Consider the following 72,089-nt stretch of genomic DNA (forward strand, 5'->3'; position numbering starts at 1 on the left):
CACTGTGGGTGAGCGGCCCCGTGTGTGTCGGCCACGGCACGTGGGGCTCAGCCCGTGACGCCGTCTCGCTCAACACAACACAAACTGGAAGCCAGCTCCGACTTCCCCAGAGACGGGAAAACTTCATCCTTTGTGGGTGACCCAAGGGATTTTTCAAGAGTGATTATAACCACAGAGGACTTTAGAATCTGATTCGTGAAGAAGAAATAAATCCACTGTACTTGAAACAGATATCCTCTGTGAAGTCTAGCTTTTCTTCTTTGGCATTCCTATACCTATACGTGGATCACTTGTAAGCGATAGATACACAGGACACCTAAAAATTAGTACCTTATGAGATCCTGGTGGCAATCTTTTGAGATCAGTGTACTTTTTATTATCTCCAGTTTGCAGGTATGGATATGGAGCTCAGGAAAGCCAAGTGCCTTGCTGACGCTCACCTGGCTACCTGGCTGGTGGGTCCAGGGCGGTGTGGAGGGGGTGCAGGGATGGGACGTGGAGCCAGAACCAGGTGTGCCTGCTCCGGAGTCTGTATGAGAAGCGGCCTGGCTTGGAGAGGGTGTGATCACCAGCATGTGAGCTAGCAAACGCCAGCAGAGACCATGCGCCTGTCCCCATGCGGGTCCCACGGGATTGTGTGTTGGTGCCGATGTCCCAGATGTGGCAAGTCAACAGAAAGACGAATCACGTAGCCCTTCCCAAGCAACGGCAGACCCACAGTGGGATTCCCCATGGCTGGTAGCTGCTGATGACTCGAATGAGGTTAAAGCCGCTCTCGGGTACCCGAGCATGAAAAGAACACAAGAGCAGAATGCAACAAGGAGGTTGTGGGGAAAACCAAGGCGGCAGCTCAAGGCCAACCCGGCCAGCCTCGCTAGGACCTCGCCGCATGCCTCCCGGCCTCTCACTGCACGCCCAGGTTGCCCGGGGCAGCCCTCACAGGCATGCGGTGCTTCCAGAAGGACCTGATTTTTGTTTTGCATGCGAAGAGCTATCCTTCTCCATGAAATGCAAACAAGTCTTGTTTGTATTTTAGCTAATCCTCCCTCCTCCTTTAAAGACGCAAGAAGATACTGCCATGCACATTAAATAAAATATCCGCGGCTATCTAAACAAGACCGTAATGAGTTCCGGGTTGAGGCGGGGAGCACAGCATGGGCAAGACAGATGTAGGTGTCTCCTGGGTTCTCCCTTCCCTCGGTTGATTTACATGGGCTGCGGGTCACATTTTATCCTGACGGCCCTTGCTCTTCTGAGGTGCAGGTGCCGGAGATGCAGTAATGGATGGTGCCTTCCCCTGTGAGCCTGGCCCCTCGCTGTACCGAGTACCATTACCCTCAGAAGTGGCATCGTTCATCTGTCTCTCAGGAAGCTTGTTGAAAAGCAACCGGTAATATTTTCTAATACGTTGAGCCCTGCTCAGCGCAAGCTCTTCTTGAGGGGATCTTCCTTGACACCTTTGAGTGAATTTATGAGCAGGCAAAGTATTTTAATATCCTGATGAAAAATAAAACTGTAAACAATGTTTCATTACCACCAAAAGGATAGAAAACAATAAATGGGTGGAAATAATTATCATTAGGTTTGTGAGAGACATTTGATGTTTTTTTTTTAAAATAACCCTTTTTCAGAAACCATAATTATAATATGTTCCTTATAGACAATTCAGAAAATGCAGGAAAGTGTTTTTTCTTGCCTTTTTTTTTTTTTTTTAAAGAATGAGAGAGAGAGAGTGGGAAGTGTGGGGGTGGGGCAGAGAGAGAGGGAGAGAAAGAATCTTAAGCAGGCTACACGTCCAGGGCTGAGCCCGACATGGGGCCCCGATCAGATGACCTAAGCCAAAATCAGGAGTTGGATGCTGAACCAACTGAGCCACCCAGGCACCCCGGAAAATATAGTAAAGTTTACAAAAGAAAACATTTCGCCACAGAGCTGGCCACATAGAAACATTTTGCTGATGTTTTCATGGATTTTTATTCCTAGGTGGACATTGTCATTTTTTAAAAAATTCAATTAGCCAACAATTAGCCAACATATCATTAGGCTCAGAGGTAGTGTTCAACAATTCATCAGTTGCATGTGACTCCCAGTGCTCGCCACATCACGTGCCCCCCCAAGGCCCATCCCCTCGTTACCCCATCCCCCACCCACCTCCTCTCCAGCCATCCTCAGTTTGTTTCCTGGAACAAGAGCCTCTCATGGGTTCCCTCCCTCTCTCATGATTTCCCATCCACTTTTCCTTCCCTTCCCCTATGATCCTCTGCACTGGTTCCTACATGCCACGTACGAGTGAAACCATGTAATTGTCTTTTTCGAACTGTCTTACTTCACTCAGCGTTATCCCCTCTGGTTCCATCCATGTTGATGCAAATGGTAAATATTCACCCTTTCTGCTGGCTGAGTAATATTCCATTTTTTCCCCAAAGATTTAACTGCTTGCAATCAGAACACTTTTCATGTTGTTCTTTAAAACAAGCCAGATTCCGGCTCCTCCACGCAGGCACTCGGGGGGGGGGGGGCGAGCCATGATCCCGTATGACGCCGTGAGGTCAGCCTCATCGGTGGGAGCCTTTCCTTCTCTTTGCATCGAGGCTGCACACGGAAGGAGCGGGGACACTAGGGAACTCTCGGTGGTGGCATGTGGCAATGGCACCAGCGTCCCCACCAGCTGGAGCAGCATGGCATTTCCAGGAACATGAGGGACACTCTGGAGGGGATGGTCGTGCTGGAGCTCAGGGCCATCTGCCGCTGCCTTGGGGTCTGCGGCCACACCGGAGACTGAAGGCAATAGGACAGGAGAAGAGCAGGCATATTTACTTACCAGAACTTTTCCATGTCACAGGAGCCCTCATAAGGAAATGAAGACCCAAAGGAGCAGTTAATGGAACACTTACACATTGAATCGGACAAAGCAGTAAATTACGAAAACCTGACGAGACAAAGGGATGTGGGGCTAGGACAGTTAATGGTGGAGAAAGAACCAGGAAGAGAAGGGTTATTTTTTTCTTGGTTAGATTTTTCTTGGCCTTGCCTCCTCACCCCTGGTGGTAAGAACGTTGTTTTCTGGGCACCTGGTTGGCTCAGTCAGTTAAGCACCTGCCTTCGGCTTGGGTGGTGATCTCAGGGGCTTGGGATCAAGTCCCCGTGTGGGCTCCCCACTTGGGGGGGGGTCTGCTTCTCTCTCTGCTCTTCCCCTGCCCATACTTTCTCTCTCTGTTTCTCACTCTCTCTCGCAAATGAATAAGTAAAAAATCTTTTAAAAAATGTTACTTTCCCCCTGGTAGAGCGAGGATATTGGGGTTTTGCATGCTGTGTTCAGTGGTGGGGTCAAGAGTGCCCTTCTTGTACCTCCTGGTTGTGTTCAGTGCCTTTAGCTCAAAATAATCTTTATGCCAAAGTGGCATAATTTGGGGAGCCATATTCTTCCCCCCTTTGCCACTTTTGGCATTCGGTGCAGGGACTGACTCACTGCGTGGCAGGATTTTGCTGTGCTTCTCACTAATGTCCTCCCCTTTTGCCTTAACATGTGCTGCTGTAACAGAATACCAGGGCCTGGGGGTGAGGGGCTTCCCCAGCGAACACTGATGTCTCCCAGTTTTGGAGGCTGCGAATTCCCAGAGGCAGGTGCTGGCAGATTTGATGTCCGCTGAGAGCTTGCTCCCTAGTTCATAGATGGCGGTCTTCTTGCCGTGTCCTTACGTGGTGGAAGGGGTGAGGGAGATCTCTGCGGACTCTCCTTAAGGGCGCTCATTCCATCCCTGAGGACTCTGCCCTCATGACCTAATCACCTTCCCAAGACCCACCTCCTAACGCCATCACTTTGGGAATTAGGTTCCAACATACGAATCTGGGGGGACCCACACCCTCAGTCCATAGTACCCTGGTTCTGGCTATTTTCTAAACTAATTCCAGGAGCCCTTCTAAAAATTTCCTGAGCTTCTCAGTAGCCTGTAATAGATATTTTTTCTTACCTAAATCAGCCTGGCAATTTCTGTTGCTTGCAACCAAAAACCCCGATTGATGCATTCCAGTTTTTTATATTGGCATCTAACTGAGTTATTTGTGTGTTTTTTAACTGGAATATAGCAAGCGTTTATTTGATCTGTTTGGGAACCCAACACCAGATCAGATGCTTTGATCTTCTCTGTACTGGGTGTTTCCTATTCAATGAATGGAGTACCCCCCACCCCCACCCATGAGATCTTTTGAACAGTGAATTAATTGTCCTCTAAAGAAAAAGTCCTCTGAATTCCTCCCCTCCTTCTTTTAGGGCATCTGAGATCGATCCCCCTTTTGATGATTTGAAGTATCTTTTCACAGATCTGAATATTTTTATCTGGTGATACTTGCCTCGTGGCTGCTTGTGGCTTTTTACTCTCCACTTAATGTATTCTGCTGGTTTCATGTTGTCAGATTTAGCAAATAAAAATTTAGGATACTGATATTGATATTCAGATAAACAATAAATCATGCTTTGTATACATCAGTCTTGAATACTGCAGGGGACATGGTCAGGCTGTTTTATTTGGCAGCCCTACGCTGACTCATGGCTTGTGGTCCCTCCTTAGGGTGGACTGTGTCACCGAGGAGCTGCACGGGGACTGCCCCCGCCAATGAGCAACACGCAGAACTATAGTTTTGAAACTCAGTCACACTTTCTCCCAAGTTGATGTGATCTGAGCAGTCCATGGTAGAAATTCCTTAAAGTTTCCGGCACATGGATGCTATCCTTTCTGTTTGCTAAGGTTGCTGATAGGGGACCGTGTTCCCATTTTTAAAAATTCTTTTGGCCATTTTTATTGCATCATGGAGAGACCCTATAGATTTGTGGTTATGGTGCCCTTGTACTGGGAAGTCCAAATTATTTAATACTTATATATTTTATAAAAACATGGTACACTTATACAACACACATGACACACACATACAAGGGCCAACTTTTCATTGAATCTGCAGGAATTTACATGGTGGGTGTTCCCCCCCCTTTTATTAGAAATCTGGAGGCTCCCGCCTTGGATTTTAAGCAGCCTGACTCTATCCACCACTCCTCAGGTTTCAAATCCAGCTCCCAAGTCATCCAGTCTACCTCATTCCTTCTCCTACACATCCTCCCCCACACAATTTAAGCATAAACACAAACAAAACCCCGGTGACATTGTTTTTGCCAATCTTCCAACAGGTGCCAAAAATAAATGAGAGAAAAAAAAACCAACCTCAATTTGGAAGTGTTCAGTAATTTCCCTTGATTTACAAAATTAAGAAAAAGCCATGTTCTTTGGAAAGTTTGACACTAATTTCTGTTGTTTTTTGACATATTCTGCCCTTCTAAGAGGAAAAAAAATATGGCTCAAAGTAACTCTTACAGACAGATGGAACATATTTTTTGTTTATTATAGAAAAAAATCAATAAACTTTCTCTTCTTCAGAATTCATTCGTGTCATTTGAAAAACTTACAGATACTAAGCAGAAATTCCAAAAGCCTTCATGTTACTGGGTGACTCTCTGACCCAGGGGAGAACATTTCTTTCTTTCTTTCTTAGAAGTGCTGCCTGAGGGCTTTCAAGGGAGATACTAGAAGGTTTGAAGAGCTATTTGTGTTTGATTATTTCTGAGTACTTTGTTTGGGTGGAGAGGGAAAGAAATCAGTCTAGGGAGGATAAACCATTATTTTTGTCATTAAAAAGAAAAAATATATATCTATATATATTCCCAGTAAAGCAAGTAGAGGTGAAAAATGATGATGCTGTTTAAATATTCAAATCCAGGAAGATTTAGTCACAGTTGTTCTAGAACAAATCTGTAGGGTCAGCCATTTTTAAGATGTACATTGATAACAGGTTAAAGACAAGAGTTAAGAGGTGAACATGGTTTGGTCCCTGCTCCCCTGGCCCACAGGGCTCAGTAGGGGTTGAAGACAGCCATTGCCAGTCTCCTAGTCAATATCCATGCTGGTTTTCCTACTAATAGAATAAGTTTGTTTGGGGTAGCAATGTATCCAGGAAAAAAAAAAAAAGTGCTTTTCTAGACTCCCTTGCAGCTAGGGGAAACAGGCAAGACAACCGTCAACAATAAGAGGGCAGTAGAATTTCCGGGGTGTGTGTGTGTGCATCTTTCTTCCCAACGGAAAATGCAAACTCATGAGAACGTTTCCCTTGTCCTTAGCTTTTCCCTTAATCCAAAGATACTTTGTGACAGGGGCAGCAAGGTGGATGCTAGAGCAAAAAGAAGGAACTGGGGTCCTCCTAGATTGACACCAGCCTTGGCTGTCTTCCTGTACCCCCCTATTTCTTGAAGCCATCTTTACTCGGGGGTTCTGGTCTCTTTAAATCTCTGATCTGCTCTGAGTCACTTTGACTTTCCCTGCTGCCCCCCACCAGCCAGAACAAATGCCCTGCTTGTGAGGAGCTCTGGCCCATTGGACCCCTGTGTCCCTGTAGCCCAACTCAGTCGCTGGAGCGACATATGTGTTCCCTGCTTCTGTCCACACTCAGGGAGCAGGGATGACACAGGGGTGAGGGGAATAGGGTGGGGACTGTCATTTTTTGAATTCTGCTTATTGCTTCTGCTCTGGGGGGAAAAAAAACCCACTGCCAGTTAGACTATGGAACAATGTACTTTTTAAAATGATCGATTGTATGACATACCCCCATTTCAGTGATATTAAAATGTGAAAAAATATGCATTTTAATATCAGTGAAATATATTCTTTCCAGTTTATGACCCATATTATTGATATGTGAATAATTCACAGTAAGGAAACCAAGGCTCAGAAAGTAACCTGTCTAAAGACAAAAAGCTGATCAGAATTTGGCCCCAGCTCCAAATGCTGAAGGCTTGTGGTATGGGTTTCATACCAGACTGCCTGTCTGCAAAAGCCGATGCGGGCTGGGATCTCTATACCAGGGTATGTGGTGTGGCAGCCTGTCCCTTCTCCTGGGTCTTGCCTTTGCCTCCTTTCTTGTCACCTAATGTCTCTCTCTCTGCAAGAGGGCTATGGGCACAGAAGCCCCTCCCCCACTCAAATTCCCAGGGACAAGTCAGCAGAGTAGCGCCTGTACGACGTTCAGGGGCAGGATCAGCCTGGCTCTGAGAGCCGTCAGGGATGCTGCGGCCCCGCCCAGTCTGTGGTCAGATGGGAGAATGGGTAGAAAGGCTGATGAGAGCATTGCACATATCATGAGAGTGCAACTCTCCTGGAGAATAATCTAGAAACACGTGGTAAAATCCTGACAATGTGCATGCGTCTTATACAGCAAACCCTCTTTAAGAATGAAATCTTGAAAAGAAAGAAAGCATCATCATTGCAGGTGAGATAAAGGAGAAAGAGACGCTCATCACAGTGTTATTTGTGATATTAAAAAGCCCAGAACCGGTCGCTGGGCGCTATCGTAGAGTGAAGTAAATCATGCTGCAAATATTAAAATGATGCTGTAGAATATTGTCTGTAGCAGTGGGGGGATGTTTTAATATGTCATTAAACTTAAAAATCCTATTACAGAATAGCTTGTGCAGTACGAGGCTGCGCATGCATTACAAGGTCAATGACACAGTTAAGAGTGTAGCTCTGGAGCCTGGCTGCCTGTGTTTGAACTGATTTCTGTCACTTACTAGCAGAGTAACTTAATTGGGCAAATGACCTCATTGGGCAGTGGTATTTCTTGCACCTGATGTCACGGAGTCATTCTTATCTGTTAACCCACATGGGTAATCACAGTCATAGTGACATATCACAACAATAGCTGACAATCTGACTCTTTAAGGTGTGAGGCACTGCTTTTCTTTTTTTAGGATTTATTTATGAGAGAGAGCTCGTGCACAGGCATGAGGGGGCTTGGGGTGGGGCAGAGGAATAGAATCCCTAAGCCAACTTCCTGTGGAGTGTGGAGTCTGATGCAGGGTTTGATCCTGTGATCTGTGAGATCACGACCTGAGCTGAAACCAAGAGCCCAACGCTCAACCAGCTGGGCCCCAGGTGCCCCGTGAGGCACTGTTTTAAACGCATTATAGGGCGCTCTTCTTTTGCTTTCTAGCTCCTGTCTCAAATTGTAATTCTATACCCATCTGTGTGTTTGTTTGTTGCCACCCTGGACGGGGAGCTTCACATGGTAATGTTTCTCTTGTTCAGCCTTTTAATTAACTTAGCGCGTAATATACTTTGTATCTAACCTGCCTGTTGGATGGATGGATGGATGGATGGATGGATGGATGGGTGGGTGGGTGGTGCATGTTATAGCTCAACTCTGGTTTCTTGAAAGGGATTTATACCCCTATGTTAATTTGCTCAGGCTGCTATAATAAAAATACCATAGATTTGGGAGGCTTGAACAACAAACATTGATTGCTCACAGTTCTGGAGGCTAGGACGTCCAAGAGCGAGGTGCTGGCAGATTTAGTGTATGATGAGAGCCCGCTTCGTGGTTCATAGCCACATACTCATCCCACTGTGTCCTCACTGCAAGCCTCCATCCTCATAACCTTACCACCTTCCCAAACCCCACTTGGCAGTACTATCACTTTGGGGGGTAGGATTCCAACACATGGATCTGGGGGGAGGCAAGCATTCAGTTTGTAAAAACTCCCTTCCTATAGAAGCATGTGTGTATGACAAATCCACACCCAAAGCATTCCTTGTATTTTTATGTGCACCTCCGTGTACACCTGCCATGGCCAGTAATTTGTGATCTGCTCGCTGCCTGGGCTCCTCTGTTGTTTAGTTCTGCTCCCTCTTTCCACTCTTACTTAGCACAGTCTCTTATGGTAGTAATTGTGCAGCATATGTTTGCTGCACTGGGACAGGAATCTGCTAGTTGACTGGGAGAGCTAATTTGATAAACGGATTGTTGTTAATGAATAGAAACAATGTAATGTGTCATTTTCCCCAGTTAACATGTTTGCATTTATACTGGATTCTTCTGTCATTAGAAAAATCTCCAGGGAGGGGCACCTGGGTGGTTCAGTCCAGGAAGCATCTGACTCTTTGATCTCAGCTCAGGTCTTGATCTCAGGGTCGTGAGTTCAAGCCCCATGTTGGACGCCATGCCGGCCGTGGAGCCTACTTGGGAAAAAAAAAAAAAAAAAGGAAAAAAGAAAAGAAAAATCTCAGGGGATTTGAATGATGGGAACGTGGGGTATTGAGCTAGATTACAGAATTTTTGAGATAGGTGTCTTTGGTAGCCTTTACGTCCTATGATGTAGGAAATGTCTGTCTAGGCATGAACCTTGGCCTAAATATGCAAATGAGAAATAATGAAGGCTGCTGTTGGCTGAGCATTTACTGTGTACTGGGCACCTTGCTAAGCATTTCATAAATGCACTAGCTCCCTTTGATTAATCCTTACAATACTCCTATAAAAACAGGATCATCATCCCCCCCCCCCCTTTTTTTTTAACGAGGAGGGAATCAAGGCAGAGAAAATAGGTAATTCCACCAAGGTCACACTCAGCTAATAAGGGACACAGTTGGGGTTTGAATCCAGTCTGTCTAATTCGACATCCTCATAAGTGGTCCCTGTGCTTACTGCCTCCCAACAGATTGTAGGGTTGTGCTGCCGTGTTCTATGGTGATGCAGTTGGATGGTGGCACGGCGCCGTTCGAGCAGGGAAGAGAATACAAGACTGACACGGAGCCCGCTGTAGCCAAGCAGAGCATTAATGCCTACCCAGTGGGGGGCTTACTGGCAAAGCGCCAATGGAGGGAGGCACTGGAGTCAGCTGGGGGCCCAAGCAGTACATCACCAACACAGAGCAAAGGCAGGGTGGGGCAGAGTTAGAATGTTTGTGCTGATGGAAGAAATGGAAGGAGTTTATAATTTTAATTTAATTTTTTTCTGGATGGGTTGGAGTAAAGACAAGGACCCTCTTGCTCTCTCCCTCCACAGCCTGGCCTTAGGTCTAGATGGCAGGGTACTTTGAAGGTTAATTTTTCCATCCTTGACCTGATTTTCAGGTTTAGACAATGCTTTTAAAAATAGAAGAGTGGGGCATTTCTTCTCCAGTTCTTGAAAGTAAATAATTAAAAGCATTAGGCAGTGTTTGTCCTTGGCATTCAAGGAAAGCTGTGAAGAGGGTGAGTCTGGAAATAAAGAATTTGTCTTAAACACTGAATATTTAAATGTTTAATTCTCTAAAGTGATGGATTTGTTTTAGTGACAGGATATTATACTACAGTTCTTGGCTGAACTTGCTGTCATTGTTGCATTCATAAATTAATTTATTATTTGGAGTGGTTTTGAAAATAAGCTAGAATGCCAACTAGCCACACAGGGAAGGAGTGATGGTTTGGGACACGTGTTGACAAATGTTTGCCCAAGGCAATGCCATTCTTGAAAGGAAGTTACACTTTAATTAAAAGCTATGCCTTCTATATCCCAACATTTGATTGTTTGTCTTTAATGGAAATTTAGATAAAGGAGTTTGTTAATTATATTTCTGTCTCCCAAAGTGGTCCTTTTCCATTTGCTTTTGTTATCATGGCTTTTTCTAATTTCACTTAAGTAATGAGGATATATCAACTATTCCAAGTTACAGTAGCAAACACTTAATAATTACTAAAAACAGTTTACTAATTAATACAACTATCCGACCTCAGAACTGTGTTTTGAAATTATATGCATTGTTCAACCCCATTAGTGCTATTCATTTTGATTTCAGATAAGTAGAAAAGATAATTTTTTCATTCAAAAGAGGTTCACTTTCAGTAGAGTACTAAATGTTTGACAAGTAAAATGTAAAATAGCATAGTATCATATGCAAAACACATGGGCATTTCAGATGTTTCTTTTAAAAACACATAGGACTGGCACGTAGGTGGCTCAGTTGGTTGAGTGACTGCCTTCGGCTCAAGTCATGGTCCTGGGATCGCCTTCCACATCAGGTTCCCTGCTCCGTGGGAAGCCTGCTTCTCCCTTCCCTCAGCTGTTCCCCTGCTTGTGCTTGCTCTGTCTCTGTCAAATAAACAAATAAAATCTTAAAAAAAAAGAAATGAATATATGTGTTATATAAAACACAAGAGAATATTTAAATTAGTATACAGAAAAATACCAAAAGAGAAAAATTCAAAAATTTCATCTGTAAAGACATGTCTACAACTGTTTTTTACATATTTAAATATACTGTTTTTATATGTATACTTGGTGTCTAGATACACATATATTTATATGATCAGATGTATTAGTGGAGATCATACTATATATGCATTCATTATATATATATATATATATATATATATGTATATATATATATATATATATATATTCAATTTTGGCTTTTGCTAGTTCTTTCTTGTTTGCTTCCCCCCCCCACAACCTTTTAATCTACCATGACTAATTCTATCAGAGATGGTTCTCTGGTGGCAAACAACAGAAACCTATTTCAACTAATGTAACCCAACAGGGAATTTATTTGAAGGGTTGTTGAATGCTCAAAGGGTTGAGGAACTAGATTTAGAAAGGAGAGGGGTTTAGAAAGTTCAGAAGTTGTCCAGAAGGGCAGAAACAGCTGCCCCTTCTGCAGTGAATGAACTCCAGGGAACCTGAGTCTTTTTTTGTCACTAATGAGAAAAATTTCAGGGAAAGTGTGCCCCGTTGGCTAGATTTAGGTGATGAGTCTTCCCTTTAGCTGGAAGTGGGAAGGTTCTGGAGACACTGATCAACAGTGTCCAAAAGAAAAATGAGAATCTCCTTTAGAGGAATTCAAGATCAATCACCAATGGCCAATGATCTAATCAATTGTGCTCAAATAATAAAATTGCCATTAAAAAACTGTAAAAGACTGGGTTTAGGGAATTTCTGGGTTGGTGAACACATCGGTGTGCCCAGAGAGAGCATGTAAGCTTTGCACACCTTCCCCCATACCTTGCCCTACATATTGTTTCTGTTTGTCTGTTCGTGAGTTGTATCCTGCATAATAAACCCACACTTGTAAGGTGAAAAAAACAAAACAAAACAAAACAAAAAACAAACCAGGAGTTGTTTCCAAAGGAAGATGGAGTGAATAGGATGTCCAAACACACCAAATATTTACCACCATGATTTTATAACTTTTTTGGGGGGGGTCATTTTGATATTTTCAATGAGATTTTGAACTTCTTTATGATAGTGATTCTCAACCTGAGGTGGTTTGATGCCCTAGGGAACATTTGGCAATGTATGAAGACATTTTGGATTGTCCGGCTGGGGGCATTACTACTGGCGTCTTGTGAGTGGAGACCAAGGATGCTGCTGAGCATCTCACCATGCTGTTGCCCACAGTAAAGGATTATCTGGTCTTAACTGTCAACAGTCCTGACGTTGAGAAACCTTAGTCCAAGTCAGGGTTTGTATTTTACTCTTCTTCAATCCCTGTATGTCCTAGGAGACAATTAAGCATAGTGGACCTTGGCCCATAGGGGAGTTTAGAGACCCCTTTCTGGCACTTTTCCATTCCCATCTTTACCTCCAAGGAAGAGAAATACATCAATAGATATATCATCACATATGGAACCTGGAATTCTTTTTTTATTCCTTATTTAAACTCCATGTAGTTAACATATAGTGTACTATTAGTTCCAGGGGTAGAATTTGGTGATTCATCAGTTGCATATAACACTCAGTGCTTATTCCATCAAGTGCCCTTGTCCATTACCTGGTTACTCCTCCCCCTCCCCTCCCCTCCAGTAACCCTCACTCTGTTTCCTAGATTTCAGAGTCTCTTTTGGTTTGCTTCTCTCTCTATTTTCATCTTATCTTATTTTTCCTTCCCTTCCCCCTATGTTCATTTGTTTAGTTTCTTAAATTCCACACGTGAGTGAAATCATATGGTATTTTTCTTTCTCTGACTGACTTATTTTGATTAGTATAATACTCTCTAGTTCTAGCAACATCATTGCATATGGCAAGATTTCATTCTTTTTGAGATATCTATATATATCTATATCTATATCTATATATATATATATATATATATATATATCACACCTTCTTTATCCATTCATCTATCAATGGATGTCTGTGTTCTTTCCGTATTTTGGCAATTGTGGACATTGCTGCCATAAACATTGGGGTGCATGTGCCCCTTTGGATCACTATGTTTGTATCATTTAGATAAATACCTAGTAGTGCAATTGCTGGGTCATAGGGTAGCTCTATTTTTAACTTTTTGAGGAACCTCCTTACTGTTTTCCAGAGTGGTTGCACCAGCTTGCATTCCCACCAACAGTGTAGGAGGGTTCCCCTTTCTCCACATCCTTGTTAATTTTAGCCATTCTGACCAGTGTGAGGTGGGATCTCATTGTGGTTTTGATTTGGATTTCCCTGATGCCAAGTGATGTTGACCATTTTTTCATGTGTCTGTTGAGCATTTGTATGTTTTCTTTGGAAAAATATCTGTTCATGTCTTCTGCCCATCTCTTGGCTGGATTGAATTTTTTTGTGTGTGTGTTGAATTTGATAAGTTTCTTAGAGATTTTGGATACTGGACCTTTATCTGACAAGACATTTGCAAATACATTCTCCCATTCTGTAGGTTGCTTTTTAGTTTTGTTGACTGTTTCCTTTACTGTGCAAAAGCTTCTTACCTTGATGAAGTCCCAATAGTTCATTTTTGCTTTTGTTTCTCTTGCTGGAATGGTTAATGAAATGAAAGTTATACTCATCAGAAAAGGGAGAGATCAACATTGACCAAAGTAATCCAGGGTTTTTCTGAATATGATGGGTACAGGTTAGCTCCTGAATGATCAGAGAAATTCAGAGTGGAGAGCAAAGGGGTAGTAGGGAAGGAATGGAATTCCACTTGTGTAGATAGACTGTCACTAGAGATGTGGCAGAGGACATGATTATAGAATGAATCAGGGTGGCATGGGCAAGGTAATATATTGGCAGAACATTGAGAGGAAGTTCTAAGTAAGGCAGAAGATGAAATTCTAGTGACTTTAGGAGTCAGAAGGTGGCCTAAGTGTGGGGGGTTTGACAATGAACAGTGACAACGTGGGGATTGCCTGCCCTGTCTACACCTCTTAGAAGCTGTTTTGTCCTAAGAATATGAACTCAGTGTTTCTAGATTTTCTGAGTTTTCAAGGGAAGCTGGAAATTTGGATTTCATTTCAGATGAACCTGAAACTCAAAAAGGTTGGCCTCAAATATGAGCACACATCAGGATCACCTATAGGGCTTGTGAAAGAACAGAATTCCAGATCACATTCCCAGAATTCCTATTTCTGGGATGGGTCTGAGAACTTTTATTTCTGGTGAGTTTCCCAGATGATGCCTATGTGGCCAGTTTAGGGACAGCATTTGAGAGTCACTGAATTAGATCAAAACAACACAAACCAAACAAGAAGTAAGCAAAGATTGTTACTGAAATCATTTGGAAACTCCTTAGTAGTCAAAAGTAGCTGGTTATTTATTCATTTATGAGAAAAAATGCGTGGCGGGGTGGGGGTAGGGTTTGGGAGGCAGGGCAGAGGGAGAGAATCCTATGCAGTCTCCAAGCTCAGCGAGGAGCCAACCCAGGGCTCGAACTCACGACCCTGAGATCATGACCTGAGTCGAAACTGAAAGTCGGAGGTTTAACTGATGGAGCCACCCATGTGCCCCCAGATAGAGCTATTTTTAATTACAATTTTAAGATGTGCCTTTAATTTTCTTTTCCCCTAGACACATAAGGTCATTTGGTTTATATGAAGAAAAACAGATCCATTGAGTTGTCCAAGATCCCATAGCCACTTTGTGGCCAAGCTCATAGTACTTCCCTCTGCTTACAACATCATGCTGCCTCTGCTGAATGGGCGACAGGGAGCCATTCTGGGGCCATGTTACAGAAAGCATCCTGGGAGGAGAGTCATGTTGTAGGAACCCAGCAGATGGCTAGAGGGTAAGGGCAGCCGTCCTGGTGCTTTCTACTACAGCTAAGCTTTCAATGAAAATGGGATTAGTACCCTGGTTCTGAGATGCCGTTTTCCCCTTATGGGCAAAAATGGCATCCTTGGGCTTCTGGGGACACACTCAGATCCCTTCTCATAAACACCAAGAAGACAGCAGAGGTTGAATGTCCTGCTTTTGAACAGAGGTTGAAGCTGAGAACCGGGGACCTTAGAGAGATTGATTCCAAAGTAGAAGTTCACCTTTCACCAAGGTGAGTATTAAAGGAAAAAACAGAACGAGGATTTGTCTTTGAGAGGCACCCTTTAATAAGGCAGACCATCTGGTTCCCTGATTTAAAAGATCTTTCCTCGGGGCCCTTGGGAAAGCATGTCTCTCACTTGCTTTGCTTTGGCTTCCCATGGTTTAGGAGCTGCCCAGTGGAGAATTATCCAATACCACCTTCCACACTCCCTCAGACACTTGACAGCACTTCTCTGCTCTGAATTAATACTGAGAGAGCAGAATCCTTATTGCTACAAGCCCCAGCAGTACATTCATGGTTGCCTGCCTCCGTGTGTTGCTGCCCGAAAAGTCATTGTCCATCTGAGAACAAATTCTCCTCCCCTTCCCTCTTCCCCATTTCTTCCCTCCCTCCCTCTTTCCCTCCCTTTCTTGCCCCCTCCCTCCCTGCCTTCCTTCTTTCTTTCCTATATACATTCGGTAGACTTTCCTGAGCAATGGCTCCTGCAGGGGTGAAGAGGGACGTGTAAGGCAGACTCACTAGCCTCAAAGAGCTCTTGGTCTGTTAAAGAACTTTACACTTGATCCTGAATACTTAACATGCAAGAAAGACATGCAAGTATTAAGCAGAATCCAGTCTTTTCTACCATATGACCTTCGCATTTTATAGAGTAGTATTTTTTGTTGTTATTTCAACCTATAGTTATTGAGTTCTCGTCTACTGCATGCTTGAGATATTGAAGGGAACATGACCAAAACAGGCTCCTGATGGGAATGGGTGAGAAAATAAGTTAAAACAAATGAACAAGACTTGCAGACCCAGAGTAGCGGTGTAAGAGAATAGACACCTGTAGGAAGGATGGCTGGGAAGAGAGGCTCTTTGGATATGGTCAACTTGGGTGACTTTCCTGAGGGATTGATAGTGGACTGGGACCAGCAGACCAGGCACGCCAGGACCTTGCTGTCCAGACAGTGGAAATAGCAAATGCATGATTCCCCAAGGCAGACGTGCGGGCAAGCTGAAGGAGCTGAGAGCAAGCCCATATGTCTGGAGCAGTCACCAACTTCAGGGGAATAATATGTGGGGTTGGGGGGGAGACTGACAAAAGCAGAGACCAGATCGTTGAGTCTGACAGACCTTGGAAAAGGGCTTAGATTTTATTCTTACTGTAAAGAGAAAGAGCCATCGGAGAATTTTGAGCCACAGAGGTGACTCTGGCCAAATATATTAAGAAGGTTCAGGTGTCCTGGGAATGTCCAGATATGATTTCACCAACATAACCTATGTATGTGTTTAATTATACCCGTTGAATCGACTGCCTTTTTATATAAACAGAGGATGACCGCTGAGCCCTCCTTGAGATCAAACCTACTCTGATTTCATTCTTCCCAAGAAATATTATGGAATATTTATCCCAGAAAAATTTTTAAGGGAATCGATTTGGGCCATTGACAGTTTTATCTGAAGGTTGGCTTTCAGAATGTGTGATTTCTCTAGGCATCCCCTGGCCATGATAATTTTCCAGGGAAAAAAGAAAAGCTAAAATTACCTTGAATCAGTCATCTTGTTGATCGAAAGGCCTTCTTCATGCCTTCCTTAACCCCCAGTTCTCTTAGCTACTGTAGGTATGGCCTGTGGTTTTCTTGCAGTATTATTAGAGCAAAGCCCTTAAAACTCCCCTTTCCTGTCTCCCTCAGCTAACTGTTTGATATTGGGTATCAGTGGGCGTAGTATCCCTTATCCTAATACTCCTTCACTACTTGATTTGAATTACTTGGTTTTGCAGACAACGAAAAGATTGGAAGATGAAGACAAGGTCCGGGGAAAAAACAAGTTACATCTTGTCATGTCATAGTCCCATAGCACGCTGGGAAATAAGCTAGTCAAACCCTTCCCAATAAATGTTAAAGGTATTTCCCCTCTGTGGCCCACTGCTCTTTACTGGTCTCTTATTTTTGCACCACTGGCAAAAAAAAAAAAAAAAAAAAAAAAAGGCAAAAAGAGAGTGTGAGCTTGCTGTTTTCATTTTATGGGCCAGTATTTGCAAGGCGTGTCTTCATGACCTTGACAGATAGTCTACCCAGTGGAGACAGGAGTCTGGTTCGTTTCCCAAGAGCCTCCAAGGGGTTTTTGTGTCTAAATTCCAAATCTTGCCCAACTGTGAGCTCAGACTTAACTCCTTATGCAAAATAACTGCTGAACGAAAATGGTATTTGCACCAAGTCCTCTCTAAATTCAAGCAAAATACACCATAGAATTTTGAAGGAAGTGTTGATTAAGAAGTGACAGGAGAGATTTGTGATAATGAAGGAAGGAACCACAGTTGTTTGGAGACCCGCCAGCTTCTTGCAATTAATTTTGCTCAGAAGTCAGCAGGATGCCCTCCTCAGGCTTGCAGACTGAGTGGGCATTTTGCCTCCCAGATTGGCTGGGAGTTGGTTGGGTGTTTGAATTTAGGAATGTCCCCCACCTCCTTTACCCCAGATTTCTAAAGCAACCATGGTTTCATATGGAAAGCGAGGGTCCTTTTTCTCCCTGTCCATGGAGTGAAATAAGAAGGAGAAAATGTATCAATAGAACAGTGGTCTCATCTGGAGGCCCCCTCCTCTGTCATCGTGCCTCAGGTGTAGAGCGGGAGCATGGGTTGCGAATGCGAAGGGAGTCATTTCCGAATGCACGGATAGGCCCACCGTGCTCAGTAGACACAGCATCATACATCTGCCCGATCAGCTCCAGGCTGGCTGGGACCGCACCCGCGAGGACCTCCGTGAGCTATTTAGATGAACTATTTGGCCGTGATTATGAATAAGAAGAGGGGTTTGTGCTAAAATCAGTGGGTGAGTTTGTTACAGAACAGAGTAGTTACACAGCATCAATAGATCTCCCCATAGCTTACTTTTATAAAGGGACAAAAGACACCTTTAAAGCAAGGGAGTCTCCCAGAAACTACCGCCATGAGATCCAAGGTAACATCACCGATAGGATGTCTTGAGAAAGACACATGATTTCTCTCTCTCTCTCTCTCTTTCTTTGAAAAGATCTTATTTATTTATTTGAGAGAGAGAGTGAGTAAGAGAGAGCACGAGAGGGTAGAAGGTCAGAGGGAGAAGCAGACTCCCTGTGGAGCTGGGAGCTCGATGCGGGACTCGATCCCAGAACTCCAAGATCTTGATGAGAGCTGAAGGCAGTGGCTTAACCGACTGAGCCCCCAGGTGCCCACGTGATCTCTTAAACAGCAGGTGCCTGTAACTGGAATCTAATCGCGAGCAGGTAATCTGACAGACGGAAATAGAGGGGATCAGACGGACGGAAATAGAGGGGTATTCGACAAAACAGCTGTCCCATGCCCTTGGAAAACTCTCAGAGCCGTGTCTGTTCCAGATTGAGCACGCTAAAGAGACAAGACGATTAAACGCAGGGTATGACCCTGGCTTAGATCCTGGGTCAGAAAAGAAAAAAAAAAAAGGCCAAAGTATGTTATTGGGACAACTGGTGACGTTTGAATATGGAATATCTATTAGCTCTTAGATATTTGGTAATATATCAATCTTAATTTCCTGAATTCAGTTATTGTATTGGAGTTATGTCAGGTAATGTCCTTATCCTCAGGAGCCTCGATACATCAGCTGAGGATGTATTGAGGATGAGCTGTTCAGCAAAATAATAATAATAATAGTGTCTGTGGCAGTCATGCACGCACCTGTACATGTTGGCACACTCGTACACAGAGACAGCAAATGGGACAGCAGTAGGGATTTAGACGAGCAGCGTATAGCGTGCTATTTTAGAAGATGGGGCAGTAGTTTGGCAATTTTTCTGTAGGTTTGCATTATTTCAAAATGAGAAGTCAAAAAAGCGGCAAAGAAAGAGGGGATTGGAGAAGAGGACAAGAGAGCTTTGGAGACATTTGAGGCCCATTGTAGACCCTTGTAGATGCTGAACCCCTCCGCCCCCCTAATCTGTGCTCAGAGACCCCATCCTGGTCTACATGAGAGACCCCATTCACCATTTGTTAAGTTCAGATCACCTGTAGTTGCCTTCAAATCCACTGAGACAAAACAGTGGGTAGAAGGCAGGGTGTGCTTATGAGTTTGGAAGGTCAGTGCATAGAGCAACAGAGAAAGTTCCTTTAGCTCAGCAGCTCCCTCAGTGTGAACCCCATCATGATGGACTTGCTAGGATTTCTAAAGCGTCTGGTTTCCTTTGGAGATATCCCATCGACCACCCTTTTCCTTAGATAGTTCTCTGTTCAGTGTTGCCAGGGCCCGACTAACTAACCAATTAACCAACCAACCCAGGGCTGTTTTTTCTTTTCATGATAGCCGAAGCTCATCTTTCTATCATCCTAAACTGGCCTTTGATTTGTGAGAGGAATAGTCTTCCTGCTCCAAACTTCCAAAAAAAAAAAAAAAAATCAGGAAATAATGAAGAAGCACAAAATTCCTATCTTCAAAAATCTTCAACTTACCATATTGATTTGATGACAGTTTTGCTGGGAAGTTGGAGGCGGGACAGAAAGCCATTGTGGAAGAGATTATATGCAAGCATTTTCCTGAGTTGGGGATTTTCCAAAGTCTGAGAAGGAGGGAAAAGACATTAATTAGTTAAATTTTATTAAATGCAGTTCCCATTTAGCCATTCTATTTTTCATTTACGTTTATGTTGCTTTGAAGATCTCCATTCCATAAAGCCATTTAAAAAATGTTTCCTCTGCATCATTATCCTCAGAGGGGCTGCCCCGTATCTCTCTCTAATAGCCTCTGGTTTATAAATGAGTGTCTGGTAACAACCACTAGACTGTACCCTACCAACGAACTTCTAATAGCTGGAATTTGGTTCTTTAGAAGTAGGGGGTAGAGTGTAGCTCTGGAGGGAGGCAAGTTTTGGGGGAGTGACTAACATAAACTCCCATGAGGCAGCTTTTGGGTTTTCTCAAAGAGCGATGCTGGGACCTGTGTTAGTGCCGTAACCAATGTATATCGAATGTTTGCAACTTCACGTAGTTCCTTCCCAGAATTGTAGCCTAAAGTTCTTTGAAAATCCCTTTCCTTTCCATTTGTCTCCCCTGTACCTCTACCGCTCACTGTGTTTTTGTTGTTGTTGTTGTTGTTACCTAGTAGTTTATTTTTATTATATTTTATAAATAAGGATTTATTTGTGATGAATCAGGGATGGGACGGAATCTATCTCTGTACTATAGACCATTTGTGAAGCACTTTGGGAATTCAAGGCTTGGTTTGTGTTAAATGTTTTGGAAATTCTATCTTCATCTCTTGATTCTGTTTGTTTCGGGAAATACCAATTGTATTCTCTCTTCTCTGTACACTTGTCATCTTAACTTCTCAGGTCCCAAAGCAGAGCACAGCTTCTGACCAACCCGCACACTGAGCCACACTGTTGCTTCCCACAGCTGAGTGACTTTGAGGAGGGTACTTGCCACCTTGAACTTTACTTTTCTCTGCAATATGCAAATAATACTAAGTCAGAGAATTGTCTCAAGGACCGGGTGAGATATTATGTGTCTAATACTTAGCATACAATGTGTGCTCAATAATTATTAGCTGTCATTTCCATTCAGAATGTAGTTGACTTCTTTTTCAATGGGTCCACACATAAAAATAAATCAGTTAATGTGACTATTGTCAAATACTTATTTCTGGTAGGTCTACTCTCCTCCGCTTCACTGCCATGTACCGCCTCACAGGTTGTACACTGCCCAAATTTAACAGTTATTGTTCACTTAGATGATGATATATACAGTCAAGGTGGAATTGTACATAGCACCAGGTCCTCATTCTCTGTTAATCAATTAATAATACCAGTCTTTAAATAAAAGGAAAAATATGTGGTGGGATCAGAAATAAATACCTCAATGGTTTTGTAGATGGGTTTTCTTTATTATTATTAAAAGATAAAATGAAATTATGAATAGGGAGCTAAGCGGCTTAAATATTATCATACTATTTCAAATATTAGGTGTCATCATTATGATTACTCAATTAAGAACATTTATCCAATTGAGGAAGCTTAATAGATTCTGGAATCTAATTTTAAGTCACGTCACAAATAGAAAGCACTTACTGAATGATTTGGATGGTTAAATGTTAGGAGAATGAGTAAGTGGTTCCTTGATCCACACTTCTCTCTCATTATTCTCCCTTGGATTTCTAGGTAATCTATTAGAGCTATCAGAGACAAAAATTCATCGGGACAAAACTGGATGGGAAAGGGGTAAAATGATAACATGCTGAGGAAAGTCAGTATCTGCTTATTTATCAGATAACAGGGAAAACCATTAATCTCCTGTGCATGACCATGAAATGGGATAAATAACAAAATGACAGTTTTATGAAGTTAAGCCTGAATCACATTCATCCTGTATCTTCTAGACATGCCCTAGATGTTTTGCAGTCAAATTACTGTTTTAGTCCACTTCAGGGGCAATGATTAGCATATTTATTGGCTAATGATGAGCTATCAAATTATCAGCCACTGGTCAGAAACATGTTACTTGCCAGGTCCGTGGTGAATAGCCGGGAGCCAAACAGATGGCTCTCGGCTCTGGAATGCCAACAGGCTTGTTGGAAGGCTCTGACTTTGCCCCTGACCCAGAGCAGCTGGAAAGAAGGATTTAAGGAGAAAAAACAACCTTACGACAGAAAAATCAATTTGCATAAACAAGATGGACTTCTTATTGGGGAGGATAGGGAAAAAGCAGAATCACTGGAGAGAGAGAAAGTAAGAGAGAGAAAGTGAGATCGAGAGAGAGAAAGAGAGAGAGAGAGAGAAGAAGTGGGCAAAGAGAGGTAGCGAAGGAGAGAAAGAGAGAACGCGCATGAGAGAAAGGAAGAGAGAGAGCACTTTGAGTTTTCAGTTTCATATTGGAGCTTTTCTTTAAGCTTTATCTTTGAAATAATGATAAAAGGACTTTGGCTGTGCAAAACCATGTGAATTGAGAAAGAAGCAGGAAAGGCTGAAAGAAGTGGGGGTATTGAACCTGGTTCAGCAAAGCCCTTGAGGAGGCGCGCCAGCAGAGCGGTGATGTCTGCAGTCTGGCCCCGTAGAGAAGGCGGTCAGCCAGATTCCGCCTGGTGTCAGAAAGAAGCTCAAGAACCCTGGGTAAAAAATTGCAGAAGGGCAGATTTGAACACCAGCTGAGGAATTCCCCCTTCTTTCTCTGTCTTTCAGAATTATCTGAAATGAAATGAGATTGCTCTGCGGGAGTAAAGGGATGCTTGCAGACAGAGAGACATTTAAGCAAAGCCTGGATCGTCCATAATTAATACATGACTACTGACCTCCCGAAATGGGATTCTGAGATACACCAGACTCTGCTCACGGATGCCCCTGTCCTTGTGAAAAGTTTATTGTTGGGAAATCTCTGATATTTCCCCCCAGCTTTATTTCAAATCATTAGGCTGCACCAATCATTCGTTTCAATAATTTCTCCACCAAGTTTTATAATTTATGTAAGCAATGGCAATTAAAAGCTGTATTGCTTGTCCTCTTGCTTAGTTTGCTTATACTCAAAACAAATTTGTGCTAATTTTTCAGTTATCGTACAATACAGACTGCTAGCTTCTAGTGTCAGACAAGAACAACACTTAGGTCTTCTGTTAATCTGTCACGTATTTACTTACTCCTGTGACATATAAATATATTTGGGGGGTGGGGTCCAAATAGACCTCGGGGCAGAGACCTTTCTTTATATGAACCTATTTGCTGAGAAATGAGTTTGATAAGTGTCTTCACACCAGTGGCCTAGAAGGTAGAATATAACATAAAGTTAACCAGATAATATGCTAATATATCAAATTAATGCCTGTGCATCCTCTTCCAAATATATTTCATAATACAGCAGCAGGGCACAGTTACATAAATATCTACAGATCAATGTGTGAGAAGAATCACATTTTAATGCAAAAAGTTTATCTCTTTTAAAAGCTTTTTGCATCTCTAACGATAATAGCTGTATTTTGTATTTGTTTGTTTTCTCAGTGCTCTGGAGTTTTTGAGGAACCCTTGGCTCTTCTGTTATTTTTGATGAAAAGTATTGCTCAGCCACAGGTTATAACTTCCAAACTGAAAACAGGTCACCCTGTAATTTAAAGGAAACAAACAAAAAAGTTAATACAATACAGTGCTGGAGGAAAATGTCTCAGACCTTAATGGGCATCAGCTGATGGGCCCGATGGCTGTCTCCTGCAGGTACTCAGGGGTCCGGGCTGGACCTGCTGGAATCAGTTTACAACTCGAATCAAATAAAAAGATCAGGAAGATGAGGAGTGGGGGTGGAGGGGGGTGGGAGGTGGCAGTCTTGGGATTTAAAATGTTGGTACTTTTTCCCTTTTGAGTAGAAACTATTAAAGCCCTGTGAAATCTTCCGACAGTCCAGATCAAGAGAGAAAATTCGTATATATATATTTTTTAAGTCATTTTACGATACATTTTCAGCCTGGGGCACCTGGGTGGCTCAGTCGGTTAAGCAGACTCTTGATTTCAGCTTAGGTTGTAATCTCTTTGCTCAGGGTGGAGTCTGCTTTTCTTTCTCCCTTTGCTCCTCCCCACTGCTCACGTGGGCCGGCTCCCTCTCAATCAAATAAATATATAAATAAAATCTTCTAAAAAATGCATTTTCACCCTATGACATTTCTTAAAATGTCCAAATTCTCAATATTTTTAATATCTACACTCTGAATACTAAACCATGAGCCTTATGACTGAGTTGGTCTGATTTGTGGATTTACTCAGGAAGGAGGAGGCTATATTACAAGCTCAAAATGACTTTCACACATGAGAAGCCATGGGTGCCTGCCCACATGGGGGGCAGAGGTTAGCCTGGTGGGTGGTGGTGTTTGTTTCCTTTCGACTTTTTCCTTTCTTTTGGGGGGATATTATGAACTTGTTTTTGAGTAATTTTGAAAGTTCAGAGAATAATATAACAACTGTATTTTGTGTGTAGCTATTGCGTATTGTGACATAATGCTATGTAGTTACTCTCTGATTTTGGTAATGTTGAGATGTATTGATTTATGTTACTCATTTTAGTAGCTTCATAATGCCCCATTATGTGAGTATACCATGATTTATATATCTCGATCACTACAGATGGATGTGTAGGTTATTTCCAATTTTTGACTATCACAAAAAATAACTCTTCAATCAGACTTCCCATCTAGACTATATATATCAGAAGGGAATTGTGGTGTCCAAGCCTACATGCTTGTAAATTGTCCTCCAAATGTCTCAGCATTAGTTGATTGGAATACCCCTCTCTCCACACACTTACAAGTACCTGGGGTTCACTTTCTTTTATCTTTAACAGGAGGTAGATGAATTTGAAGTCACTGATTTTCTCTCCAGGTATAATGCTCTGTGACAGAATGCTTCATTTGGGATCAATGCCCTCTCCTCCTCTCCCCTTCTCCCCCCTCTCTCTTCCTCTTCTCTACGCCTGTCCTCCTTCCTCCTTTTCCTTCCTCTCTCCTTCCCCCTCCTTCCTTTCCTTCATCTCCTTCTTCTCTCTCCTTCTGTTTTCTTCTTGTCTACTTTCACATCCATACCCATGGCTTCAGTTGCCAACTACATGCCGAAGACAACCAGAAATCAAGAAAAGATAGGGTTTCAGTGAGAAGGTGGTCAACTCTGGATTGTGAGTAATGCCACACAGAGGCACCAGTGTCTCCCCTAGTTGACTAGTACTGTGTCTGTCCCATAGAGGATGGTCAATAACATAGTTTGAAAGAAATGAATCTTAGTTAAACATAGAATTCAAAGATATATTGCAAGCTTCTATAACTTTCCCATCTTGTAAAAGAGATCCATCAAAAGTGGCTATTAGGTCAAAATATACAAGGTACAGAGGTCAAGCTGCTGCTGCTTCTTTTTTTGGGGGGGGCTTTGCTAGATATTTCTTTATAGTGTTTTAAACCAAATTGCTTAGTAGAAAATGCCCCCATGTTTTTGTTCTTTGCTTAAAATGGATTGTTCAGTTATTTTGTAATTTTTTTATGAATAGAGATTCCTCCTCAACTTTGAAGAATTCTGTAATTTAGTCAAGTCTAGTGACACCCCAAACACAACAGTCACTATACCGTAGCTCTGGAATAAACAGGTTCTGTCCTTCTTCACTCTACAGCACACTTGAAAGTTTGAATGTGTAGTTCACCAGAGGTCGGTGGGTTGGTTCGTTCCTTTTTCTGGGAGAATAAGACTCTCAAAATGTCTATAGTGGAACTGACTTACTAGAAACTTATTTTTAAGTCCTCCAGACAAGAATAATTTTTATTTCACCATTATTTTCTCATTTTTGCCTTTTTTGACAACATTTTTTAAAATCATACTGGAAAAGACAATGTGGACCAAACATTCACAACTTAGCTCAATACCTGATATATTTTCCAACTGCCCCTTATGAGTTTCTTTGAGGGTAACAAAGGATATTACTAATTTTTAATGGAAAATCGTCAAAAGAAGGTTGCTGGTTTTTCCCTCTAAGGTTTAGAGGTAAAATGATTATTGTGGATACATGTGGTTTTTTTTTTCTTTATTTTGGTTTGCTTTATTTTCTGTAAGTAATTGATTTATGTGTGTCTTTCTTATTTTATTTGGGGCCTAACCTCCAGCCACCCTTTTTCTGTAGACCAGATTTCAGCAGGGAAAGCCAATCTTTTTAGTCAATGAAATTTAATTGGGATTGGTCCCACTCCTAGCTCTAGGTATGGTCATGGGACTTGGGGCCCATCATTTCTTCCTCCTTGTCACAGGGACTGGTTTAGGTTTTGGAACATGAGATCTAGAACTTCTCAAAATTCTGAATGAGAGCTACTGGTCTTGAATCTGAGAGCCTAGATCTCTGGCAGCCATCATTCACCAGAGGGACTCTGAGAATGAGGCCAACATAGAGGAGAACAGCGATATCCCAGTCTCTAGGTCCTGGTGACATCATCATCATGTGGTCAGTCCAGTTGGGCCCTGTACTTTTCAGTTACATGGATAAATTCCCTTTTAGTTTAAGTGAACTTTGGATGTATTTTTGTCACTTACAACTAAAAGAACTTACACAGATCTGCTACCTTTAGCAGAGAATTATGCAACAATAAATACATCCTAACTTCATTCTCTAGAATCTGGAGTACTTAGAATGGTTACATGATAAGGGTCCCAAGGAGACTTAAGGGGTTAGAAATTAACCTACAAATCTAGTCAGAATACAGCAATACTATTGTTGGAAAACGGAGGCCCAGTCTTATTCCTCTCTGATATTAGGAAACTTAGATAAAAGGTCTGCTCCAGTAGGTCCCCACTGTCTCTATGGTTCTCCTTCACCTGGTAATTCGAAACCACCCTCTCCTACTGCGGTGAGGACACGAGATATGAAGGAGAGATCCTGAATGGTCCTAAACACCTGCCTGGGTTATATAAAGTTCCTGAGAATTTAAACACATGATAAATAAGTGTCCTATTAATCAACAAGACTCATGGTGATGGAGTGACCATAAAAATGTAAGCTATTTAGGGGAAGATATACTGTCAGTAGAATGAGATTTGAAAAGCATTTAACACTGGATCATTTTCTTTACAAAAACATCCCATCTTATCTCTGTCTCCTTGGAACATTAAACACAAATGAGTCCAAGCAAAATAGTAAGTCTTTCGATGATTTATGGTTAATAGTAAATTCAGAGAAAAACACACCAATTTGAGACATTATTGTTATTAAGGGACAGTCAATGCTTTCATCTTCACAATCAGCACGTACGCTTATGTTCTCTCTTTTGCATATTCTCAGTCATGGTCATTTTTGAGGCTGTATACATAACTGGATTTTTTTTTTTGTCACTATGGCTTCTTCTGTTTGGAAAGACTTCATAATTTAATATTTTCCCCAGCAGACAATTTTACTTTCGGAGAAAAGATATGAGGTGATGCTCATGCAAATGGGAAACACATCTGGGATGCTGTGTTATCGCGATCTGGCCCCCAGAGGAGTTTTCCTTTTACACTTTCCTCCTGTGCCATTTAACGCACACATTTGTATTCCACAGCTACATGGCTGTGGGTTCCTTTGTCCATCACTTCCCTCATCAGATTGGAAACTGTTTCTTATCTTTTCCTATCCCATTCCAGCCAAAATGCACTATTTGTACCAAGTCAACAAAACCTTATTTATAAACTATGATAGGACTGAAAACAACTAAAACGGAAAAAACGGTTGGTGGTATTCTTTGACAAATTGAACCATTTAAGGAAGGCACAGAACTTATCAGATCCTCACTCCAGGTACACGAACTGAGATCATCTTGGGGTTCATTCAGACTTTTCCGTTGTGCTTCGGGCAATGACTAAGAATGGGAAGCAGTAATCCCACAAACCCAAACAAACTCCCTTTTCTAAACATCCAAAGCAAAACGGAAAGTTTTAAAATGATCAGGATGGACACTCCCAGGACAGCTACCCTGAGTAACACAATTCAGAGATAATGATGACGCATCTAGTTCAAATAAATCTCAATTCCCAGTGAGTTTATTAGAACAGCAAACATGTTTATGTGGGAAGATTATGACCTGAGTTTCAAATAGATTGAGGAATAAATCATATGAAGTTTTAATATTAAAATATAAATGGAATGAACAAGGAGGGGCAAAAAATGTCCTAACTTTATCCCCAGAAAAGTTATTCCCATCTTGTCCCATAAAGAATCTCTTTGTTTCATGTTCTCCTACCATAGTCTACCTTTCAATAAAAGCACGGTCAAGGCTGGGGCGCCTGGGTAGCTCAGTTGGCTCAATGCCCAGCTCTTCATTTTGGCTCTGGTCATGATCTCAGAGTTATGAGATGGGGCCAGGCTTTTGGCTCCAAGCTCAGCACAGAGTCTGTTTGTCCCTCTCCCTCTGCTCCTTCCCCTGCGCATGTGTACTCTCTCTCAAGTAAATAAATAAAATCTTTTTTAAAAATAGGAAATAATAAAAGCACTTTTAAGGTTGAAATTTTTTAAAGATTTATTTATTTATTTGAGGAAGAGAGAGAGAGAAAGAAAGGGTAGGGGGAGGGGAGAGAGAATCCCTTCAGACTTCGTGCTGAGCTGGGAGCCTGACAGCGGTTCAGTCTCAGGACCCTGAGATCATGACGTGAGCTGAAATCAATAGGCCAACCCTTAACTGACTGAACCACCAAGGTGCCCCAAGGTGGAAATTTTTAAATGTATTTGTGTAGATTCTCAAGGGCAGGAGATGAATAGATTTTTGTTTGTTTGTTTTTTTGTTTTTTAAATTACCACTGATTTCTGAGTCTAATGCCATGTGTTTTTTTTTAAGATTTTTTTTTGATTTATTTATTTGACAGAGAGATCACAAGTAGACAGAGAAACAGGGGGAGGCAGGCTCCCTGCTAAGCAGAGAGCCCGATGCGGGGCTTGATCCCAGGACCCTGAGATCATGACCTGAGCTGAAGGCAGAGGCTTAACCCACTGAGCCACACAGGTACTCCTCTAATGCCATGTTTGATATGTAGGAGATACATACATATTTGTGAATTAATGAAAAAGTTATACAAATAAATGCCCACTGAATATTGTTTATTGTGGTAATTGGGAGGGAAACCTATGTGTTAAACAATAGGGGAATCATTTAAAATATATTTTGGTACATCTATAATAATGTGATGGCATGAAACCAGCAAAATTAATGTTTTTAAAGAATTTTTAAGGATATTGGCAAATGGACATGGTACTTAGTGAAGGAAGGCAGGACAAAAGTCTGCACAACTTTGAATAATGATTCTAGGGAATTCGCACAATTATTTTCTTTTTATCTCTTTCCTTTTCTGTTGCTCCAATTAATTGCTTTAGGGTAATTTTCTTACTCTCCGTACTCCTCAGATAGGAAGCTAATCCCATGGATATGTAAAAGTGTAAAAACTCTTTGTGGAACTGTTTGGCTCCTGTATGAGGCTTGGCTCTGAGCATTATTTGATTTCCAGTGTGTCATATAGACAAATAATTCCCTTAGGATTCTTCTAGGCACTTAATTTCCATTGAAGACAGGGAATGTAAAAACTACAACTTGTAAAAGAGGATTCTGTTCCATGGGGAAAAAAAAAACCAAAACAGAATAAACCCATGTAATACATGATTGCAAATGCTATGTATGTATAGACTGCATTAGCTGGAATAAACATAGGGATAGCTTACAGTTTTGTACAGTAGACCACTGTTTTAAGACTATGTTCCAGAGCACACAGACTCCCGGACATCCTTATCTGCTGGTCCAAGAAGGAAGGGTTTCCACTCAACCAAACTTGAAAAATTCTGTGTACTGTCTCTTTTCTTGAAATGCACAAATTGTATTTACATATTCAAGCTTCAGAAAAGTCCCCCAGCCAATAAAAAACTGATGAACATCATTCGTAATTAAACAAACTTATTTGTGCCAGATAACATTGTTCCCTAGGTGTGTTTGTTAAATTCATAGCCACTATGTATCATTTTCTCTCAGTAGCGAGTTAGTAACATCACCACACCTTTGTTTTTCTAAAGAACAAAACCTCAAGACCTTCTTGAAGCTTCTAGATTCTGGAATATCACTACAACATCTTATTTTATTTATAGAATCTAGTACAATATAATCTTGTGAGCATAAAGGTGTAGACATTTAGTAGCATATAACAAAGCATCTTGAGCAAGCACTGACTCAGAGTTGTGGGATTTAATCATTTGCTAAGAAACTTAACTCCTCAAGCAGTAGTATCACAGATTATACGATTCAAGCTAATGAATAAGCAAAGTATAAATTACCATATATAGTGAATATATGGTGGGTATTTGGGGCCAGTGAAGAGGTGCTTTAATGCTGTGAATTCTGAAGTTATCTATAAACAAGATGAGTTTAGGTAATACATGGCTTAGTTTTTCTAAATTGTTTTAATAACCTACAACCATCTTGTGTATAGGTATCACACTCATGTTAACGCTGCATATTTTAATATGAATTAGAAAAAAATATCACCAGCACACCAAACCTGTGATTTTTCCAGATGCTATTGTTTAGAATGAGGCTAAAGTAGGTCTAAAGTTTAGGAAATGAGTTGATCTAAAGAAAAATATTATAAGAGTAACAGTACAAGTGATACACAGCCGAAGTCTCTCAGGGGCTATGTAAATGACAAATTTGCGTGGACTGTCTCAGAAGATTCTTGTTAATTACCATCTCCCACATCAAATGACGTGGTTCCCCAATCTGACTGTGCACTGGAATCATTTGGGAAGCTTCTACAAATACTAATGCAATCTCCACTCACACCAATTAAATCTAAATCTCTGGACATGGGATATGGGCCTTAGTAATTTTTGAAAGACTCCAGGTGACTCCAGTGGGCAGCCAGCTTTGAGAACCATTGGGTTGAGGTATCATCCTAATCTTGCTAGTGCTGCTGATTCATTTCTTTCTTCCAGCTGCTTCTGGATCTTTCTCTGATCTGACTTGTCTACATCCACCCCATGTTAGTCCATCTAGCCACACTGGTTAGCTTTCCTTGAACCAGAACTGAAATATTAGCTGCAGGGAATTCTTGATCTTTATATGGACATGGTTCACATTCCAGCATTTATACTAGTTTCCTGATTCTATCCCATAGATTTTAAATATTTATTTCTATATCTTAGAGAGAGAGAGAGAGAGAGAGAGAACACACATGCACGAGCAAGCAGGGGGAGGGGCAGAGGAAGAGAGAAGCTTGCAGCAGGCTTCCTGACATGGGGTTCATCCCAGGCCGCTAAGATCATGACCAGAGCCAAAACCAAGAGTTGGATGCGTAACTGAGTGTACCACCCAGGCACCCCAAATTACATAGGTTTTTAAAAAATATTTTATTTTTATGTATTTATTTGATAGAGAAAGTGAGATCACAAGTAGGTAGAGAGGCAGGCAGAGAGAGAGGGGGAAGCAGGCTCCCCGTTGAGCAGGGAGCCTGATGTGGGGCTAGATCCCAGGACCCTGGGATCATGACCCGAGCTGAAGGCAGCGGCTTAACCCACTGAGCCACCCAGGCACCCCCATTACATAGATTTTACAATTGAATTTTTACTGTTCTAGCTAATTGTGTCTTATGTACAACTGTGCAACTCCCATGTAAAAGTTGGAGATATGTTTTTTCCAGTGCAAATGAACTCTGCAACAAAATTCTAAAACATTTGAAAATGGTTTCTATAAGATTTTTCTCAGCAAGGTTTCTATAATTGTGCTGGTCACTTTCTTTTGTCGATGTCTTTTATTTGGGGATATGAAAACATCTCTTCTGGACTGAGTTAGAGGGTGTTTACCCTATTATTTAAAGTTTTCAATTCTGTTCCCTTCTCCGTCCTCCACACGCCCATTTCCCCCCCCGCCCCCGGCAAGTCTGTGCAGACCCCCGCTCTCAGACTTCTCTCAACTGATGGTATTCAAATAAAAGATGATTTTTGTTTTATTTTTTATTCTATAAGTAATTGTCAACTGCCCATCAATGCACTAAAGGTGGAAGTTGTACATGCAAAAATAGATTTTGTTTGATATATCCAGGCTGTGTGCTCAAATACTTTAGTTCATGATTCTGGGACTGAAGCAGAAAAACTGCAGAAAGCAAAGGGATATGAGGTTATTTCCCTGCCTCAAAATTGACCTATTTATTCTCTCACACCTGCAACTAATTTGTTCTTTTCTGAATGTAAGCAAATGTAAAACATGATCTTTCTTTTTTTAAAAAAAATTATTTACTTATTTGAGAGAGAGAGAGAGAGATTGAGAGACTGAGTGGGGAGAGGGCAGAGGGAAAAGCAGACTCCCTGTGGAGCAGGGAGCCCAACATGGGACTTGATCCCAGGACCCTAGGATCATAACCTAAGCCAAAGGCAGATGCTTAACCAACTGAACCACCCAGGTGCCCAAGTCTTCTCTTTTGAGTCATCCAAATTTTACAGGGAATTTTAGCTGTGGTTCTTCTCCTGTGAATCTTTCCTAGTCTACTTTCCATTCCTCTCTTTGTGAACCCCTTCCTTTTGTGAACCTCCCAGTTGACAATAGACGCTCGGGATTCAGAAGGGATCCAGTATGAAATTTTGTGAACTTCTGACATTGAGAACTTCTCCGTGACAGATTGTCAGATCTTTTCTGTGATGGTAGACGTTAGTAAATATTTTCAGCTTTGTGGATTGTATTGCATCTGTGGCAACTTCTCCACTCTGCCATTGTAGCATGAAAACAGCTACAGGTGATAAGAAAGAATGAGTATGAATGTGTTTCAATAAAACTTTATCTAAAAAAAAAAAAAAAAAACAGGTAGAGGGCCAGATGTAGTTTGCTAACTTTAGTCTACAGCATATAATTGTTCCCACAAAGCAAAGTAAAGCAAAACTGAGAAATCTTAGTGACATCTGCAAACATAACTCAAATAAAAGACTAAAATCACTTACAAAACTATTAAGGTTCATCCTGCCTTTAAAATAAGCTCTGTACATTGTACATTTTGTTAGTACGTTTTGGATATTGGCTCTGAACTTCCCTAAATCTGGGATGTTTTATCCACTTATCAGAGCTACTACTTGTAGGAAGACAAGCAGAGAACGACAAAACTGTGCTAAGATGCAGAGACCAGATTCGAGCCCCACCACTAGCTCAAGTGGTTCACGTCCACATACCAGTCCTTTCAAAGGGCCATTGACCTTCAGTAACCATGATGGAGAGTGGGAAGTGCAAAATGTCTATTTGTGCATATGAAGACTTCTGTGTATCGGGCAAGTTACCACTAAGCTATATACACCACCTGAAATCCCTCACTGTTCTGTCTGTCTGACTGGTCACGTCTACCCCACCAGACGACCAACCCCCATTTGTCCACACCTCCCACAACACTTAGCAGAGGATGAAACACACTGTCAGTAAATGAACGTATTTTAATTCTAAGGCCAGTGTCTTAAGACATTGTTCCAGCTCAGGCATTGCTTCTGATTCGAAATATATTCACCAATGAGGGCACTTTGATTACATGAGTGAGTATATGCCAGTTCTATGTGGGTTCAGCTGAAGTGGTGGGATCGATGTTTAGGGTGGGTCCCCTCCTTTACATTGCGTGGGTGGACCTTGGAGCCTTCCCCTAATTCTTAAAGAGTGTTGATGCTCTTGACACAACTGGGAAGTTCAAATTACTTGCTTATTATTCTCTATACAGCAATTCTTTACCATGTGACTGGCATTTACTCTAGTAAATCTCTGTACTCTAGTACTCTGTGCGAACTGTTGGAACAACAGGGAACAAAGCGTGGTCTCTGTCCTGGAGGAACTCTAGGCAAGTGGGAATGTTGGGCACCCCAATGAGAATAGTAACTCCGTTCTGCTGTAAGAACCATTCAGGTGGAGGAGAGAGGCAGAGAGGGAGGGCACCTCACCAGATTAATGAGGTCTAGGATGGCTTTTCGAAGGGAGTGACATCTGAGCTGAGATGGAGGGATGAGTGAGGGCTAGCTGGGTGAAGGCCAGGCTGAGGGTAAAAGGCAAGGTGCTCCAAAAAGAGAGAATGGCTTTAGGAAGCCCTAGGACACAGCCACATGATCCCTGTCTCTGCAGAAAAATATGCCCAATAACCGTGCTGGCCCCAGGATACGTGATTTTTGTACGGCATGTCCTGAACATCCAGTGACCGGAGAACGGTGGGGAATCCAGGTCACTGTGTTGAGTGATTTAACAAATGCTGATACAGCTGAAAACTGGAGTAAATATACTAGAAGTAATCTTCCCAAGGAAGTTAAAAGCGGGAGTTGATTGTGAGGGGAATTTGTGATGTTTCCTCCTTTTGATGCCGGTTAGGACGTGATAGATTGTAATGGACCTCAGAGTGTTTGCAACTACATAATTCTCACTTTGTCAACAGAGCCGACCTTCAAAAACAAGGAGAAATAAAGAAACCATCAAAAGGCAGTTTTTCTTTGCCTTCAGTTCATCTCCAGGCACACGTCACATGTTTCCGGGTCCACCAGGGTCTTCTTCCCCTCACACTCTGTCCTCGCTCTGACGCTCCACTTCTGGGCACAGCTATTACAGAAATACCCTCTCCTAGCATTGTGAAGAGCTCTCAATTTCTGAATTTTCATTCAGAAGGTCGGTCCCTTTTTGTTTGGGTAGCATATGCATTGTTGATACAACTCCCCCTCCACTCTGGCTCCCATTCCCCACTGGATTTATTTTAGTTCATATTTGAATGAGAAAGTACATGGGTCAGATGAATGTTAAGGAGACGGTAGTGAAGTGCCACTTGGATATTTTGATACTATATATGATTGGCATTTTGGAAATACTATTTTAGTAAACGGATGTGCATTTTTGGGGTGTAATCAAAGTTTGAATCACAGATTTACTAGGTAACATCTTAGGAAGTTTTTAAATGGATTAGTGGATTTGATGGATTAAGTGGATTAGTGAAACGTGCAACATCAGTTTTGGGTTTGGGAGGCACTGGTTTAGACACTTCAAAGAAAATCCTGGACGGAGTGTCTGGTACGTTGCACGTGGTGTAAATGTTAGTTCCTCCCCTCACTGCTTCCCATCTCTCTTACCATACTTCGATTCTGTTCTCCTTCATGGAGACTTGGACCTAATCTTTATGATGTAGTCACCATTTCCCCGCACACTGCTTTCCGCCTGAATCTACACGAGTTTTTTTTTTTTTTTCCCCGTTTTGGTTTGCAGCTCTTCATTTTCATGTTCCAAAATTATTGAGCAAAAAGGCAAATGAATTTCTCTTTTAGGACCATCTCTGGGGGTGTAGTCCGTGTTCTGACAAAGGAGATCACAACCTCATGTTTCTGTGTTCCAATCTCCGTGAAGACTGCAATGGTATTAAGATATTTTTATCGTGGGCTTGGTGTGAAAATAAAGTGTGCAGGGTAGAACTTACTGGCGGTGAAATGTAACTCATGCCTCATATTGTCCAGAAGTTAGGTGGTTTTAGTTAATAGAAAAAGCACAAGGTCTTACTGCAAACCCATTTTCAATAGTACTGTAAAAGCCAGGCTTCATCTGGATTTTGCCATGTTTTCTCATTAATGTCCTCTCTCTATTCCAGGATTCAGTCCTGAGTACCACACTGCATTTAGCTGTTATGCCTCCTCTGTCCACTTTGGTCTATGATAAATCCTTAGTCTTTCTTTACTTTTGTGACCATGAGCGTCTTGAGAAGTATCCTTATAACCTGCAGAATGTCCTCCCATCTTCCAGTCTAGGTCTGTCTGATGTGTATGTGTGTGTGTGTGTGTGTGTGTGTGTGGGAGGGGGGGTTAATGATTTGACTGAGGTCATGAATTTGAGGAAGAAAAGCACAAAAATGAAGTGCTTTCCTTATCCCATCATAGGAGGATACACATGACATTCACAAGACATCTCTGGTGATGTTGACCTTCATCACTTGGTAAAGGCGATATCTGCCATGTTTCTCAACCGTGCATTGCTATTTTTACCTTTCCAGACTCTATTCTTTGGAAGCAAGTGACTAAGTCTAGCCTACTCTCAAGGGGGAGGGGTGGAGACTGTCCTCTGGAGGTGGAAATATCTGCAGGTATTAAATAGAATGCTTTTGTAAGGAAAATTTATAAGCTCATTAAAAAGACCTAACTGTTTGTGGGTCTTTCCACTCTATAAATCAACCCAATAGAACATAATAAAATCCATATCTAGAGTGGTCTTGATATTCCCTCTGGTCCTTGTGATTTGAAGTATTTATATAACAAAGTGCTATTGAAATTTATTCCTGATTTTCATCTGTAAAACAGAAAGCTTGGTCTCAAATGAGTCTTTCTATTTTCTTTTGAAAAAAGAACCCTCATATTAAAATGTTGCAAGATACATGATCCCACAGGGATTTAGCAAAAAGAGCGAAAGATGGATTACCATTGAGTCTAGATAGCATTTCTGTCAATATTCATGGAGCGTTTTCATAAGGCAAATTTTACTTATCTAGAGTAGAGTAATTTCTTCAGTGCTGTTTGCAGATAACAGAGCTATTACCAGAGATATCTTTCTATCTGAAAGACCTATCTGTATGGCAGGGCAAACATCTAATTACCGAATATCTGCTCTTATTACCTGTGAGTCGCCCTCCTCTCCCTTGAAACTCCAGGACCCTATCCCATTCCTTGGCTCAGGATGGCCTCACCTGTCCAACTTGTCCTTGGGTCTCATATTTTTTTTATGGAGCTATGGTACATATGGATTGAAGTTTGTTTTCCTCTGGTTAATCTGTCTCCTGTCAATTTAAGGACTAGAGCAGCCAAAAGAATCTAGAAGGGTAGAGGAAAAATTTTCCTTCCCTATACAATGTTACATTTATCTTTTAATATTCATAGACTAATTTGCCATAGATCTTTGTGTTTTGGTTTTTGAGAATGTAACTTATAGACACATATAATTTGAAACTTGCATAATATACAGCTGTTCTTAATTTTTCTTTGTAGTTGGTTTTATAAGGTAATTTTGTTAGGTAGATTTAGAGTCCCTGGAGGGAAGATCAAATCATTTGGGCAAGATAATAAATAAATAATTCACAAATACGATCACCAATTATTAGTGTAGAAGTCACTGTTGGGGTATAGTCCCCTCAAAAGATATAACGGGGGGCGCCTGGGTGACTCAGACCGTTAAATGTCTGCCTTTGTCTCAGGTCATAACCCCAGGATCCTGGGCTCGAGCCCCCACATCGGGCTCCCTGCTCAGCAAGGAACATGCTTCTCCCTCTGCCTCTGCTGCTGCTCCCCCTGCTTGTGTGTGCTCTCTCTCTCCCTGTCAAGTAAATAAATATAATCTTTAAAAAAATGATATAATAAAATGAGCCAACACAGTTGATAATGTTATCACTGGGGAAAAAATACCCAAAAACCTCCAGAGATGTTTTAACTCCTAACTCCTTATTATAAAATATTGCCAAATTTTCTTGATTCTGATGGATCGTTAATTGTAAAATGCACCTTCAACTTAAGGAGTTATTTCATAAGAGAAAGAAATAAAACACAACCACCTTAAGTATAACACATTGATTTCCAAGTGTTACTTAGTCTTAAAAATATTGTAAAACTTAAATATCTAGGAAAAATGGTTTAAACAAGAAAATAACCAAGAAGAAAATCATTAAAAAAGGCTGACTATGTGCTAAGTGCCTTAATTAGCTCTTTCATTTCATCCCCTGGAAAATTCTTGGTGACTAATTGCTACTTCTATCTTTGGTGCCTAAATGAGGTAGCTGAGGTCTGGGGCAGCTGAGCCGCTGAGTCCAAGGTGGAAAGGCTTGCGTAAATTAAATTGTTTCTACCAGGTCACACAGAGAGTTAGCAGGAGAGAAGGGAATCAATGCAGAGTCTCTGTCTCAGGGTGGAATTCTGCAGCGCATTTCCCTCCTAGACACTCACTTGGATGGCAGACCACCTCCCAAAGAGATGAAGCTGGAAACAAAAACAAAAATTGCCAACTACCCTTCTCCTGTCCCCTGACAACCTCAGTTCCAACCGGAAGTTCCGAGCGTTAGGCTTTAGGTCTTCCAAATTAAATGTCTTTGTGATATGTTAATCAGAACCATTAATTTCTTAACAACCACACCTGCTACAAAGCTCCTATACCCGTTAATGGGAACTCTCAAGTGGGGAGTAAATGAAGAGGGTTCATTTCTACAGTTCCATTGTCTTTAAAAAACATTGGTGGTTTTATGCCATTTAGTTAGAGGGGAAAAATAAGAGCAACTACTTATGATAAAAAATTATGACAGACTTGCATGTAGCAACAGAGACAGAGATGGAGATAGAGACACAGAGACAGAAACAGAAAGTAAAGAAAGATGAGGAAAAAATGTGTTTGTTTGTTTGTTTATTTGCTTTGTTATTAAATACAGGCTGCAATAGGAAGCCTTAGCTTAAGGCTGGGGGAAAAATGGTTGTGCACTCATTTAGAATATGCAAAAAACAAAATTCAATAATGATTGCATTTAAACACATTCGGAGCATACAAAATAGGCATGATGAGCCCTGTTTTGCCTGTGGTGAAGTTCAGACAAAACAGGGAGGAAAAGTGTTTTTTCAGTAGTAAAGGGCCATCGAGAAGTAGAGATTATTTTCACAATGGTTATCAATTTCTACCCCAGCGGCCAGAATACGTTTGGTATGCATTTTAATGAAGTGCCCAGTCTCACCGGATCTCTGTATTCCTGCCGCACAGAGAATAGCCACAGGCATGACGAGCTGTTCTCCATCAACTGGTTGTTTCCTGCTTCTAAATCTTGCTACAGATATTCTTAGGTCTAGATATTACTTCTCATGTCCCCAGTATGAGGCCAGGCCTCGGAGAAGAAAAGAATGAACCCCTGCATCAGTAGGAAATATTCTTTGGATGTTGTATACCCTTTTGCCCTTGTGGTAACATAGTTAATGTAGGAGGTGACAAAGCCATGTTCCTGGGCTGAGTCATGGAGTCCCCATGAGACTGTGAGCGCCAGTCTGGCCCGTGCACCTTCGTCACCTGGAGCATGCTTACTAGACAATAAATATCGTTGCGACGCATGAAGGAGTACATAAATGGAGAAGCTTACAGGATCCAAATCCTGCAGCCTTGAAAAGAAGGCACCTTGGCTCTTGATTAAGGAAATGGGTTAGTGGATTAAAAAAAATTTTTTTAACTTAAATAAAAATAGATTTTATCATATGGCTTTGGGTTCTTTCCAGTATCAGTGTGAAGGCTGGTGAGCAAATCTAAGAAAAAGGCAGAAGTCCAGAAAAGCTAAGAGCCAAGGACAGAGCAGAGGTCATGCCGACAACAGTCAGGTCAGAACCCTGCCTTTGACGGTCTGGCTTTGGACCCTGGCTGCCATTTTCCTTGCTAGATTCTTAAATCCACTGTAGCCTCTGAAAATCTGCTTTCCCTGTCACCACTTCTCTGAGTGCTTTCACGTGAGATAACATTACCGGCAGGAGCATCTGACTCGCCAAATCTGGGCCTCACGCTTCCTACCAAGGATCTGGCATTAGGGATACTTATGCCAACTGGGAGCTGGGCTGTTGCCTCCCATCACGACCTAAGTGATGGGGAATCTTGCCATCTAGAAAGAGAGCCCCCAAGCCCCGCAAACATCCACCATACCCCCGAGCCTCAGTTTTCTTGCCTGTACCATGGAAATATCCTTTTAAAATTGTTATTCTGTACTATGATATTTTAACCTAATACACCTTTTATCCTTTTCTGTTGCCATGAAGAGTAAATTACATAATGCCTGTGAAATACAATAAATCTCAGTTGTTAATGAGTTCAAATTCTGATGCAGAAAACTATGCTGTTTCCATGGGGCAGCCATGCACCCTACGGAAAGTGTGCTGGCTCTCTCTCCCACTTCCTCTCTCGCTCTCATTCTTACGATGTTGAAAAACTTTGCATTAGTCATGGTCCGCAGTTGATAGCATGGTACTAGCATTGGTCGTTATAAGGCTCTTCTTGTGTTAGTAATTCATTCACTCATTCATTTATACATTCGTCACTTCACCCCAGTATTTCCCTCCCATTCAGATGTGTTTAACTGGAATCGTTTTGTTACTTGTATCCTTGCAAAACTAGTGCTTTTGAGCCTGGATGCGCTTTTACCCGGTGTACGGCTGGGGATCACACGCTCATCCCTCTAATACAGGAGGCTGGTGCCTCAGGCCCCGGTAGATCAAAATGGTTATTTTTCCTGAACTACCCTTTCCTTCTCTCTCCCTAGGGATTTAAGATCCACCTGCCTTGTTATCCTCATATTTAACTTTTGTCTCCACCAGTGATGGACACGTTGGTGCAGGGAACATCACCATACCTATCCCCTCGGCCCAGGTGAAAACTACTCAGACGCTACACTCAGGGACTGAATGGCTGGTACATCACTAAATACGGGGCAAGAGAGGGGTAAACCACAGCCGGCCCCTCCCGCAGGTCCCCGCCCCCTCGCCTTCCCGCAGCCACAGCTGGATTACAGCCTACAGGGAGTGGGGCCCCATGGCACCTCTCTGTCTGCCAGGGGTTCCCACAATCTGTGATAGAAGCCAGCGGTTCTCAAAGATTCCCTGGCATCAAGATCACCTTGAGGGTTTGTGAAGAGATTTGGGGACCTTCCCTTAGATTTTCTGATTGACTAGCTCTGAGATGGAGTCTGAAAATGTGTTTTTGCAACAAATTCAGGGCAGCTGCTGTGCTTTGGCACACACAGGGGCCCCGACTCAGTGCTGCCCAGAGTCAGAACCAGCACATCTTTAGGGGGTCAGCAAAGTCAAGGTAACGAATGAGAGAGTTGGGGCACCTGGGTGGCTCAGTCGGTGAATTATCTGTGTCCTTCAGCTCAGGCTCAGGTCATGATCTCAGGGTCCTGGGATTGAGGCATCCTCTCCACGCCCCCCGCCCTCCCCCAGTCCAGCTCCCTGCTCAGTGGGGAGTCTGCTTCTCCCTCTCCCTCTGCCTGTGGCTCTACCTGCTTGTGCTCTCTCTCTCTCTCTACCTCTGTCAAATAAATAAATAAAATCTTTTAAAAAAATGAGAGAGCATTTTTAGTATTAGATATTAGAAACATCCAGAAATGCAACTAACAAGTGATCCGGGGAGTTAGTGTTCGGTTTTCCTTTGCTTACTCCTCCTTAGTCTCTCTCCCTCCCTCCTTCCTTCCTAGTACTGAGGGTGTCTTCTACGGTATTTGCCCCAGCACCTGCTTTTACTCATTTGATGGTGAGTGGATCACTTTTACAGCAATTGTGGCTGGCCTAGAAACACGTCAAACAAAGGGTCTGATCATGGCTTATGTGCAGTCAGAAGTTTTCCACAACAGTTGTGACTCACTCGTGTGTGTGTGTGTGTGTGCGTGTGCGCGCGCGTGTGTGTGGGTTGCCTGTGCACCGCTGGCTCTATTAACTAGACCAATTACCTAGACCAGGCATGAGTTTTAATATCGCTCATCGCCTTTAGGCAGTTGTCAGTGTGACTTTTGGCCACTGGCTAGGCATTATTTCTGATAAGATTAATTTTAATAATCGGGAGCTTATAATTTGATCTGTTTTAAATCAAGGTTTTCTGGTCATTTGGCAATATGTTCCACTTGATTAAGAGGTTTTTTGCTTGTTTGTTTGTTTTTGCTGTTGTTTTATTGTTCCTCATTCAACTTCTTCTAAATGCAGAACTTTTTGTTTTGGAACTCAGTAGCTGTGTCTCAACTGCCCACTGCTGATCTTCCCCTTTTTACTTAATATGTTTACTAGCTCTAAAACAACCGTTAGCGGGAGAGGACAGATGCATTTTCTTTATCCCCTACACGATTCCTGAGGAGCTGGGATGACTCTGTTCTCAGGGTCTCACTAGATGCTCAGCCAGTGCTTCCTGAATGAGTGAGTGGACGAGGTAATACATGGATAAAGACTGATTGACTGTTTTTGACTATTTAACAAGTTCTGTGATAGGTCATTACTATTTTCTTATATTACTTAAAATTTTTTTTTTTTGATTGAAATGGCCATCTTTTTTTTTGTCCTGTCTTGGGACTCTGAAAACTATTATACTGTAGGCAAATTATATGCCTGAGAGCTTTTTCCACTTAAGAGTTTAGCTAGAATTAAGGGATGGTGCCTAGAAATAAACCCAGCTCTAGTGAATTCCCAATTAAATGCCTGAAATCTCTTTGGTAAGTTGGTGGCAGATAAACAAATGCATATAAAAAGAATTCCAATTATCTACAATGGTTAAAAATGAGATACTCTGTTTCATGTTAGCTTTCTCATTATTACAATGTTATTATTAAGTTAGTTTTCTCATTAATAGAGAGTTGTATATTCCATGCTGTATTTTCCAGTTTTCATTTGATAATTTTTATTTTTGGCTCTGATTATAAAAAGCAATCAAAGCCCATTGTAAAAATGTGGGGAGAAAATAAAAGAACAATGTAAAAGAAAAATACCTACACCACCCGATAATACCATTGTTAATTTCTTGGCAAGCTTACTATAGACACAGGAGTACACTTAGAATTCTTTCTATGTGTTTGTAACATTATACTATTGCAATTACATTGTATTTCGAGCCTTGCTTTTATTTTATTCAGCGTTATCTAAGAATTATTTCTCCATGCCAATAAATATTATTTGAAAACAGTCTTACTTTCACTGCTGTGTGGCACAATATCACAGGGATAGATCAACATTTATTTACCCAGTCTTCTGTTCTTTGGGACAGAGGTTGAATATCCTTACACATATGTGTTTCTTTGTCTTCCTCCCTCCTAGTTTAATAAGAATAGATTTGCACATGTGGAGTAAGGAGATAACAGTTGAGACTCTCTTAAAACATTTGATGTGCATAAATATATTTTCCAGAAAGGACTGCCAGTGTTCGTTAGCACTAGCAGCTATGAGTGTATTATATTGTCATGGCTAAATATTACTATGTTATCAAAATGACTACCAATGTGATGGACTAATTTTATAAGCTTCCAGTGCTTTAAAACAGAATACCCTTTAAAATAAAATAAGATATGTTCAATTAGCCTGAAAGCCATAGATGTTGTTATATAAGCAAGTAAAGATGTTATGAGGCCTTGGAAGGAATACATTCTTCATCGCATGGTAACATTTGACTTTTTCTTTCAGATTAATGATCCTTGTTTCTCTGTTTTTTATTTTCTATTTTTTTTTTTTTTTTAGAAAAATGAGGAATAGAATGTCTTTCTATTGATATGGTTTTCCCATGATCCATCATCCCATCCCTAGTAACCTACCCTCTATGGAAGATTTTTTTTTTCTTTTTCTATTCAATTTTGCATGTGAGGACTATGTCTGCTCAAAACAAAGACACCAGGTCATCTGCATTTTATTATCAGGTTGTAGCATCTAGTAAAAATTGAACATCAGAATTTTAGAGTCATTTCTACCTTATTCATAAAAAAATGGAGGGATTATTTTCCAAATGAATGTATGAACGTATGACTCCCTCAAAGTAAAGACCCAGAATGGTTTCATGCACAATTGTGTAACTTTGTTCACTAAATAAAGGTCTCAAAATACACCTGATGTACAGAGAGAAACCCATATTCTTTCTGTGTGTTTGACAGAATACTGTAAGGTAGATTCACATGGAAATTTTCTAAATTTAGAAGGTACATGGGGTAATGAGTAGGAGGGGTAATGAATAAAGTAGATGGGAGAGGTTCAAATTTCAGTTCTGCTTCAAAGAAGTATTTTCTAACAAGAGATTTGATATCAAATCTCTTGCTGCCCTCTTGCTGCCCCCACCCTGCAGTCCATTCCAGTTCCCTTCCAAGCATAGGACAAGAAACATAAAGGAAATCTGGCTCTCCACTGATGACTAACCTTTGGTGCTTTGTGGACTTGCATTCCATTTTTAGCCTAACGGGGCCACCATATTTTGGCACAAGCTCTTGGGAATCTGACCATCACAGACTCTGCTGTATAATCTTTGACAGTATGAGTCCTCTGACTTAATTTCTTTCTTGTCCTGGAGCAAGTGGAGGGGGTTGGTGAGAGGACTCCAGTGTAGAATAACCATCCTTAAAGACCAAAGGAAAAGACACATGATCAGTATTATTGTTTGCTCTCTCCACTCCTTCTCTCTTATTTTTTTTTCTCATTAAACTTTTGTTTTAATAGGTCTCAAAATTCTGTGACAGATTTTTGGTCAAGTTGTTTCCGTTAGAAAGTACTGATTTTAAAAACTAATAACTTAAAACTGCCACACACACACAAAAGCAAATGGTCCACAAAACATTCTCCTTTCCTCCTGGAGGTTTTATGATGCATCGTTATCATTTACCAGGCTTTTACTATTAAACTTAAATGGCCAACTAACACAAATAGTTCTGAGACCCTTCTCCTACCACTGATTAAGACTGGGGTGGCAGGTATTGGGGATAACATTCCTTTAGCCTTCTGAGCTTTCTGGGCAGACTTGGTGACCTTGACAGCTCCAGCTGTCTTCTTGTCCACTGCTTTGATGACACTCACAGCAATCGTCTGTCTCTTGTCACGGACAGCAAAACGGCCCAGAGGAGGACAGTCAGAGACGTTCTCAACACACATAGGCTTGCCAGGAACCATATCAACAATGGCAGCATCACCAGATTTCAAGAACTTGGGACCATCTTCTAGCTTTTTTCCAGAATGATGATCTATCTTCTCCTTCAGCTCAGCAAACTTGCAAGCTTGTGAGCTGTGTGACAGTCCAGCAGGTGCATCTCCAGCACTAATTTGGCCTGGATTTCACCTGAGCTGTGAAGCCAGCTGCTTCCATTGGTGGGTCATTGTTGCTGTCACTGGCCACATTGCCACGACGAACATCTCTGACAGATACGTTCATGACATTGAAGCCCACGTTGTCCCTGGGAAGAGCCTCACTCAAAGCTTCGTGGTGCATTTTGACAGACTTGACTTCAGTTGTAACACTGACTGGAGTGAAGGTGACCACCATGCCAGGTTTAAGAACACCAGTCTCCACCTGGCCCACAGGGACAGTACCAATACCACCAATTTTGTAGACGTCCTGGAGAGGCAGACCAAAGGGCTTGTCAGTTGGACGAGTTGGCAGAATGCAATCCAGAGCTTCCAGCAGGGTGGTTCCCCTGGCATTCCCGTCTTTGCGGGTGACTTTCCATCCCTTGAACCAAGGCATGTTAGCACTTGGCTCCAGCATATTGTCACCATTCCAACCAGAAATTGGCACAGATGCTACTGTGTCGGGGTTGTAGCCAATTTTCTTAATGTAGATGCTGACTTCCTTAACGATTTCCTTGTATCTCTTCTGGCTGTATAGTAGCTCAGTGGAATCCATTTTGTTAATACCAACAATTAATTGTTTTACACCCAGTGTGAAAGCCAGAAGGGAATGCTCATGGGTCCGCCCATTCTTGGAGATACCTGCTTCAAATTCACCAGCGTCAGCAGCATCAATCAGGATGGCACAGCCAGCCTAGGATGTGCCTGTAATCATGTGTTTGATAACGTCTCTGTGTCCTGGAGCATCAGTGATGGTCACATAATACTTGCTGGTCTCGAATTTCCACAGGGAGATATCAGTGATGATACCACGTTCACGTTCAGCTTTCAGTTTATCCAAGACCGAGGCATACTTGAAAGAGCCTTTTCCTTTCTCAGCAGCCTCCTTCTCAAATTTTTCGATAATTCTTTTGTTGATCCCATCACATTTGTAGATCAGATGACCAGGAGTGGTAGACTTGCCTGAATCTACATGTCCAATGACGACAATGTTGATATGAGTCTTTTCCTTTCTAGTTCTGGTTTAGGTTGAGCAGTGGTTTTCATGACACCTGTGTTCTGGTGGCAAACCCGTTGCGGAAAAATCTCTTTCTCTTATTTGAATGTACTCTTCAACATCACCCATCAATTACTGAGCAGCAATTGCTTGCATGCCATTGAGTAATTTTATTGATTCCATTCTTTTGACACTTAACTCTTTTAAGCACCTTCTTTTGAATAAGATTCTGAAATAGAACCACCGCATTTTCATACTGAGGGTTACACATCAATAAAATCCTCAACCAAATGTGAATGCAATTAGTACCTTTATAAATGCTTTTTGGAGATGCACAGGGTGCTCCAAGCTTGCTTGAAAGAGTTGCTTGACTCAATTGGAAAAATACGGTAGAAAGGACCATTTCTAGACAAAGGAAGCACGTCTAAGGACCCTGAGATGCTGGGGGAATGAATGGCCTTACAGGGGAATCTTAGAAGGAACATGGGCTCTGCCGAGGGAAAGCTGGTAAGCAAGGACTAGATTCTTCAAAACCTTTTAGGTTATAGCAGCATTTTGGTCACCGATGAAAAGTCAGTGAGACATTTTAAGTACAGAATGACATAATTTGCTTTAAAAAAGCCTTTCTTTTAGGGGCAATTTTAAACACATAAAAAATAGAAAAATATAATGAAGCCTTGTGTGCCCATCAACTAACATTTTTTGACTCACATTTAATCATGTTTCCTCATAACCCAAACCACGTTCATTTGTTTCTCATCACATTTATTTTGAAGTAAAACCCAAGACATCCTATCATTATCTTACTCAGCAGATCTCTAAAAGTCAAGGACTCTGTCTTCAAAAATAAACATGAATACCTAAAAAACCCCAATAACTCGTATTTCTTAATATTATCAAATATCCAACTGGTGTTCAAAGTTTCCCGGGTGTATCATGTGGGTTGTGTAGGTATGTATATGTGTGTGTCTGTGTGTGTCCATGTGTACGAGTATGTATGTGTGCATGGGTAGGTATGTGTGTGTGTGTGTGTGTGTATGTGTGCAAGTGTATATGTGCGTGGGGGTACGTATGTATGTGTGTGTGTGTGTGTGTGTGTGTACAATTTCTTTAAGGTCCAGCTAAGATTTATACATTGCAATTATTGCTATTTCTCTTAAGTCTCTTTTAATATATCATCCTTCTACCATCTCTATTTCTATTCCTTGCAATTTGTTGTTAAAGAATTCATGTTATTTATGACATCATGTCCCCCACCATCTGAGTGTTGAACAGTGTATCTCCATGGTGGCTTTAGCCAGTCCCTCTGCCCCCATATTTTCTGAAAATTGGTAGTTAGATCTCTGGATCCTGTTCCTTTGCATATTCAGTTTCTGGTAAGATGACTTCATAGGTAGTGGTCTGACCTTCAGAAGCCATATAATTGTCTATTTTTACTCCCTTTTCAAAGCCATGGGTGATCATTGTCTACTTCATGAATTTACTGGAGTTTAAAATATAGTGATGTATGAATTCTACCATTTTTTTTCTTCATTCAATAGGTAGGATGGTTCACAAATGGAAATTTCCTCATCAGTGATTTGGTTTCCCTGTGGTCCAGTCCTGCAGGGGAGCCAGGATAAATGCTTCCTCCATTCCCATACTTCATCTTCTTACAATAACGCGTTGGTCCTCCAAATTCCTGTGAAGATGAACAATGAAGGTTTTTGTTTGTTTTGTCTTTAGCATCCATAAAAATTCATGGATTTAAACCTATTTGTTTGTTTTAATCCATTGTACTTATTATCCTTATTGATGCTCTGTAGCCTGAAAGAGCAGTCAGCATTAGGCCTTTAGACTATTGAGGATTTCTACCTCAATCCTCAGTTGAGAACTGAAAACAGGGTATTGTAGAAGGAGGAGTGAAGCATGCACAAAAACCTTTGGCTTATCTCTTTGATTTGTTTCTGAAATATTCATCTCATCCCAATCAAAGAATGTAAGAATGATCTGGCCCAGAGAGAGAAGGGAGGCAGTTCTAAGTGTAGAAAAGTCAGAGAACAAAAACATCATATTAAGGTTTGTTTTGTTTTGTTTTGTTTTTTGGTGATATGTAACTCACCACAAACCCAGTGGCTTAAAAGAACCCTCATTAAAAAAAAAAAAAAAATCTTACCGTTTTCATGCGTCAGGCCTCTGGGTACACCTTAGCTTGACCCTCTGCTCAGTGTCTCACCAGACTGCAATCGAGGAAGGTGTTGACTGCGGCCGCATTCTCATCTGAGCCTTGAGGTCCTCCTCCTGAGCCCACTGGCCACTGGAAGAGTTTAGTTCCTTATAATTGTAATACCGAAGCCCAGAGCTGCTGGAGGCTGCCCCCTGTTCCTGCCACGTGCCTTCTTCACAAAAATGCTAGTTTTCTTCTTGAAGTCCAACAAGAGAATCTAGTGCTTTGAGTCTAGATACTTTCTGAAAGAGATGGACTTATTAGGTCAAGCCCACCCAGATAATTTCCCTTTTCACTAAGTCAACTGATTGAGTTTTATTTATTTTGTTTAAAGATTTTATTTATCAATTTGAGCAAGATAGGCAGAGATAGTGACAGAGATAGCAAGAGAGAGAACGAGCAGGGAGGAGTGGGAGAAGCAGGCTCCCTCTTAAGCAGGGAGCCTGATGCAGAGCCTCAGTCCCAGGACCCTGGGATTATGACCTGAGCCAAAAGCAGATGCTTAACTGAGGGAACCACCAGGCACCCCCTGGTTAGAGTTTTAAATTGTATCTACAAAATCTTTACACTGTTGCCATATAATATAACTTAATCAAGGACATGATATCATATCATGTTCACAGGGGAGAGGCTGAGACAAGAGCATGACTCATTGGGAGCCATCTTAGAAATCTGCCTACCTCAGCTATTTGTAGCTGTTGAGGAAAAAAAAATTTTTTTTTCTCCTTCAAATGTTCTTCTAGGTGGCCTAAGAATTAAATCACATGAGACACATTAGCAAGAGAAAATCAAATTTAATTTCCTACATGGAGGAAGCCCACATACATGAGAGGTTCAAAGACAGAGAGGTGGAAGGAGGCAAAAATACCTTCTTGAGTTAAGAACTTGAATAAAGGTCCAGGGCTTCAGAGGGGAGGAGGACGATTGACAAGCAATAAGAAGAGGAGGTGTTTGGTAATTGTTTTCTTTGCCACACAGATGGGTCATTCAGATAAAATTTCTCTCTGGTAATAACTCTTATTCTGAGAAAGACCTCCCAATTTACATTCTTTTAGGTAGTGAAGGGAGGGGCAAAAGTTTCTCTTGAGTCTGCAAAGACTTGGTTTCCTTCAGGTCAAAATAGCGCATCCACCAGAGTGGCACATTTTGGGTAGAATTCATAGCTTTATCATGGACTCACTCACTGTCTTGCTGGGTCCCAAGCCTGTCCCATCTCAGAGCCTCAATTTTCCTGCCTAAACAATGAAAGAACTCAATTAGATTATTCATAATGCTCTCCCAGCATTAACATTCAAGCCACCAACAGATCTGCTGTCCTCACACTTTAATGAATGTTGCTTCCTTTGCTTAATAGCCACACTTCTCCACAAAATAAAGAAGGAAAGACATGTTCCCAAATCAGCCGCTATAAAGAAACAGACTTGTAAATAATTAAATAAGCTCTGTGGCTTTGGTGGCTGGTTTTTACACAGATCATAAGTCAGTCATTGAGTTTAAAAGACTTGATATACTTACATTCAGGTTTACAGAATCCATAAATTTTCCTTTTAAAGGTAAAATACTAATTTGACAGGACACATTCATGTGTTCTTTTTAGTTCATTCTAGGAATAAAAACATGCGAACAAACCTTATCATTGTTTTATAGAAATCGGAACAGACACTACAGTCAGTAATTTTTAGTAAGAGCAATAGCATAATTAGCAGGAAACCCAGTTGATAAAATATCTGTTTAATTTAAGCAATTGGTATACTACTTTTAAAATAATCAGATTAAAGTTAAATACAGCATTTGGAATTATTTTTATGTGTACTTTAGGGCTCTGTAAAATAAGAAAATGTAATATTCAAGCATTTAAAATAGAATCCTGGGGAGATTGCCCAAATTTAGTAGCTAATGTAACACAATGCTACCTCAACTCCCAACATTCTTCCTTTTCTGCTTTTAGACATTTGAAGAAATGATAATGGAAAACAGACCATGGCATAGTCCAGGAGAGTAAAGATGCGTAGGAGGGCATACAAGTTGACCTACGACAGTGGCACCAGGAGGGCTCAGTCAGTTAAGAATCTGCCTTAGACTCAAGTTGATCTCAGGGTCCTAGGATTCCACCTCCCGTTCTGCTCAGCAGGGAGTCTGATTCTCCCCCTCCTTTTGCTGTTCCCCCAGCTCATTCTCTCTCTCTCTCTCTCTCTCTTTCTCTCAAACAAATAAAATCTTTAAAAATTTTTGATCTAATTGTCTTAGGTCAATTTTTTAAAGGTTTTATTTATTTATTTGACAGAGATTACAAGTAGTCAGAGAGGCAGGCAGAGAGAAGGGGGAAGCAGGCTCCCCGCTGAGCAGAGCCCAATGTGGGGCTCAATCCCAAGACCCTGAGATCATGACCTGAGCCGAAGGCAGAGGCTTAACCCACTGAGCCACCCAGGCGACCCAGGCCAATTTTTTTCTTAAAGATGCTTGTTGGTAGCCTTCAATAGTTAGCAGTAGAAAAAAGTTCCAAGTCCTCCCAACTTTGCTACAGGATGGTGCATCAAAAGGAAAGCAGTTTCGTGCTCGCTTCGGCAGCACATATACTAAAATGAAAGCAGTTTCAGCCTGAATATACAGTTGACCCTTGAACAATATGGATTTGAACTGTGTAGAACCACTTACATGTGGGTTTTTTTTCAATAAATACAGTACTATACTCTAAATGTATTTTCTCTTCCTTATATTTTCTTTCCTTCTTTTTTAAAAAAAATATTTTATTTAATTCTTTCTCAGGGAGAGAGAGAGAACACAAGCAGGGAGAGTGGCAGGCAGAGGGAGAAGCAGGCTCCCAGCTGAACAGGGAGCCCCATGCAGAGCTCAATCCCAGGACCATGAGATCATGACCCAAACTGAAGGCAGATGCTTAACTGACTGCGCCACCCAGGCATCCCTCTCCCCTATAGTTTTCTTAATAGCATTTTCTTTTCTCTGGCTTACTTAATTGTGAGAGTACAGTCTATAACACATATAATGTACAGACTATGTGTTCATCAGCTCTTCACGGTACTGGTAAGCCTTCTGGCCAACAGGAGGCTTTTAGCAGCTCAGTGTTAAGGGAGTCAAAGTTATATGGTGCCCTTAACTCCGCTTTTCAAGAATCAACTCACTAGTGAAGCAGACACAAAAGCAGGCTTCTAGCCTATCCTGGAATCTCAGCAAGGTCCCAGCTCTCTCCTCCTAGACCAGGGTTTCTCATCCTTGGCACTACTGACATTGTAAACTGGATGATCCTCGCTTGGTGCTTGTCTTGTGCATGTAGGAGGTTTAGCATCTTTCCTGGCCTTTACCTGCTGGATGCCAAGCCTTCGTCTATCCCCTTCCCTAAGTTGGAGGCGGTCAATGAGTACTTGCAGAGAGAATAAATGCTGGTAAAGGTATGGAAGGAACAGCAAGGCTTGGGGTGTGTGTGTGTGGAAATGAACACTTGTGCTCTGTGATATTGTGGTTTCTAAGAAATACACCTATTTGGCTATTCATTTCTGATATATATTTGGTCTTCATCCATGGTTCCTGGATCACAGCTCCCTAAACCCTTGGGATCCCCTGAGCAGAAGAGCAATGGAGAATCTTCTGTTTGGTCTCTTGTCCTCAGCTTCTGGAAACACTTCAGAGCCATGAAGCTGAAATGGGTGTCTGATTATCCATAACAAGCCCCTTTCTACCAAAACCGGACTTGTATTAATGAAGTAACTTTTGGAGAGGCCCTAAAGATGGGGGCTGGTTTCTAGGGGGAACCAATGAGTTAATTAATCATACCTATGTAATGAAGCCTACATAAAAACCCACAAGGAGGAGGTTGGGAGAGCTTCCAGGTTGTGGAACCAGAAGGCTTCCATGTGCTACTGTGCTGAGCCCCAATCTGCCTAAGGACAGAAGCTCCTTTGTTTGAGACCTTGGCCTCTGTATATCTTCATCTGGCTGATGTGTATCCTTCAATAGGCTTTGCAATAAATTGGTGGTCTAGTGAGTAAACAGATTTCCTGAGATCCGTGAATCATGAGCCATTTTAACAACTGAATTGAGCCCAAGGAACCCCTGATTTATAGACAGTCCACCAGAGATGCAAGTAACAACTTGAAGTTGTGGTCGGCATGCTGAGTTGGACGGGGTTGTTGAAACCTCCAGGTAGCTGATGAGTCAGAAGTACAGGTAACAACGTGGGCTGAGATGAGTTTCTAAAGCAGAGGAAGACCTTCTGGGGGCTGAGCCCTTGACCTGTGGAATCTGCTGCTGTCTCAGGGTAGACAACTGAGTTGTCGGAACTGAGTTGAATTCTCAGACAACCTACTGGTATCCATGAATTGCTCGTTGGTGTGGGGAATCACACACACCCACGCATGCACACACATTCACATATTAGGATGGTGTCCAGGAGCCCAAGAGATACTGTAAAATAAAGGATCTATGACCTGGAAATGCAACAATTGTGAGGCAGGTGGTGCTGGCGTGATCATCTAAGGACTGGGTGGTCCTGGTTTTTTTGGAATGAGCTCAGCAATCTGGGGTGCTTTAAGCAGGTGTCCACTCTGAGATCTTGTATCAGGATTCAGGAAGCATGTATGCTAAGTTAACCCAAAGGCTTTTTATTTCTCTAGACTTCATACCTTGGTAGTTCCTATTCACATGGAATAAGAATTTCCAAAAGAGCTTAGGTCTTAAACTCACTGCCTAGAAGAAATGTTCCCTAAAATCATCTCTTATTGAATATAGGCTTACCTAAGTATTTTTAGAAGTTGTTTTGTGGATTGCTGCAGGGAATTTGCATGTACAATGGGTGCAGTATTTGAAAACAACTTAAATCAGAATGAATTCTGAGAGCACAAGAAGAGTCAGCTGGTCTTCAATATTCCATCCTCCTGAAAGTGTTCACAGATGGAATGTGGCCTTCCCACAGCACTGACTGTGGGTCACGTCTGTTGATTGTCAGACGTTACTGAACAGCTACCCTGTGAAAGAAGCTGGTCAGCGATGAATTGGCTCCCTTTGCTAATTGTCACTGACACTTCTTTTAAAAATGAATTTAAAAAATGTACTGATAAGGTGTGTAGTGTTGTCTCTACCATGCTTCATGGGATGAATGAATTGTTAATAGTGGTCTCACTTGAAATTCAAGAAATTAACAGACCAAGGAGATTAATTCAATCAAGACAATAAATGAAGATGAACAGAACAGGGTTCCAAATGTGAACCCTGAATGAGCTACAATATATTTCAATTGAGTTCAGCAAACATTCATATCACTTATCAAAATTCATCATGGAATTTACCCTGAAGTCCGTGAAGAGTAAGCTTGAACCCAGGAGAAGTCACTTCTGGGGGCAGCAGAAGCTTCCAGGGGAATGCCTAAAACTACTTTGAACCCTCTAGTTTTATCTTCAGTATGCCTAGGGATTTTATTCCATTCCAGAAAAACATCATGCATTTATAATAGTTAAGATATTTACTTCGTCCCTCAAATATTAAGGCATATTGACATTTCAGAAGCACTTCACATGTTTTTTTTTTTTTTAAAGATTTTATTTATTTATTTGACAGAGAGAGATCACAAGCAGGCAGAGAGGCAGGCAGAGAGAGAGAAGGAAGCAGGCTCCCTGCTGAGCAGAGAGCCCGATGCGGAACTCGATCCCAGGACCCTGAGACCATGACCTGAGCCCAAGGCAGCGGCTTAACCCACTGAGCCACCCAGGCGCCCCGCACTTCACATGTTGATATAGTTTTGAGAAACTCCACATCTTGTGTTCACCTCTCCCATATACATCCCGGTTGGGGACACGCAGGGACCCTGGGGGTGAGCTGGGGCCACAAAAACACTGAGAAACCATAGTCTTCCCCTCAAGATGCTTAAATCTGGTATTGATGCTTATAGTTGATAATGACCATGTACTTAGTCCTGGGATCAAGGCTTTGCTATGCATCATCTCATTTATTTAATCTTTACAATAATTCTGTAAGGTATTAATGGTGATGACAAGTATGTATGTATGTATCTGTCTTGTACTGAAAGTGCTCAGGCAACTCAGCCAAAGTCATGAAGCCAGAAAGTGGTAAAACCAGAATTTGGACCCAGAAATTCTGGCTGCAGAGGCCACCCTTCCCTATATAGACTGGGCCCCTTATTCTCAAAATCCAGTGAAAATGGGAGAATTCAGTTAGTTATGGGGAAAATATTCTAACGTGTATTGCTTTTCTAAATCTCATTTTAAATTATCAAAGAAAAATATTCTTAGTATGGAATGCTTACGAATTTTAGGTGTACAGTATGATGACCTTTGGCAAATTCTTACATCTGTCTGATTCATACCCTTTAGGATATGGACCATTGTCCTCATCCCCAGAAATTTTCCGACAGTATTTTTCTTACCCGACCTTGAAACCCCAGAAAACATCTGTTGTTCTGATTTCTACCACAATAGAGGAGTCTGGATTACTTCTTACTGGACTTGTACAGTATGTACCCCATTGCATCTGGCTTCTTTTACTCAGCATTAAATTTTTGAGATCTGTCTGTATTGTTTTTGGTGTCAGTAATTATTGACTTTTATGGCTGTGTTTATAATTTCTACTCATCTATTTCTTTTTTTTTAAAGATTGTATTGATTTATTTGAGAGAGGGAGAGCAAGAGTGGGAAGAGGAGCAGAGGGAGAGGGAGAAGCAAAAGGGAACCTGACTTGGGGCTCCATCCCAGGACCCTGAGATCATGACCTGAGCTGAAGTCAGACACTTAACCGACTGAGCCACCCAGATGCCCCTCCTCTTCTATTTCTTTAAATAAGGAAGGATTTTTTTATCTGCCTGTGAGATTTAAAGCCCTAAAAGGGGACTCAACAGAAAGAGGTCAATAGGTCTTCAAGGTCTGTGTGCTACAGGTGTCCGTTACTGGCCTGACCTGGTCCATTCCTGCACACGCTCCTTCTGCTGGCTTTGCTCTCTGAGCCCAAGCCCTGGGCCACAGCAGCTGGTGGGTGAAGGACCCATGCATATGCTAAAGGTATGTGCTAGTCTGGACCCAAGGGAAGGTAACTGACTTCTGAGATTCTCTGAAGCGACATAGTGTCCAAAAAGAAAGCTTCATATTTTACAGTGAACAATGGAATCCATTAAATCCATGCTTGAAAAATGGATATGCAAGGCAAACAAGTGGCTAAAACAAGCAATCCATTGGAATTGTGTTTAGGTCCTGTGACGCTGGGTTATTGCTCTGGTTCTTTAGGGTCCAGAGCGATCTGGCCGTCTCACTGTCTCACACCATACGTACTTCCGATGATCCCCTAAGACGGAGTGGAACAGAGATGAGCAGGAGTGTTGGGGACAATGTGGGGAGGTGCAGGCACTAACAGTGGCTCAGAGCTTGGACGTTCATTGAGTGGGGCACAATAATTAAGCCAAAAGTCATGTAGTAGAGGAGAGGGCAATGATATTGTGCAGATAAATTGCATTCAAATTAGAGAATTCTTAAAAGCCAGAGCGAGGAGTTTATACTTAATTTCTTAGGCACTGGGGAGCCATTTCGAGCAGAGTGGAACAACCCTCCAGGACAAATAGTGCGGCTGAAAACTTTATTACGAAGAGTGAAAGGAAGCCGGCAGTATCTTGAAACCTGAGCTACGGCAGCACACAGATCTCAGAAAGCCGTGATTTCACTTCTTGTTGGAAGAATTTCTTTGGTTCTTTTTCCACATGGTGCGCGTGTGTGCGTGTGTGCGCGAGTGTGTATGTGTGTGTAATGGACCTGAAATTAGCTTCTTTGCAGCTTTTAAGCATCATTAACCTCACTGTGTTCAAATCTTTAAGTTTGTTATGCTCTAGACCTTAAGCCAAGACACAAATAAACCCAATTAGGCTAGTAATAGCCTTGGATTAAATTATATTAACTATTAAGAGAACACAATTTACACATAGTCAGCATGTTTGATTCTTGTTGTAAAGAAAATTCTGAAATGGTAACTTAATATTGAAACCTGAGAGAAAACAAATCTGCATAATATAATCAAATCACTTTTACTTTGGGATCCAGATGGGTTGCAGGTAGTGGAATTATTACAGAAACAAACTGTGCTAACGTTTTTTCCAAGTCAGGGCATGAGAATGAGGAAAAAGTGGGTTTCTTGGTTTGGAGGCAACAAGCATGCTTAGGTGTCAACTGTAATTAAAATAAGAAACTAGGGGTGCCTGGGTGGCTCAGTTGGTTAAGGGGCCAGGTGTTGATTTCGGCTGGGGGCATGATCTCAGGGTCCTGGGATTGAGATCCACATCATCCTCATTGGGCTCATGCTCAGTGGGGAGCCTGCTAGAGCATTCTCCCTCTGCCTCTCCCTATGCCTCTCCCCTCCAAAATAAATACATCTTTTCATAAAAAAGAAACTAATACACATTCATCTTTGTGTCTCTGAGATGGAAGAAAAGTATGGGGAAAAGGAAAACTACCTATTCCACATTTGGGATGATCATGTTATAAGAAGAGTAAGTGAAATTGTAGGGGAAAAAATAATCAAGAACGTTTTCCACATTTACTTACTTTTTCCTCTTCTACTTTTAACCTTGTTCTGAATCTGCCTCTAGAATGATGGGGACTTGAGGTAAAACATCCATTATAATTGTCATCAGAATCTTTATCACTGTGATCACGTATGTTCGAGTGTTTTTCTCATGTTCTTTGTTGTAATATGCTATTTAAGTGCATAGTCCAAATGTAAATATAAGTAAATATGTAGCTGGAAAAACCTCTAATAACACACGATAGCAGAGTACGAATATCAAGTATCTTCTACAGATAACATGTGCATCTCCAGGATTTAAGAAACATAGTGACCAAAGACCAGGAGAATCAATACCATTTCTAGAGATCAAAACTCAGCAGGTTTTAATAAAACATCCCCCTCTGATGTATGAGGGTTATTAAGATCTAAGTTAAGATGTTTAATCAGGGCTTTTTATAATAAACTGGTTTTCTTTATGGTCAAGAAGCAGTGCTGAGTACTGCTTTGTTGTGAGGCTGACTTGAGCAGGAGTCCTGGCTAAGAAATGCTTGGCCAGTGCTTGACCTTTCCGAGAACTTTCTCATCGGTAAACTAAGAATACTAAGGGTGCCATCAGATCTTCCTTATGGGATTTTTGTGATAAATAAATAAGGTAGTGAAAAATAAGGACAGTGTTCGAACCTAGAAAGCCCTCAATAAGTCTTTATTATCCTCATCACCCTCATCAGCAGAAACTATTACTGTCAGACTTTGTTAGGGGTTAAAGTTTGGAAAGAGATTTCATCCACGTATGGTGTTGTCCAGTTAGATAGGGTCTCTGGATATTTGGGCTCAGATATTACTTACCCACAGTCATTTGGATTTGTCTGGCTTTTTATAATGACGAATCATGCCGTAATGATTATGCTTATAAATGTTTCAGTGCATCTTGAGGCATATCTGTGTAGGATACTTTCATGACATCAACATTTGGGGACTAAATATTTATCAGCATTATATTAGTCATTTTTGTTTTGTTTATGTGCAAATGAGAAACTAGCATTAAGCTAGCTTAAATTAAAATAGTTATATATATTTCTCTGCATCAGTTATCACATGGCTGAAGAACCAAGGCTTTGACACAGTGTCTGCTGATTCTAGCTGGTAAGCCCTTTCTCTTCTTTACCGTAGCAACTTTGCTGCTTCTCCTGTATTTACTCATTCAGATGGACTTTAGAATCAATCTCTTAAATTCTAAAAAACATAGCACGGGGGCTTTATGGGAATTTTATTGAATTGCTATTGGTGAGATTAATTATTAATTTGGGAAGATTAGATAGATTGGCAATATTGAATTTCAGTAAAGCTTTATAGTTTCTTCTTATAGCCTTGGATTTTAAAAATTTATTCCTCAATATTTGATATGTATATATAATCTTCTTCATAATAAAATTTAATTGGTTGAAATGAATATATAGGAAAGACATTCTTTTGTAAATACTATTCATCTTTGATTCAAAACAATAAAAATACCAAACAATCAAAGGAAATTTATAGTGTCTAAGTATATTATATTCAGTATCTCATTTAATCGTCACAGAAATGTTTCAGATGTAATTATTTCTATTTTTATATTTTACCCATAAAGGGTGTGAGGCTTAAAAAGGTTATGAAATGTCCACAGTCACACAGCAAGTGGCTAGGGTGTAGAGCATGTTTTTAACCCTCAGTGTATATTATCTCCTTTTATTTGGGATAAAAGGATGATTTCTAAGAAATGTAAGTGGATTAGCATGCATTAACAGGTATTTTCTAGAAAATTGATACTTTATTCTTATACATGATTAATCTTATCTCTTTCATAAGTTTCCACTTTCTCATTCTTGAGGGGAGATTATCACCACCCTTTTTGGGGGGTGTGGGAAGGACCCGGCACGGGTGAAAGGGGAATTCCTACTCTCGTAGCTGCCATTCTGAAATTCTCATAGTTAAAAATAAATCTTTTCCTAAACCCACAGTCCCTGCAGTAAGGGTTGGTTTTAGTCAAAGAAAAATGTTTCTATTCTGTTTATTCTGTTCTGTATTCTGTATCTATTCTATATATATATTCTATGTCAACAGCTATTTAAATATCTGGAACAGAGTATGTTGAGGCAGTGGGTGTATGGAATAGTGTGTAGAATTTCAAAGCAAGCAAGGCAAAGGACCCAGAGAACACTTCACCTGTAGGAAGGGTGAGTTCCAGCAACTCTGTGAGAGAAACAAAAGCAATTATCCACCTGTTATGGCCGGCCCAGTTTTCAGCATTGCTCCGCGTGATCCTAAGTATCATGTTTCTTACACAGTCACTGGACCTATTTGAACAGACCATTCGGTATTTCCTTGAATGCAGCTGAGGGCTGTAAAAGGCTCCCGGACCCCATCTCCAGTCTGGACTCGGGATGGCTGGCAAACAACTCCCAAGCTAATGGGTAAAACCCACTAGCCTTAGAATTGATAGCTCAACCCGGACTGGAAAACAATGGTGGCACTTAGCGGCCACTTAGAGTAGAGAGCACTCCACTTTTCTGTACAGTGTTAAATGAAACAGCTTTTCCTTCTTTCTGAAAAACAAAACGAAACAAAACAAAACAAAAACCTGTCCCACTCCTTAGTCAACTTCACAAAATTTTATTATGCAAGATTTAAGTACAAGATTCCAGGACTAGAGCAATTTCTACCACTTGATCAACAGAACGCAGAGCTTGAACCTATGTTGTAGCAGATAATGAAAAACCCACACCTTCACTTTGCTGCTACAAGTACAAATCGCTGCCTTGAGTACCTTTACAGTGGAAAATTCCGCAGAATAAATAAAGCCCAGTCTGAGCCTTGCCGAACTGCCCAGGGCAAAAAAGTTTTGTTTACATGGTTTTAGGGACAATTCTGAGATGAATAATCACAGACAACATGTGCCTTTTTTGCTCTCCCTTAAAGAAAGGTTTTATAAGTTGGGAGAAAGGGGCTGGGAATTGTCTCATGCAGTTTGCTCGTGGGGTCTCTGATCTTTTCTGATTTGGTCATTTAACAGGTCGTCATTTGAATTCCCCCAGGATTATTGCCCGCTGCTTATTTTTCACTATATCCGTGGCTGCAAACCTGTCTGTACTACCAGCATCCCTCACCTGACCAGTGGGTCACTAACTCTCGGCCGGTCTTGCTTCCGCTCAACATGCTGTCTCCTGAGCACACTCGGGCCAGTCTCCCATCGGCAGGGACAGTGATCTCTTCCAAGGCGGCCTTTTGCAAACCGTGCCATGACTTCCTGTTGCGCTCAGGCCAGAGAGCAACATCCTTCATCTGCCTTAGGAATCCTTGTTTCATCTGGCAGCTCACAGTTCTCCAAAATTTTTTTTAATATCCGTACCTCTATTGCCAACGTCGCTTCCTTCCCTCATTCTTTACCTGGTAGTACGACAACTTGTAGTTCTTAGATCTCCTAAGAATCATTCCTCAAGACGCCTGAGATACAGATAAACTCCCTTTTCTTGTGTGCTATCAAAGAGACAAATCCTTTTCTTGCAGGGACTGACATCAGTGTGTATTTAAATATGTATTCATGGATAAACTTTATTAATAGCTATCTTTTGTGCTACACTATAAAACAACATCTTTTTTGTTTTTCTAATATTAGATCCTAGCATCTAGCCGTATACGTCCCTTAGTGCATATTGATTAAATGAAAAAGTAAATCTTCTTCTACCCAAATCAAAATACCTCCCCCCTCCCCAAAGATCACGTTCTTAAAAAAAATAGTTTGTCTCAGGAGAATTTCAATTTATCTGGAATCCTTAGGTTAATTTTCCACATATAAAATATCTTTCATCATATCTCCTGGCAAAGATAAAACGAAACTCAGATAATTTCATCTTCAAAGCGCTGATCTCATCATTTGTGTTCTTTCTGCAGTGATTACAAAAGTAACGGTATTTCTAATTTCCGGCCTTCAGTGCCCATCTTTTGTGTTTTAAAAATTCAGAAAATTTAATTGACTCCTAATGTTTGCAGGCTCACACCTGCCTTCCTCTTTCTTCAGAGCCTGAGCACTCCCCAACCCATTACTTAATGGGAATACTCATTGCAAGCTAATATTGAATAAATATTTTACGGAGCCGCTTGCAATCACTGTCACGTCGCTGATGTGTGGGTCGGCTCCACACGTGGCTGGAATACAAAATCTCGAGAAGGACTCCCTGGCAAAGCAGATCTGTGACCGTCAGTGACAAGCCAACATGTTTCATCCTCTGCCTGCCTCTGGACATACAGAACACAGAGGCAAAGAGAAGCGATTGTATGGCCCTCGGCACGCCTGTTAGGAAGGCCACAAACAACCTGGCCTGGGGGAGTGCTACTGGAATAAAATACACTGAAAGATGGAGAGCAGCTCTCACAAGTGGTTATTTTTTTGCTCAGTCTGTTCTGCAGAGCACAGAATCAGGCATGGGAGAGAGTGGAAAAAGCACAGACCCGGAGATCTGGGTGTAGCTGGCAGATTCATTAAACTCACTGGAATGTGAGATTTTCTTTGGTAAAATGCAACTGGGATTTGTTGCTGGGATTTTTTTTTTTTTTTCAGTTTCCTTCTTCCCTTCCCCAGAAAAAGTTGTCCTGGAATGAGTTAAACAGGAAAGGAAGACTTTATTCAAGACTGTTATGATGGGGCAAAAGAGATTGAACTCATCTCTATTAAGATGGAAGGAATGAGAGTTTTTAAGTGCTGGGATGAACTAAGGATGTATTTAACGGGAAGGTTAGTCAGTTTGATGAGGTCATCTGTGTTTGCTGATTGGTTCCTATCCAAGTTAGATGCCCCCACAGAGAATGGGAGATAGGAGTCCTAGCTTTCCTTTCCTTTCCTTTCCTTTCCTTTCCTTTCCTTTCCTTTCCTTTCCTTTCCTTTCCTTTCTTCCTGTAAGAATAATCAATATGCAATATCTTAAAATTTTCAGTGTGCAATAGAGTATTGCTAAAAATAGGCAAAGTGTTGATCTATCTCACTCACATAACTGAACCTTTATACCCATCGAACAGCAGCCCTCCCCTTCCCTCTGCATCCGGCTGCTGGCTACCACCCTTCCCCCTCTGCTTCCATGACTTTGATTGTCCGAGATACGTCCTCTAAGTGAAATCATGCAGTGTTTGTCCTCCTGTGACCTGTTGGTCCCAGCTTGATGACTGCATTTCAAAGGGCTGGTTTTCAGAAAGTCATTCCTGGTTTGTAAAACTAGCAAGAGTCTGGGAGATGATTTACATCTCAAAGGGGCAGACACAGAATTTATAATTGCAAGTTTTCTGAAGTAAATTCTCTTCAGAAAAGGGGCATGTGGGGGAGGGGCACTCTGTTCAGGGAGAAATTTGACTCGAGTTTAGTCACTCTGAGGGGAGTACCTAGCGATGCCATTTGCATTTCCCCCTTCCTCCTTCCCTTCTTCCCTTCCTTTAAAAACTCTAATAATATTTGTTATAACAAAATTAAACCTTGTTAAAGGGTAGTTTTATTATATTATTTTTCCCATTTTCATTGAGATATAGTTGACACATGACACTGCATATGTGAAGGTATATATCGCAACCTTTGGATAGGTGTACATATCGTGAAATGATCACCATAGTAAGGTAACATACACCACCCTGCTTGGTTACATTCCCTTTCTTGGAATGAGAACTCTTAAGAGTAACTTTCTTAGCAACTTTCAAGTGTAGAATATGGTGCTGTTGACTGTAGCCCTTATGCTCTACAGTAGCTCCCAGAACTTACTTATTTTATATCTGGAAGTTCGTACCTTTTGACCACCTTCACTCATTCCCCTCAATTGCCCTCGGGCCCCACCACTGGCAACCAGGAATCTGTTTTTTTTGTTTCTACACGTTCTTTTTTCTTTTCGTGTTAAAGAATAATTTTAAGAAGATAAAATCACAATTTTGATCCATAAAAGAAAGTATGCATGTTAAAATGGTTTTGAGCTCATTAATTAAATGAGGGAACCAAGCAGATGTCGCAACTGATTCAAAGGAAAATAGGAATACCAAACATTTATAGATCAGGAGTATTGAAACAAAGGCAGGTAACACTAGATTTTTCCACAGTGGGAGCAGGAGGTCATAGAAAGCTTACTGGACAGAGTTTGCATGCCTATACATGGAAATTATTTTACATTGCTATGAGTTATCTCCAACGTATAGATCTGTAAATAATTCTCATAGAATCAGAGTTAGGTAATCCAGATGGATTTGCTATAGACGTTATAATATTTTTCAGTGAAGGACAATTTTTTTAATAGGTCTTTACTACCATGACGTATTATTTGCCTTCATTGCTTCTTAAACACCCTCTCATATTTCAGTACTGAGTACCCAATATGGGCCAGGCATACTGAAGTAGGTACAGACCCATAATATAGGTCTCCTGCTCTCAGAGAGCCCAGCCTAGTTCAGATATGCTCACCAGTGATCAACCCCAAGAAACACTGTGATTCCTGATAATAGCTAGGATCTGAGAAAGCTGTAGGATTTTACTCTTGGAACTAAACAAGAAGACTTCTTAAAGGATGTGAGAGCTTGTCAATAGCTATGTTCCCAAATAACAGAAGTACAACCTGTCAATAAGACAAAACTTAGTTGATTACTCGCCCTGGTATGAAAGAACACTATCTTTCAAACTTTGACAGTGTTCCAGACAGGGACAGTTAAAGCCAGAATTCTTAATGCCCTGCTATAGCTTTTTCAAAGTCTTAACAAGTTTGCATAAGGGGCCCCACATTCTTGTTTTGCCCTGGGTCCAGCAAATATTGTAGCCAGTCCTAACTATGACCACGCGTTGTTTTCCTGATACAGCTACAGGGTTGTAAGATTACACATGAGGAATCCATTACATCTGGGGAGGAAAGAAAGGATGACAAATGGTCAGGTAAATCAGAGCTCTGTTTGCAAAGTGAGTACAAGTTCACAAGGCAAAGAGAGAGAAACACGGTAGAGGGTACAAGACGGTGGAGAGGGTTCAAAACTCACCTGTTACGTTTGGAAACAGTACATCCTTTGTCTCACTTCTGTGCACCACGGGCAGTGCCGAGCCACAGAAGAGGGCAAGCCAGGTGCTGAAGGACTTTAAATGATCGCAGTGAGTGGTTTAGAACCTACTCTGTGGACAATGGTGGGAGCCTTGCACACGATTTGAGAAGAGCATTGACAGGCTCAACCAGGGATTTTTGGACAGCTACTCAAAATTGGTTGAATTGGGATTTTGAAGGGTACTACTTTAGTTCAAGCATGGCAGACGAATGCATATGCAAATTCCATTCAATTCTGTCATTTTAATGCAAAAAGAACAAAAATGGTCTTCACTATTACTCTCTGGGGAAAATGCTAATGTCAACCACCAAGGGAGGAATCCATAGATTTGCTGAAAGCTGTGTTCAGAGTTTAAAGTGTAAGAATTAGCCTCAAGAACCAGAAAAGAAAATTCAGAAGTAAATAGATATAATTCATGTTTTAAGTTCAAAACTTTATCATGCAGATGTCACAGTCAGCCCCGAACTGTCTGTGTGACTGGAAAGGGGGAAGAAGAAGCAGGTGCAACACGGTGTTTTATTGAGCTATTAACTTGTGTCCCCTCCTCCCTTTATTTTCCTCTTTCTGCTGATTTGTTTCCAGCAGGTAACCAGGTGTCGAAAGATAATTTTCCAAAAAAAGATAAAATCATGACTTCCATACAGATATAAAATGAACACCTGTCAAAGATTTTACTTAACTCATTAATGAGAGACCAATGAGGTTTTACAGTTGCTTCAAAGGAGAATTCGAAGTACTATCCTTTTATGGATTAGGAATGCTGACATAAATTTACAAATAGGTGGAATCTGGATTTTTCTACAGAGCAGAGGGGAAATTTTGCTCTGCTCTGGACAAATTGCGTACGTGTGGACAAGCAACATGTACATTATTATCAGCTTTCTACAGTATATCTTCTATTTCTACACGTTTGTAAAACAGCCTTGTCAAAACAAAGGATCGCCCTACCATAGTAGAAGACCATTCCTGGAGGGGCTCCAGCATTCCACTCAAAGGGTATCTAGTAATCTCTCTTAACACTTTCCAAAGTCTTAAACCTTGTGCATACGGAGGCCCCTTTGTGTCTCTTTGTCTCAGTGGAAATTTGTGTTTTACAGGTTCAACACCAATAGCCATCTGCCATCTTCTTCCTTTCTTCCTTGTATTAAAACCTTCACCCTTGGGTGGGAGTCTGGGGCCTATAGGGAAGGTCTAGGAGAAAGTCTGCAATGCAGCCAGGAAAGAAAACAGAGACCCTTTTAGAACTCGATGGCAGAGTCCTGTGCAGGTGTCAAGGCCTCTGAGAAGGCGGCTTTCCCCAGAAATAGCCAAGCCCCTCCCCCCAGATGGCCCAGACACACAGCGTCCGGCATAACCTGGACTGATGGCCAGGGTGACCGTGAAATTCATCATCTCAACCAGGACACATTTGAAGACGAAAGGGGGCACTATTCCAGGGCAAGAGAATAAACTGGACAAGCCCAGGCCATCTAGGCCATGAGAGTTTAGCCCATGAAAGACCATAGGACCACTGCGTGTGCTGGTAACAGGAAGGCCATATCTGATTTGCTTTCCAGGGGACAATAATAGATGAACTTCAGTCTCCGAAAGGGAATTTCATTATACTTAACCCCGGGTGCTGCTCTTAGAAAAGGCCATTAGCATGCCTGGCGGTCATAAAAAAATGATTTCAAAGGCATGTTTTGGGTTGTGGGATGACAGAGTTTGAATATTTCAGAGCAATGAGTTAAATGGATTCTGAAAGACTGTTTTTTTTTAGGGATGATTTGATAACAGAAGAGGTAGACTTTATTCTTGTAAGGGGGTGTGAAAAATTTCACACAGTTGAAGAGTTTGCGTTACCTCCCTTGAAAGAGTGTCCATTTGAAACTGGTTCTCTGTAACCCACAGGGGCAACTGCTGTCCCTCGCAAAGAGAACAAAGGTCATTCCACAAGATGGGGCCAGCTCCCCAGGACAGCCACGATTTCTTGGCGCTGGCCCTTTAAGAGACATTCCTTGCTGCTTTCCTAAGTTGTTGGAGGTCAGTCCCTAGTCCAGACCTCAGAATGTGAGAGACTCAATGCATTGTCTTCTTATTGGTCACCTTTTAACTTTCCCCTTACTACCAGCCCCCCATACCCATTACCTATTTTGAAATCTAGGGCTGTTTAAAGTGAATCCCGTATGACTCGGCCTGTATTACCCGCTACCACGCATTCCTACCCGCACCTCGATTACATTATGGGGAACTGGGAAGGGGCGTTATGCAAAACTGCACTTACAAATTTAGAGGGTAGCCCCACATTTGGCTGAAAGAAAACAAAAGAGAAATCTAGGAATGCTTGTCTACTTGAAATGAGGACTGAGGATTGTACATGTTGGGAAGTGAAGATGTCGTACCATACCCCCCAACTACAGAGAACAGCATGACTGAGCTCTCCCCTGTATGTTCTCCACGGACCCATTAGTTGGTCTGGTAAAGTCAATGGGCACCCTCTCGCAGTACAGGTTTTATTTCATTTTTTAAATATTTTAAAAATTATTTATTTATTCCACAGAAAGAGTGAGAGAATACAAACAGGCGGAGCAGTAGAGGGAGATGGAGATGCAGACTCCCTCCTGAGCAGGGAGTCCGACGTGGGGGCTCGATCCCAGGACCCCGGGATCATGACCTGAGCCGAAGGCAGATGCTTAACCATCTGAGCCACCGGGCACCCCATCACGATCCAGGTTTTTAGTGCATGCCCAAAATACATAGGGTTACAAACAATAATCAGTACCATTAAAATAGAATTATCAAAACATCTCAACGACCACATTCATACCGTCGTGGTGTATGTAATGCATTTCTTTATTCACATACCGAAAAACAAGATCTTAGTAATGGCTCTACTATGATTACAAGCTAGTGACGGGAGGAAGAGTGACTGTGGGGCACCTCAAAGAACTATAGGAGGGTATGACCTTGAAGGTGATCTCCGTTGCTGATAAAGTCACAGGCGTTTGTATTCTATTGTGTTTTGTTACCCATAGCCCCAGCGGGAGGGAATGCTACCCTTAAATTAGACACTGAAAATAAAAGGGTGATCTATTTACTTATTTATTTATTTAGCATCTGAGTTTGCAGACTCCTTGAATCCTATCTCTGATCTCCCTTGGTAAGTAAGGACCCCACGTCAGGGCACCGTTCTCCAGCTCCCTTCTCCTGGGTTAGTGCCCCCCGGGACTGGTCTGCTCAGCCAGCAAGTGGAGAGTGTGCCACCCTGTTCTCCAAATCCGTGGTAGCCGCCAGTGAAACTCCTGTCCAGGGCCTCCTTCCCAGGGTTGGAGGAGTTGCTCTTCTGGGGCGTGGCGGGGGGCAGCCCCGGGAGCCCCCACTCTTCCACCCTGGGCTCTCCGTCTGTGCCAAGAATTCAAAGCCTTTATTCGCTTTCCTCTCGTGGCCCAGAATCTGTAATTATAACATCTCTATGATATCGAACGGTGTCCATTTCATCTTTAAATCAGTTTAGTGGTTGGGAACTCCACTGCAGTCTTGAAATTCAGTACGAGAGGTGCGGAGGCGATCGGGGGCCGAGGACGCGGCCAGGCCCCGGGAAGGCCCACAGGGACGGAAGCCAGCGTCAGCACCCCCATTCGGAGGGAAATGATCTTCTTTTTGAGAGACTGGGTCTTCCGAGGGAGTGATGTGGGACTCCTTAGCATGCTGTGAGGCCTGTTACGCGCCTGGTCTCCCGCAGCCCTTAGGACAAGATCCAGGTCGTCTCCTCTGGCCTGGGATTGAGGGAATGTGTATTTTAGCTTATGTGGGACACTCTTGATATATGCCTATTTCCCCTACTTAATTATGAATAAGGACCTGTTCACTGTTGAAACTATCCTGGTTTGCAGGAAAGCTGGTGTGGTCATCAGAGTGGGTGCTGTAGGGTCCCTCTGATCCCTCTTCCAAGACTGAAGAGCCATTTCTGCAGCTGCTGGGAGTGTTGGTGGCCCATGGCCTTCAGCGGATGTCTTACTGACACAGCACCTTCGCTTGGAGAACCACTCTGCAGGAGTTCCTGCAGCCCCTACGGTGTGTGGCTGACTAGGGGAAGGAGGGGCAGATATACAGATCCAGCCTCACTGAGCACAGGTAGGACAACTCTACCGGGACATCCCAGCTCAGAGTCCCACTGGGGTCCACCAAGGCCATTGCGGGGACTTGACTATAGCTTCATGTACACTCTGCTCAGTGCAGCTCCCCACGCTTCTCCCACACTTGCTGCCCTCAAGGATTTCCTCCAAGCCAACCTCCAGCTCAGTCTATTTCTCCACAAACCTGACCTGAGGCCACAATTCCATCTCTGTGGCTCTAGGAGATCTGATCCCAGGTCACCACCTTGACCTGATCTCACCCTGGCCTTTTTCCCCTTTCTCAAATGGGCTAAACTCCTTATCATCTCTGGGCAATCCCCCAGCTCCTCCCTCTTTTGCTCCACTGGCTCTGTCCCCAGCTCACCACCTTGTCCTTCAGGCCCTAGCTCAAATCGTATATTCTCAGTGAGGTCTTAGTTTTCCTGATTCTGTTGCTTTTCCCAAAGCCTTTAAAAATTTTAAATTTTTAAATTTTGAATTTTAAGCCTTTAAAATTTTTGCGCTTTAAAAATTTTCCTCCATAGCCCCATCACCAACGGAAACTATCTGTTTGTTTACTTACTGACATCTTCTTCTCCGGCATGTGAGTTCCTTCTGGGATGAAATCTTATTTGTCTTTTCACCCTAAATCCCTGGTACGCGGGAGAGCGTCTGGCAGATAGTCAGCACTCAGTCAATCGGTTGAAGGAGTGGAGTAAAACAAGGGAAAGAAACCAAAAAATGTGGTACAGACTAATCTGTAAAACTCTCCCTTCTCTCTCCAAAAGTCGTCTTAGGTGTTCACTTAGCCAGCACCTTTGGCTTCATTTCCTTGGGAACGTCCTTGCCACTTCCTCCTGAATTCCTCATCTCCCACTCTTTTTACCTTGGCAGTTTCCATTTTCAGAGGTTTCATAGTAGACATTGTCTCCAAGTATTATTAAAATGAACCATCGTGGGGCACCTGGGTGGCTCAGTGGGTTAAGCCGCTGCCTTCGGCTCAGGTCATGATCTCAGGGTCCTGGGATCGAGTCCCACGTCAGGCTCTCTGCTCAGCAGGGGGCCTGCTTCCCTTTGTCTCTCTCTGCCTGCCTCTCTGCCTACTTGTGATCTCTGTCTGTCAAATAAATAAATAAAATCTTAAAAAAATTTAAAAAAAAAGAATCATCGTAATAGTAACGAGCATTTACCAAAGGGACCAACACTTCACCAACTGCTTCCTATGTGGTAATGTATTTAACCCTCACCTGTGCCCTTTGAGGCAGTGTAACCACCATCCCTCTTTCATAGACGAGGACAACCGAGGTGGAGAGATGGTCACACAACCAAGACATGAACCCAACCTTTCTGAAGGAACTTGCTGTGCGGCTTCAAGGTCCACGCAGTACAAGGGTCCCACCATGTTCCCAACCAGAGAGCCCCGGAATCTCCATTCGTGGTCCCTGGCATCTCGGACCTTATGTGCCTCCTATGACACAGCTCCCTCACTACGAAAGGGGGCTTGTAAGGATCCTTGTTTTGCTGCAATGATTAAGCTAAGTGATAATGGATGGAGACATCTGACATATGGTAGGAAATCCAAAGGATTCATCCCCTTCTGATGTGTGACACTGTAAAAACGATACTGATTTTTTTTTTGGTGCTGTTCGTCTTAGACCAGTGAGCAGCAGAGGACATTTTCAGGCCTGCTGGCTAAATCTGCGTGTATTGCGTGAACTCCGCTAGTTATGCACATAGACGTACATGCGTGGGTCGGGTTCTTGGGTCATGTGAACTTTGAAGAGGATCCCATTTTGGTTCTTATCCCCTCCCTGCTGCCTCCTTCCTTCCCACTTACCTTAGGGGTAAGTCCTATATTTTCACTCTCCAATACTGTGTTTCCTCCTCCATAAGTGGACTGGTATAAGAATTAAATGAAGTATTGCCTATCGAGTTAGGATTTGAACTCTGGCAACCCATCTCTTACAGTAGTGCTGCTTGATGATGACAAGAGCTATGACTCTCGTTCCATTACTTGGCTCTATTGGGCTTCTTACCGTTATGAATACAGAACCATGAGACTCGGAATAAAAGAGATAAAAAATGTAAACGGCATGAGGACAGGTTCAGCAAGCTTCACCCAAAGCTCAGCCCTCACCTCCAGCGCCACGGGGCTGAAGCTCAGAGCATCCCACGTCAGCCAGGGATGCTCAGTGAGAATGTGATGACGGCCAATCCTGACTCGGGGCCCGGCCACATCAGGCTCTCTCAAGAGCTTTGAAAATACAGAATTCAGGGATCTGCTCCTGGAGATTCTGACCTGATTCCAAGACACTGCATTTAAAAAGAAAACAAGTAAAAACTGCACAGTTGATTCTGAGGCCAGGCAGACTCAGGGACCATCTAGGACCCCCCCCCCCCCACCCCTGCTGCCGAGGGAGTCTGGGAACACGCGTGGCGCCGTTGACTCCCTTTGGAGTGGCTTTTCCATGTGGCCATCTGCTTTCTCTGACTGTTTGGAGAACCCACCCAGAGCATCTCCAAGTTACCGGGATCTTAGTTTCATCATCTTTAAATGTGACCGTCTTAGAATTCTGGAACAGGATTGCAGGATTGTAGGGGACCTTCCAGATCTTTTTAACTCACACCTGAAGCCTCCCTCCAAAAGAGAGATAGGCTTGCCTATGAATCTGTAGGAAAAAAAACCCCAACCCTAATTTCTGAGAAATTGGAACAATTCATGTTCTTAATCTAGTTGCTATTCCATCAGGCAGGGTCTCCTGATGAACGAATTGCAAGGACACATTCCCAGCTCTAGAGTCTGGATGTGACATTTCCCTGGCCTTTCTCTAATCTGGAAGGAAAACAGCTGACAGAAATTTAAGAAGGATTTTTTTGTCGTATTTGTCTTCAACTCAAAAGATCATTATTATCTTTCTTTTATCTGAGAAATGGCCTCGAAGAGGCTGCTTTCCTGCTGCTGTTGGCGTTCTTGCTGACACACTCAGAAAGGCCAGGCAAGCAATTGGCTGGCATCATTGGCAAGGATATTGCCTTTCATTCCACTTAACATAATTAAATCTGATTATATACAATTACTCCCTTCTACAGAAAAATTTCCTTGAAAGGTTAAAAAAAAATGATTGCTGACAGTGATCAAGGATTTCAGTTTCCTTTGTGGACCCTATGTAGAAAAAATGATCAGGGGGGCCACCCTTATCCAATGTGTTTTATTCAAATATATGCCCCCCCACCCCACCCCGGTCAAAGGTCTTTGACTTCTTGCCAAAAAAACTATCATCAAGATTAACCCAAATGAATGAGTCCAAAAACAGAATTGTATTTTCATATTTCAGAGCCCCACGTTCTTTCTCTGTTATTTTTACCATCTTATGGCTTTAACATGTAAATTCCACTTGATTATAATAAAGAAATAAAAGGAAGTGAGTAAACTGGTGGAAAAACTTTGGCATTGAATTTTAGTTGGGTGAAGTAAGCAAAAAGAGGAAAATGGGAAAGCCACAATTAAGCTGTCAAGACAACCTTTTTCTGACTTTCTTCCATCCTATTCGCTGTCTTTCTCTTTCTCTTAATCTCTCATCCAGAGATGTGTTTGCTTTCTTGACTAGGAAGTAGGTGGAATAATCCTGAAGTCTTAAGCAATAACTTTCCATCTCAGAGAAAAAGCCAAGGTCCTTCGAGAGGCTAACAGCCCTCTCTATGGTTCTCCCTCTTCCTGGTTCTTTCATTTTGTTTTGTTTTGTTTTTGTCTACTGCCTTCCTGTCCCTTCCTTCTGCTCTAGCTACATGACCTTCTTGCTGATCCTATAACATATCAGCCAGGGTCCTATTAAAAAAAGCCATTGCCTTATTTTTCCTGGAATGCTCTATCCCACAAGCTCATCTGGTACCTTTTTTATACTTCTACACTTAGCTTACTTCCCGTCTTCTCTGAGGAATAAGGAAGTAGGTTGACTGTTGTTTATTTCTATTCTCATTTATTGCTGATAGCATCTGGTTTATCCTATAACCCCATATTAAGTTTTGAGAAAGCCAAGAGGATAGGAACAAGTTAATATTTAGACGTATTGATGATTACTTCTTTTCACCATCACAGTAAAATTAATTAACTTCGCAATAAGCCAGAAAATAGACAAAATGAATAATTGGAAAGAACGCTGGTTTACAAAACTGGAGGATATTATAGAACAGTCCTTGTTTTAACTGTGCATTCTAGAATTGTAGGGCTACATGTTAGCTTCATGATCTTTTAAACTTGCAAATGAAGCCTTTTAGATGATGCATTCTAGATGTTAAGTTTTGACATTGACCATAGATTCCCATTTAAGGTATGACTTAAAAGTCATGCAAACCAAGCCCCCCCTGTACACACTCATCCAGTTCCCCAGTGTTTAAATGGGTTCTACAAACTCATTGTGACTCATGCGTCTTGCTTTTTGTGCACGCTTCTGGGTTTGTGGAGCCCACCATTACTTATTTAGTTAATTAATCAAATATTTATTGAATGCCTACTGTGTTTCTGGTTTTTGCCTTATGTGCTAGGTGTACAAAGTAAAATAGGACACAGTCAATAAGGTTCACCTACGATGGTGGCCCGGCAGATCTGATTACTAGAGAGTTTGAATTTACTCTAACTCAATTGCCAGCTAGACAATTCAGTTCCTTGTGAAATCATTGTGAAATCAGCGATGAAGATTTCTAGGGTAAATGTAATTGGATGTCAACATCTTCATATAATTCAATCTACTGGTGGAGCTCAAATCCTTACTTCAAGCCTTGCAGACATCCAAATTCTTATCTGGGTATCTTTGAACTTGAGAACAGAACGG

At 41.8% G+C, this 72,089-nt stretch overlaps 1 pseudogene; it reads right to left on the reverse strand.

The window, feature by feature from the left end:
- Positions 1–2,428: 2,428 nt before the first annotated feature.
- LOC122915852 lies at positions 2,429–59,357 on the reverse strand (annotated as a pseudogene).
- Between the last annotated feature and the right edge of the window lie 12,732 nt (positions 59,358–72,089).

Source organism: Neovison vison, chromosome 8 (assembly GCF_020171115.1).
Source record: "Neovison vison isolate M4711 chromosome 8, ASM_NN_V1, whole genome shotgun sequence".
Classification (NCBI taxonomy): domain Eukaryota; kingdom Metazoa; phylum Chordata; class Mammalia; order Carnivora; family Mustelidae; genus Neogale; species Neogale vison.